Genomic DNA, 72,089 nt, shown 5'->3' with positions numbered 1-72,089 from the left:
CTGTGTGTACAAGTTTAACTAAACTGGTTCAGTTAAACTGGTGTAATTTCTGTGTGTACAAGTCATTAGATTCAGTACAATCTGAATATGTTATACAAGCCATTTATAAACACTAAGGTGGCCAGATGTAGCTAAGGCATGTCTACTCCAGTGGTTAGAGCAGACTGTAGGTGAGATACAGGTTCTCCTCCTGGTTCTACCACATACACCATCTCACCCTTGGCAACTCACTTAACTTTTCTGTGACTTTTTTCCATCTTTAATTTGGGTCTTATAGTATAATAAAAGGGTACTGCATGAATGTTAATTAATTTGTTTTCAAAATACTTGGAAAACTTTTACTGAAAAGCACAATATAGAAGCAAAGTATTAGTATTCTAGAATTATTGTAAAACAACTTCATGATAAAATAAAGGAAACAAAAAGTGCAGCTTTGTTCTTCATTGTGATCCACTTCTTGTCAGTATGAATAGTTTATTTTTCTGTATTTTTGCAAGGCAGAAACACAGACTAGATATCTGTGATCTTGACAAGAATAAGACATTTTGGGCACTTTTAAAGAAAGCTAATTAAACAATTAAAAAATCTGTCACTAAAATGAATCACCAAATTAGAAGCTATTTCAGTTCACCTTGTTCAAACCTCTTTATGATATTGCTGAAAATTCTTATGACCAGTGTTTTGTTCATAGAAGATTAGGATTGGAAGGGACCTCAGAAGGTCATTTAGTCCAACCCCCTGCTCAAAGCAGGACCAATCCCTAGACAGATTTTTATCTCAGTTCCCTAAATGGCCCCCTTAAGGATTGAACTCACAACCCTGGGTTTAGCAGGCTAATGCTCAAACCACTGAGCTAGCATTCCCCTCCAAATGCACATTTCAGGCCCACCAGTGGATTACCCGATGGGCCGAGTGCGACCCATGGGCCACAGGTTGCCCACCACTGCTCTAACAGCAAATTCCAAGTATGCATTATGATACAGTCTTGAATGACATGATCACAGACTATTTTTTCCACAAGACACCTGTCTCATTGTGCACAGAACAAACAATGCTCACTCAACAAGCAGCTATTCAGTATTCTGTTTTCTCCTCATTATTCAATGTTTGGCTGCGTGATGGCATCTATCGGACCTTCCTGCCCTGTGCTGGAGGCATCAGCACCTGGACACTCTCCACCCAAGGAAAATCCATTCACACTGAGTGACCAATAAGACAGTCCTCCAGAGGTCTAGAAGGGCCAGGAGGAAATACTGACCAATCAAGAAGCAGCTGGCCAGTTAAGAAGGCTTGCCTGCTTTTGTTCATGGGCAGAGCTGAGTGACAGTGGGGCAGATGAGGAACTCCTCATAGTTAACTCAGAACCCAGGCCCAAGTCATGGCCTTTCCCTTGCTCTTGCTCTAAGTGCTGCAACTAAGTACTTACATTTGAAGATTTTTCTCTTTGTTTAAAGGTGCAGACAGCCAAATCCTGAGCTGTATTTTGTTGCTTGGTTGTTTAGAGACTGATGCCTAGCTTACAACATAGCCTACCCCAAACAGGAGGCCAAGTCTTGCAGACTTGAGTGCCTGCAGTACCACAAATGGACCTGAAAGGGGCACTGCAGAACAGTCCCACCTCCCATAGGTTCATAGTTCAATGTGTGACTATTATCAAATTTCTGTTCCCCTTGTAGGTACTTATAGACTGTGATCAAGCCACCTCTTTAACCATCTGTAACCCTTCTTTCAGGTGATGTCGGCAGCAACGGGCCAGGTTCAATATCTAGAAATTCCTCTTAACAATACAAAACAGAACCAGCTCAAGCCCCCATCCAGTAATCTGGGAAAACTCAACACCGTCCTGGGCGCCTCTAAGAGACAATGCTTCCCCACTCACAGGCTGTGTAAACAAAAGTTATATTAAAAGGGAAAGGCAACCCAGCATTAACTTGTGAAAACATCACAACCAGGCTTCCAAAGCCTGCAAACATAAGCAAACACCCATCTCATAGTACATTGGGCAGCATCCTTTCCCTCAGTTTCCCACCATGTAGTGTGAAAATCCAACAAATGAATGTCTCTCTAACACCCAACTCCCCCTTCCCTCTGCTGCACCCCACTCATGGTTGTCCTTAGTGAAGATCCAGAGTTCAGAGGTGTGTTCACATGGATTCACCTCCCACCCTGAAAGAGATGGGGTTTTCAAGCAACTTCTCCGCTGGTGCCGCATGCCCCTGAAACTAGCTTGTTGCTGCTCCTGTTAGGATTAGGTGAATTTTAGGCACAATTTGCCTAGAGTCTAAAGTGTAAATTATCCAAATGGCTGAGATAGCTCTTAGTTTAAAATATAAGGAGATGGGCTGCTCCTTAGATTTGAATTATGCTTACAATTTACCCAAAGAAAAGAGGTTTTTTGTGTCAATGACACAATTATTTAAACTATTCTGTTACCACTCTCAATAGTTTAATATGATTTTTTTCAGGCAACTTCTGTATTAGAAGTAACACGGGGACTACAGAATTATTGAATTTATTAAATGTTTTACTTACAAGAGTATATGGCCTCTTCCCCACAGCTTTATCTCTGACTCATGTACTCTGCTAGATATTCAGCATCAGTGATGTTGGGACTACAGAAGTGGAGTTTAGCCAAATGAAGAAATGAAATATTGTATCTCCAAAAAGGATCAAGAATATTCCTTTATTTTGAACTTAGAAGGTAACAAAAGAAATTTGCACTCTTCGGTGTTCAACACACTTTGGGATGAGCCAGAAAATGTCACTTTTTTGATGTAGATTTTTCTTCTTTACACATATTTCCTCTCAGAAGTAAAGATGTGTCACCGAAACACAAGAGAAGAGAAGCTATCCATATATGGTCATAGTGGCAGTGCCTTGAAGATCACAAGAGTGATGGAATGGGGCCTCTCTTTACCACTAGGTAAAATGATAATTTGTAAACTGTAGTTATAAATATGTGGAATTGGATATAATTTAATGTATTCCCTCTGTCATAGGTACTTATGGAGGATTCATAGTGTAAGACAACTGTTGCACCCAGTTGATAGAGTATTTAGAGAAAAACAAGAGGTTAGGAAGATCAGAATGTAAGAGTGGCCACACACCAAGGTGTACATAGATTACAGTGTTGAACATGAATAGAAAATATTTTTTAAAACTTTGTTAGCTCCTAGAGCTAATAGGCCCTGTGGCCTAGAGGCTAGGGAATTAGATGGGGAGTCAGAAGAGCTGGTTTCTATTTCCAGCTCTGTTACTGGCTTGCTGGTGACATTGAGCAAGTTACTTCACCTTGGTGTGCCTCATTTCCCTCATCTCTCAAAAGGGGATAGTGATATTGACCTCTCTTTGTTGGGCACTTTGAGATCTGCTTATGAAAAGTGCTATATAAGAGCTATGTGTTATGATTAATTAATGGGTGGCATTTTCAAAAGTGCTCAGTGTTGGTCTAACTTTTGTATTAATGCCAATTAGAGTCTTATCTTTGACATCAATGGGAGAAGGGGTACACCAACTCTGAGTGTTTTTGAATATCCAATATCAAATGTTTATATTGACAAATAAATGCATTTTAATTTAAACACAATTCAGTTCTTTCACTTATTTCTTAAGAAACTCTTGAGTCAGTGTCCCCAGGGTTCTGCTGAAATCATTATTTTTTGTTATTATTTATATTACAGTAGACCCCTAAAGGCTCAACTATAACTGGGGACCCATTGTTGTAGGCACAAATTTTTATTGGAGACAGTACCCAGATCATGAACAGTCAAACCAGCTGACGCAGACTTAAACCACTGGCAACTCACTCCTAAAGAGAGAGTGAGATAGAGTGCTGGTGATGCCTTAACTTGTGCTAGTACTCTGGTGAGCCAGACTATACTATCTCCAGTTTCCCCACAAGGAACTCAGTCCAGAAGGAATCTAAGAAACAAGTCAACCCAGGCTCGGTGAAGTGGGCTAGCCGGGGCGTTCTGACAGAGTATGCCCTGAAGCTCCAACTGAGGTCCTGTCAGGGACACGTGCTGGCTCCCATCAACCAGCAATGCACCTACAAGTCCCAACTGAGTTGCAAATTCTGGGGCTTTCCCAACTACTCCCTCTGCAGCAGGCCCTCATTGACTTGGCTTGGCAGACAATTTCACTGATGCAAAGGTGACCCAAGCACTACAGATTTTCCTGCAGTCCAACCCTGTTCCTGATCTGGTAGAGATAATCGATGGGTCCTTCTTATCATCTGGACAAGTGACTACAGAAACTTCCACTTGAAGTAATGATCCAGGGGCACTGAGACACCCTATGGTTTAATGCCATCTGTTCCCTGCACTTCCCTCTGATCCTGGGTATCTCATGGCTGGTCATCCACAACCCCCTTTTCTGCTGGTGTGAACTAAAAGTTGAATTCCATTCAGAATTCTGCCAGCAGCACTGCCTTACCCCAGGAATTGGGCAGCATGCAGTAGGTCCCTAATGGTCGCATGCTGGGATAGCGGGTCAGCAGAGCCACTTATCAACTCTAGCGTTCAACTTCCATCCAAATACAGTGACTACAAAGGTTATTTGAAAAAGAGGAATGCTGACACCCTGCCCCTACACAGGGACTACAACTGCCCATTTGAGCTGCAAGCAGGGGCAAATATTCTGTTAGAGGTATATATGATATGTCAAGCCTGAAGAAACTGTGCTGCACACTTTCCTTCAGGAAAACCTAAACAAGGGCTTTATTCATAAATCCATGTTGCCTGTCAGGGCACCATTCCTCTTTGTTAAAAAGAAGGATGGGAGCTCCATGTGTTGCCTATTGGATCCTAAATCAGATCACCATTAGAAACTGGTACATGTTGCCAGCAATCCCCGAGCTAATGGACTGTGTGAGTACTGCACAGGTGTACGCAAAGTTAAACATCCAGGGGGCCTACAGTCTTGTGCGTGTTAGAGCTTGGGATGAATGGAAGACCATCTTTCAAATAGGTTGTGGCCACTTTTAGAGTATTTTGTGATGCCCTTTGGGTTGACAATGCACCCACGATGATCCAGCATTTTATTAAATTATTCTGGACCAACATGTGGTACCTGGTTATTTCCTTGGCCAATGCTGAACAGCATGCTATGCACATCTGTTCCATCCTCTGCCAACATGGCCTCTATATCAAATTAGAAAAATGTGCTTTTGATCAGTCCTCCACAGAATTCCTAGGATTCATCCTCTTTCCTGCTGGTATCAAAATGGACCCATGCAAGGTAAAGGCAGTCCTCAAGTGAGCATTGCCATAGAATGTTAGTGAAATACAACTCTTCTTGGGGTTTACGAACTTCTATGGTAGGCTCATACTGAAATTCTAGGAATGAATTGACCCTCTCACAGCCCTGCTCTGCAAAAGCACCATGTTTCTGTGGTCTCCCGAGGCCCAACAGGACTTAGAACAATTAAAATTTGACTTTATCACCTCTCCCATATTGGTCCACCCCAACACTATTTAAGCCATCAACCTCAAAGCAGATGCTTCCAACTTAGTAATCAGAATCATGCTATCCAAAAGTCACAGTCATCAACAACTGCTACATCCATTCTCCTTCTATTCCAGAAAACTGCCCCCAACGTTCTCAAGTGGGGGGAACATCCAGCCCCAAGATTGGCTGAGGGACTCTATATAAACCAAGAAGTAACAACAGGAAGTTGTCTGAGCAACTAGAGAAATCCATGTCTGGCTGCTACTATGGAGCCCTCCTGTGTCCCTGACTCCTGAGCCCTGCGTTCTTGTCCTCCTAGCCTAGACTTCTGTCTACTCCCAGATCCTGCTCTCCTACACTACTCCAGGTCCCTGCTCTTCTGTCTTACCCCTGGCTCTAACCCCCAGACTGGCACCTGACACCATCTCTGGCTCTTCAGCTTGGTAACTGATGCTGTCTTCGGTTTTGACCCTTGGCTCTGACCACTAGGCATGACTGCCCACACTCCGGTCATTGCAAAGTCAGGGGGCCAACTTGGCACAAATTAGCCCCAGAATCAGGGAAGAATAAAAGTGGCTTAAAGCCACATTTTCCCACCCTTTGCCTAAGAGCTGTGCTAGACTCACTGAGGAAGGGGAAAAGATGCTGGCCACTGATGCTAAAACATAATTTTCATTCTAAAGAGATAAGCATGTCAAACTCCTAGATGCGTAAGCAAACCAAGTGTTTGTTCATCTAAATATCACTGGCTAGATTTTCAACTGGTGACTAGCAGCAAATGGTTCAATATCTGATTACAAATTTCTGAAGCCATTTGTCTGCAGCACTAGTGTAGGATCTAAAACAGATGTTTTTAAAGCTTTGTCAAATTGCAGTTATAGTTATTGATCATTGTTCAGAGTATAAAACAATGCAATATGTGAAAAAGGTGAGAATATAATACACAAAAATATAAACTAATAAACCACTGCCATGGTATCAGTGAAGATACAAAATGGTCCCGGTCTAGTTTCCAGCAAACCGATCTCCACATCAGAAAAATGCTGCAGCACACAGACCAAAGACTGACAGGACACAAAACCCCCTCACCTTTAGAGACAGCCCCTTTAGGTTGTGTTTGAGACACTTTGGTGGGATAGCTTTCATTGCCCACATTGTTCTCAATTCTGTGGAAAAACATGGGATTTCAGTCTCCACACCAGCTCCTTTCACAAGCACTTTAAAGTCACAAAGATACAAGCTGTAAGAGAAACATAGCCTGGTTTTTCAGCAGTAATATGTTCACCTCATGGGAATTGGAAACTAAACTACAGAACAGCCTACATCAATATTAGAGAAAGGTTTAAAGATATATTAGGAGTAAACACTTTTCTATTACTTTTATCATATTATTTCTTGTGAAGGAGAGGAGAATGCAGAAAAGGAGAAGGAGATGGGGTATACAGGCCATATCATTCCATCCCCCAGCCCCACATCTACAGAGGACCAGTTCTCTAGGAGCAAAAGAGGGAGAAACCCCACAGCCCAGCACTGATGTCTCCAAAAAAGGTACTTAAAAAAAATCTTAGAAATTAAAGAGGATAATAGACTTCTGACTATCCCAATATTGTATGAATATTTGGGGCTAGACACAAGTATTACAATATATTTCTCCAAATAAATCCAGATATTTGAGTGTTTAAGAATTGCTGCTTCCTGGAATGATAAAGGGATTAGAGAAAGATTAGTTTTTAATGTGGCATATAAAAGTTTATCTTTTAATAGGAAAGAAGACTCATTGTGTATATCTCTTTAGGAATTTTTATATGGAAAACAATTTCCTTATGAAAAATATTTGCCCCTCTGTTGTAAATGGACTTTTATGTGTCACTACAGGATTGTTTTACTAAAAACTTTTGCGAAAAAAGGTAAAAAAAACAATACATAGCAGAAGTTAAAAATACTTACCAGCTGGAAGCCAGGAAGATGCAGCAAGTGGGAGCCAGTTTCAAAATGGTCACTTTAGGGCTGGAGCTCTTTCGCAATGCCACATTTAAAGAGCCACCCACAGAAAGGCATGCTGAGAAAAACATTCTGATAACAGGGCATTCCTGTATTGGGAAGGGTTAGTGTGGATTAGCTGGCCATAAGGGAAGGTGCTCCACTGTCTGTTACGTACCACTGTTGTAGAAGCATTTTATGAAACTATTACTGAGGAGTAACAAAGGAGTTGCAAAGCGTTACTAGGACATTGAAAACAAAATAGTAATTGGCCATCCTACTAACTCTGCCAGTGTCCTCTTAAAGCACCAAATTTTTTCCTGTCCCTGGATCCCCACTGACACAATACACTAGAAAAATGGTGCATGTTAAAATAAGTGAAAGTGATAAATAATAAGAAGCATTAAAAGAAGAAAAATCATGTTGTAAACATTCTGAGCATTAAGCAAAAATTATATTAATTAGTATTATGTATTATTTGTATAATAGTAGTGCTCACTGGCTCCCATCAGTCTCCGGGACTCAAATTTCAGTTGTATCCTCTGGAATATTTTCTTTTTAAAAAAAAAGGTTTTGGAGAAACCATTCATTATATCAATATGGCATTTGATATTTATCTTCACTTAAAAAGCAAATGTGCAAAGTATGTAACAAGCTAACACCACTAGATTGTTTGTGGTTTTCCAGGATAAAAATGATTCATAATCAGTTAGAAATTATTTCTGTGTTTCCTTTAATGGTTTCCATCACCTTCATTAGAGTGATCACTAGACAATTCGCTTCTTCATACCATCATCTCTAGTTAGCTTTCATTTCAATTGGCTCTGAATGGTGGAAAGAGGCACTCTTCTTGCTTGTCATAGAGACCCTGATGCAGCAAAGCACTTAAGCATATGCTTAACTTCAAGTGTGTAAACAATCCCATCCCTCTTCTGAAAGTATTTATGCAAATACTTAACTTCTAACATGGGGTTGAGGCCCACCTGCTTTAGTGCTTTGCTGAATTACCCGTATGCTTAAAGTTAAGCCTGTGCTTAAGTGTTTTTCTGAACTGAGGCAGAGGAAATGTCAGTGCATGAAGTAGAAAAAGCAAAGTATGGCAGCAGAGCAAAGACTCCACTCAACATCTCATCAGTGTCACTAAGAGTTTGCTTTTGTTTTACATGTCATAATATATACTACAAAAACAGTTGTTTTATAATTCCTACAGTGGGAAAACAGGAGAAGACAAAATTTGTTAAATAAATTGTGTATATAAATGATTCACTCATCTCTAATGATAACCTGTCCAGTGCTGGTTGGAACATGATCATTTTTTCTGCAAAAAATTCCGTGGCTGCCCCGGCACCAGAGTTTGGGTGGTACAAAAGTGGCTGAAGGCCACTTTAGTCTCCTCTTCCTCCTAGGTTGCTGCTTGTGTGCTGTATTTCAGGAGACTACATTCAGGTTTCATGTGTCATTAGGTTTCTGTGCAAAAGGCTCACAGAGATCTAGTGGTCAGGTCATTTCTGGCTAGGATGCCTCTCTTTGACTGTCATTTCTTGTTTGATGATTATCACTGAATATGTTGTTATTGCTTGTTAACTGTGTATTGCTAAGTCAATGAGAAGTATAGAGACATTAGATAGTAGATAAGAAATCGCTCTGTTTGGAAACTGAAGAGAATTAGGATGCCTTATCAGTCACAGAGTTTAGCTTTAAAGAGAAATACCCAAGAGAACTATTCTTAATTCTAATTGTCTCTGGTTTTGACATGATAATAGTGAGTTTGATGGAGAGGTTCAAGGGAGCTCATGAGGTGGAGGATAAAGACAAATCTCCTCCCACTGAAAGCCACCTAAGAAGGGAAAAGTTGCTCAGAAAACTCAGAGGAGATGAGCTCCAGGAAGCTTCCTCTTAGGAGACTGCACAAGTAGGAGGGAATGGTGCCTGGAAAGCCTGTGGAGCCTTAGGTTCTGAAAGGACACCAGACTTTTGCACACCCTGTGTGCAGTGTTTCCCTAGCCCTGCTCTTCCTAGCAGCATAGTTCTCTTGAAGCCTGTGGAGCTTGAAACCGGAACAACAGGAGTGGAGGGGGGAGGGAAAACAACTGAAAGAAAATGGTACTTCTCTCCCTTCTTATGTTTTTTTAATCACATTTCCCCAGTGGAAAAAGGGGAGCGGGAGAGCAAGAAAACAAAACAACCTAAAACTTTTTGAAACAAAATGAAAATGTTCATACCATTTTGCAAGTCCTTAGCTAATAAAACAATTCTGCTCTTCTCTGCTCCCCACAACTGGCTTTTCCTGACCTATTCTGTTCCCTTCTCCCAAAGTATCTAGGGTTGGGATGCATACATGCAAATATATTTTTGGTTGTGAGAGTGAGACATCTAAGGAGATTGTTCAGAGCTGATGTATAAACATCTAACTATATCATGTATAAGTGATGGAGACACCCATTAAAACAAATGGTGTATTGAACCAATGAATGACTGAAGTTGCCTTTACTATAGAAGCCTGGATTTATAAAGGGGAAAGGTACTGCTGTAATAGCTAATTTTAAATGTTGTCTCAGGGAAAAGTAAGGCCCTGATACTGCAAATGCTTATGTCCTAAGGGACTTCTCACTTTATTAAAGTTAAGCACACACTTAGGTGCTTGCAGGATATGGGCCTAAATGGGAACTGTTACTAAAATTCTTCACCAAGAAAGATTTACCTGCCTTATTCACATGTGCACCCACCCTTTCTTCTTTCCTCCTCATTTGTTATGGTGCAGAATCTGGTTTGTAAAGTATTTTATTAATCATTTGCATCAGCAATAAAAAAGGTTTGTTATTATAGAAATCTGCCCAAGGGCACCTTTAGCTAGCAACCAAAATGTTCTGAAATGTATTTTTAAATATAAATAAATATCTTTACTGAGAGGATCAAATACTTTGGACATATAAAAGGCACTGAGATACCATGGCACTGGATACAGTAGAAGAAGATAGATAGAAAAAAATATATAGCTACAGACATGTAATATGTTAAGACAAAACCTGCTTAAATATGCATGTGCAAAAGATCTTGAAAGAGGTCCAAAGAAGCCATGATAAATCATAGACACTACATTTTACAACCTCCTGTAAAAGAGATTTTAATAATCCCCAGGAAAGGAAATAAAAAGGGTTTCAGTTACTGTTAAGTTTGTGACACAAAGCAAGCAAAGCAATAAAAATTCAGAATGAATGCTGGTATTCTGGAGTATATACTGTTTTTCATCTGCACATAACTCCCATTGACATCAGTGGGAAATCTGTGTGTTGGCTGAGGGTGATATATGTGCAGCAGTAGGTGAACTCATATCACCTGAAGGGATTGACAGCAACCAAGTTTGTTCATCTGTACTTGCCCTAGGTTGGGAAATTTGGGTTTTGAAGGCTCCCCAACCCAGGACAAGGCTGTGGGTCTGCAGTCCAGTCCCTCTGTGTCCCTCAGTTTATGAGATGGAATAGCTGCCACAGGCCTGGCCCTCTGCATTCCCTGAGCAGGGATTTTGAGTCACTGGATCTGAGTAATCATGGATCCAATTGCCTTGACCCCAACCCATCTACAATGCTGCCCCCTGTACCAGTTTGATTCGAGACGTGCAGGGGATGAGGACACCCCTATACACACCCCATTTAGTTCATGTCTTCCCCATCCTTCAGAAGACAAATACGGGGCTGAAGTGGTGCTGAAAACTTTGAATGGGTAAATTTCATCACAGGTAAACTGAACCCTCCGTCAGTGGTTCCTGTCCTTTCTTTGCTAGCGTCCCTGCTCATGATGGATTGTCCAATAAACATCTTTTCCTCCACCCCAGGCCACATTCCCCACACAGATGCCACCTGAGAAGTGTTTCTCTCTGTCCTGGTATTATTGTTTCTTTTTATTCTTAGTGTCTTATACACATGAGCTGATCAAATGTCATTGTGTTTGGGGCCACCAGTGATGCAGGGAAGGAAAGTGGATGGGTTTCCAGGAGCTGCCTGCAGTTTCAGGAACATGTTTATGATGGGAGAAAAGACAGATTCTGAGTCATGCAGCTTTTCCTCCATCCATTGCTGTTGTCTTCTGTGTTTCTGTCCCTTCCCCCCACTTATCTGGTGCTCTCCACATCATGGCCCCATTGTGCTAAGTGCTGAGCAAACATATAGTAAATCACAATCCCTGCCCCAAATGGTTTACAATATGTAATTATATATAACTTCTTATGGGAATGTAATGTTTGTGAAAGATGCTGGACTAAAAGTGCAGGACATTGAAATCTGTTTCCTCAGAGAACACATACCATATGGGCAATAGCAAAGCACAGTTCCCTCTGTTGCTTTGCTAATGTGCCACTATTCTGCCTTGAAGGAAAGAACAGCAGAGTGAAAGGGAAGCTCTCTCTATATATTCACATTGTGTCCTTTATGTTTCTGTGGCTAAAGAAAGTGCCTGTCACATCTATCTCCTACAAGTACTGAATCCATCTGCACAGAGAAATGCTTGAGACGGCTTCTTTGATGAGTATAAGACCACCATTCTCACTCAAATATGTTCAATATCTTCATCAATGACTTAGATGTTGGCATAGAAAGTACGCTTATTAAGTTTGCAGACGATACCAAACTGGGAGGGATTGCAACTGCTCTGGAGGACAGGGTCAAAATTCAAAATGATCTGGACACATTGGAGAAATGGTCTGAGGTAAACCGGATGAAGTTCAATAAAGACAAATGCAAAGTGCTCCACTTAGGAAGGAACAATCAGTTTCACACATACAGAATGGGAAGAGACTGTCTAGGAAGGAGTATGGCAGAAAGAGATCTAGGAGTCATAGTGGACCACAAGCTAAATATGAGTCAACAGTGTGGTACTGTTGAAAAAAAAGCAAACGTGATTCTGGGATGCATTAACAGGTGTGTTGTAAACAAGACATGAGAAGTCATTCTTCCGCTCTACTCTGTGCTGGTTAGGCCTCAACTGGAGTATTGTGTCCAATTCTCAGCACCGCATTTCAAGAAAGATGTGGAGAAATTGGAGAGGGTCCAGAGAGGAGCAACAAGAATGATTAAAGGTCTTGAGAACATGACCTGTGAAGGAAGGCTGAAAGAATTGGGTTTGTTTAGTTTGGAAAAGAGAAGACTGAGAGGAAACACGATAGCAGTTTTCAGGTATCTAAACGGGTGTCATCAGGAGGAGGTCCTCCGTATTTGTCAGAATCAAATCTAGAACAGTCTCTCCCTTAGTAGCTGTTTCCACCCTCTGAAATAAAAAAATGTCTCCAATACATTCCAAGAACTTATTGGATAATCTGTGCCCTGCTGTGTTATTTTCCCAACAGATGTCTGGGTAGTTGAAGTGCCCCATCACCAAGTCCTGTGCTTTGGATGATTTTGTTAGATGTTTAAAAATAGCATCATCCACCTCATCTTCCTGGTTAGATGGTCTGTAGTAGACCCCTACCATGACATCACCCTTATTTTTTGCTCCTTTTATGCTTACCAAGAGACTTGCAACAAAACTGTCTCCTATTTCCATCTTTTGTCTTATACTTAGCTCTCTGAGGCAGGAGCTGTCTTTTTGTTGTGTGTTTGTACAGCACCCAGCACCCTGGGGTCCTGGCCCATGACCTTCTAGGTGCTATGGTAATACCAATCATAATAACAATAAGCTCTACTGTTCCTTTTATAAGCAACAAAGAATCCTGTGGCACCTTATAGACCAACAGACGTTTTGGAGCATGAGCTTTCGTGGGTGAATACCCACTTCATCAGACGCATGTAGTGGAAATTTCCAGGTCCTGCCCCTGGAAATTTCCACTACATGCATCTGACGAAGTGGGTATTCACCCACGAAAGCTCATGCTCCAAAACGTCTGTTGATCTATAAGGTGCCACAGGATTCTTTGCTGCTTTTACAGATCCAGACTAACACGGCTACCCCTATGATGCTGTTCCTTTTATAGAGCTCACTCACTGAGCTGGCAACTTAAATGCAGCTTAAAGTGATTAATAATGCAACCTCCTACTGCTTTCTTACATTTTATTATTCTTTTCACCTACCAGTCCCTACTTTAGAACTCAGTCCCAAAAGATTACAGAATTTTATCAAAGGAGTTACCAAAACAATCCTTGGATATCATCTTTGGAATCTCAATGGGCTGCAAATTCCAGCTTTATTGCTGTGCTAATTAATGTAGATTGTTATGCGGATATTTGTCCACTAGAAACTAGACTGAGAGACTGTCAACCCATTTCACACAGGCCACTGAACAGTCAGCAGATAATAATGAATTTTGGTTATTACCAACCTGGGCCAGATTTGAAGCAGTGACACAGAGGTGAAAAACTCTACATCTCTTTACCAATCCCCTGAGCAATCCAGCCCCTGACTCATATTATGAAAAGTGGAGGAAAAAACAAACCTCAGCAGTGTGAGTTAAAGGGTCAGTGTTAACTTCAAATGTTCAAGCTTTTGTCCTCTATGCATCGCTAACATAATTAAATGTAAATACCCTGTAAAGTAGACAATTATATCATTGAGAAACCAACTGGTCACAGAGACAAATACAGTTTCTCAAATAGTAGGAGGGCAGTTGTTCCTCTGCTTCCACTGGCTTTCATCTCCCACCATTTCCCATTGTTATAACTAGGCTGATGGGGGAGCTCTGATTAAATTTATTGCCTACAATTCTGCTTACTTGACAGCACACCTATCGTGCTTTCAAAAACAAGCACCATGCGTATATATGCACAAGAGGCTCAAAAACATACATGACCTCTTTGGTGTTATATTTGGTTTTACTGATTTTTGTTTTCATAGTTGGAAGTTATATAGCTGAGGAAATTGTCGGTGTAGTGAATGACTCACTCCAGTCCCCCACTCACAAGCTTTCATGTAACCATTTCCAGGATCTTAAGCCCAACTTAACCATCTTTTAGTGGAGGACTGATGGAGATGATATGACCAGATTGTAATGAATACATGCATGTTTCAGCTTTCACTAAATGGATTCTAGGAATATAAGCAGTAAAAGGATTGCAAACTGGTGTCACAGGAATCACAGCTAAAGAATAAACATCATACAATAGAATTCATTTCCACTTTACATTAGACCTTTTGCTGTAATTCTTTATATAAAAATCTCTTTTTTTTCTTGACCGTTAATACCAATAATTATGTCTGTATTTCTTAAGAATATTATGAGTTGCCATTTCTGCATAGTAGCAGATTGAATTTATTCACCTTACGGATATATTATTATCACAGATAATAACTGCAGCATGATAATTATCATTAATTATTCATTTGGATTAAGAGGCAAATAGGCTTGCATTCAAGGGTCTTCCAGAGCACTGTGCATTGTTCCAGAGCCCTGTGTGCCAGTGTGACTAATTCATACTCTTTTCAGCACCACTGTTGACATCTGACTGGTCCCATATGTATTTATTTGAAAATATTATAAAAGGAATAAGTGCATCATTTCAGGACATAACCACTAAAATAGACATATGATATCTTTTCTACCTTTGAGTGAGGATATGCAATTTTCTGTTAAGGACTGTGTTCACAGAGCATCACTTCAAAAGATCTGTATGTATGTCCTATCTTTGCATTCCTGTGTCATATTATTTAAGCTTATATAAGCCTATGTATTTACATTATAGCTTTTAGCACAAATAGTATTGTGTTAAGCTGTACCATTTGTCATTTGCTGAATATAATGTTAGCTGAATTGTTTTTAATCCACTTTGAAGCAGATCTAAGTTTAATGTGCAAGGATCTTCTCAGTGTAAGGCTAGAAAAATCCAACAGAGGGGGAAAAAATAAAAAAGAAGGGGGGATGGGAGGATGAAAACAGAACAATAAATAATATAAATGCTAATTCCTTTATGTGGCTTTCATCCTATACTTATTAATGAGCCACACTATCTCTTGATAATCTTTGCTTCATATCTAACAAAATGTCTCAAAGATAGTAACATGATCATTTGAGGACCACCATGACAGATCCAATATGCACTGTGTAATAAATTTCACTCTGGTTTTTATAGCTCTGAGAATGCACTTACATATGACCACAGTGATTTACTATTTCTGCTTCCAATTATGATACATTTTCATTGTTAATATTTTTTGCAAGGTTTCAATGTCATTTGATATGACTCCTTCTATAACAGTCTGGAGCATTTCTTCTCTAGCTCCAGTTTTGCTTGTTCGACTGTTCCTAGGCTTTTCTGGGAGGTCTCACCTATGGAGCCAGTGAAGTTATCCTGAAGCTTCCGTTTTGGGTCTAATGGTCTTTACTGGATGTAAGCAGCGGGGGGAGAAAAGAAGACCAGACAGATACAGAGACTGCAAAGGAAAATGAGCCATAAAGCTATTAAATGGAAAAATATTATGTATAAATGCCATTTAAAGGTTGCAAATTTCAACAAAAAAATATTCCCTCAAAACAGGAAGTGTAAAAGCTAAGTTTCTCATAGCAATATCCATTTGCTCATGTTGCAGATTTATAGCATTGTCAACATCAAGCTATGCTGTTAAATGTTTGCCCTTAATTCACAGGTCCTTTACCAGAAGAGATGGCAGGGAAAACATTTGCTCAATAGAAGCTATCAAACTCCCCCAGAACAGTGCAGTGATAGACAGATGTCTAGCAAGAAAGGGGATGGGATATAAGGGCAATTATATATTGACGCAATAGCTGTGAAACCTCCAATAAACAGTGATGAAACCAGCAAACCTCACTCCATACTGATACCTAGTAAAAAGTGTCTTGTTGGATTCAAGAACAAGAACATTGTTTAATGGAACCGAAGCTGAATGGGAATGATACTGTGTTGATGAATATCCTATAAATATTAGAGATAGAAAGAATAGTTAAATTAAGTAGGACAGAACAGGGCAGAGAAGAGACACTGGATGAACCAACCAGCCTACAGTATTATTATTATTATTATTATTTATAAGTTGTGTTGCTGTAGCATCTAGAGGCCAGTGGTCCATTGGGGTAGGCACTGTACAAACATATAACTAAGAGATAGTCTCCTGAAGAGTTTAGAATCTACAGTCATACAAGTGGACCACCTCATGTGTGCCCATCTTCAAGAATTAGAAAAATAGAGGTCAAATAACGCCCTAGGACATGAATGCAGTGAGCCACTGCTGACCAAATTCCTTTCATGTCTCATGTCAAACTGAGTGCAGGGTCAAGCTAGGCACTTACCATGGTGTTACAGCATGGACTCACCCCACTGCACCCCACTGCAGTCAGGCATGATGCCACAGGTGAGTCCTGCCTCAATTTCCCCTCATCCAAAGTATAAATAAGTCCAAGCAGGCCTTTCCAGTACTTAAGAGCACCCTATTGGAAGGTCTCATTTATTTAACAGAAAAGTGCAACACAAAACATAAGTGAAGCCTTCAGTCACCTACTCTGCCAGAAGCCCCTTCACTTCTGCAAAATGTTCTGCTGGCACTTTTCCCCCAACAGTTAATTGTTCTTTGCTGAGTAAATCACTAGTGGCTCCCCAGAATGTCCCACACCCAGTTCATTCTCCTGACCTGTTTCTATCACTTCCCTAGGAGTGCTTTTTCTCTGGGACTGCTCCTCTCTCTGCAAGCCTCTTCTCTCCAGAAGCACCTTCCGGGGAGTAGCTTCTAACCAGCTCTCCTGAGGAGTCTATCTCCTCAGGCGCTTCCTCTGTTCCTCATGTTCCTTAACTAATTAACTGCCTCCCTGCCACCTAGGCAATTAAGTAATTACAGTGGGTATATGTTGGCTCATTCTCATAAGTGGAGCCTGTCACAGGTAGTCTGAGTGTCTGACCTCCTAAGAGAGCCAGCTACCCTGTGACATATTTTCCCCCCCCCCCCCCACACACACACACACACAGGCCAAGATTTTTCCAGGCCAAGATTCAGTATCTGCCCGTGACTATATGGATTCAACCTGAGTGGCCCTATTCATCACCTTCTCTAGAACTGCAAGCCTATTTACCTCTCATGATCATTTCTTTCAGCCAGAGGAGCACTTCTTGCTTGGCTGACTCAATGAAGTCTGCAAGCCCTTTAACCATTCTTCTATTCTCATCAGTGAAGTACAATGATACTAGAAGTCGTATTCCTTAAACTCCTGTGTCAGTTGTGTGGTGAATGAACTTTCCCATAGTCTTTGGTACATCATAATTCAAAACAAATTGCACATCTCCTAAGTCTAGTCCTCTGACCACATCAGAGGTAATCAACAGCACTGTGCTCTCACCATTGGCAAACTTGCATAAGGCTGCTTCTTAGTCTTCTTGGCCTTCCAGCCTTCCAGGATATGTTTGCAGGCACACTCTTCGGAGTAAGGGTCATCCTTCATCCAGCTTAACTCCTCATTAGGATTTCTAATTATTACCCATCACAGCTTTTTTCCTATGGCCTTCTGTAAAGAGCTTATAAGAGCCCATTTCTGATCCTCTTGAGCCCACATCATGTTGTGAGTCATGTTATCCATTGGAAAATCACTTTTATTCTCCTCCCCTGAGAGGTTCATCTTTACTTTTAGGCTGAAATTCATTTAGCTTCCCTTTAATTAAGGTCTTGTACAGTTGTTTCCAAATCTTTGGTCAGAGAGAGGAGCCTCAGCCCTTCCTTTTGTACTTCAGCTCCTTCTTGGCATGCTTTTCTTCCTCTCTCGCTCTCACTCTCATATGCAAATATCAGAGCTTGATATCCAGGTTCCATAACCAGAGGATGGCATCTAATTTTCTCCCTGACTTGCAGGATGAATCCTCAGTTGCTAATCATTTGTTGGATGAACCAAACTAATGACTTGCCAAAGTATGTACATGCTGATGATATCTGTATTGCTGACACTGGAGATGACTTCCACAGGGTTGAAGAAAATGTTAGCCAAGACATGGATACTTTGACTACTTACTTCCTAGCAATGGAGACTAATTCTCAATGAAAATAAGATAGTATTTCCTCTAGCCCTTGTAAAGCTACCTTCAACCTTTTGTTCCTGTAGAGCATCACATTATGCCATGATTACTGCTTTGACCCTGTCAGCTGCAGCAACCTTGTCTTCAGCGGAATGGTATACCTTGCTGCCCATCGGATCCTTTATCTGAAGAAGCCTTTCCTTTTCTTTCTGACGTAATTCCAGCTTTTTCTGCAAGGCAGTCCCCTAAGCCTCTAGGTCCTCAGAGGGCAGCTACCCCATGATAGGTGAGCATTGACACTCGTGCTCTGCTTTGGTCACTGTCCATTCAGAAGGTAGAGATTCAGAAGGAAGTTTGATTCCTTATATTTATAAGTTCTTTCAGGTGGGGAACATCTTTTGTTCTGTGTTTTTACAACAGCTAGCTCAATGTGGCCTGGTCCATGACTAGAGCCCCACTGGGAGCTACAGTAATACATGTATTAAGTAAAATAAATAAATAGATAAATAAATAAATAATATGGCCTTTAAGAACCTTCCAGAGGAGCAGGAGGAGAATGGTGGCAGGTCTAGTTCTAGGTTTTTCAGTGCATCTTGTGAAATCAGATGTGTGGGTCCTCGCACTACTGGGAAGAGTTTCTTCTTGAGATCCCTTTTTCTATGCATTACACCACTACGAGCAAGGATCTTGTCATGCCATAGTACTGCACAGCATTGCATAACTTAATTGTAGGGAAAGTAATAGTAATTTCTGCTGCATAAGTATAGTGTTTGCAGGTAGTATAGGATATAGGCCTGACTCTGTTGCCCTTCACCTTTGTGTAGTCATTTCCGCTAATGTGAATTCAGAGCAATGTGCTTGTAAATCCTACCAAATCAGAAGAGTAACGTTTTATCTCCATTTTGCATTTATGAAATAAAAAGGGAAGCACAGAAACTAGAGAGAGAAGGGGCAGAAATACTGAAAGGAAGGAGAATAGACAATAAGGAATGTGTGGAAATATAAGGCCAAATTATACTCTTAGGGTACATCTATACTACCCACCAGATCGGCTAGTGTTTGCTGTATTGAGGATCGATTTATCGCATCTCGTCTGGACACAATAAATTGATCCTCTAATTGATGCCCCTACTTCACCTCAGCAGGAGTAATAAGCATAGTCAATGGGGGAGCTGTGGCAGTCAACTCCTACCCTGAAGACAGCCAGGTAAGTCGAACTAAGATACTTCGACTTCAGCTACACCATATGTTGCCTAATCCTGGTCTATTGAGTTGAATGGGGCATGGGCTCATGCTAAACTGTTTTGCTGAATAGGAATAGGTTTAAGCATATGCTTACAGTTGATCATGAGCTTACATGCTATCCTGAATTGAGGTCTGTATGAGAACAAAGTGGTATTACATATAGTACGTTAAAAGGCAAAAGTTGGTTCATTTCGTACAACCTGTGTCAGGCTGCTTCTTTGGGGAAAGTACTTTAGTGGAGTTCTTCCATATAACAAACATTGCTGTGATGATGTATGGCTGGAAACATTAGACTATTAGATGAATGCCAAACAGTGACTGGGCATGTCTGGACTCTGAATTTTCCATAAGTATAAAGCAGATAGCAAAGGAAAGTATTCCAAAGCTGTACATTTTCCACATTCACAAGCGCTTACTTTTTGAGAACCATTTTGCATATCACTAGTTTTTTATTCCTCCCCCGCACCAGTATCTTTCAATCAAACTTATTAGGAAAGGTTTTTTTAATTTATTTATGGGAAGATATATTTACAGGATAATTCAGTTAAGCTTGACAGCTTTTTTGCAATAGGACCCCGAAGACACATTACTCTGTGCACAACAATATAATATACATCTGAGATGCACACATATACTCATAACATTTGTTAGTCATCTGAAGTGCACAGTGATCAGGTATCAGTATGCTCTAATTCTCTATTTAAATATTATGAAGGTAGATTGTCGTAATTCAATAGAGCAAGAATGGCACATTACCATCACTGCTACTTCCTTAAATAGTCATTATGATTTGATTGGAACAGTTTAAACTTCTTCATAAAGTAAGTAAGATCAACTTTATGTCTACATTAATACAACCCTTTTGCCAGGTGGGTCTTCATATTGCATGTAAGCCATTTTAATTTAGGTTATTGAGTTTGAGCTCTTTTCTTTGCAGCTAAGAACAGTTGTTACTATCTTCGAGCAAAATTACCCTCCTGGACCACATGCAAATCTAAATTCCAATATTCTGGTCTCTGACTGGAGACTCAGCACAGAACTGCAAATAGAATTTTAGACTTATAATTTATATTAAATTAAGTTCTCCTTTAAAAATCTATAGACATTGTTATCTTCTTTTAAATGGCTGTGTTTAACGACTGCCTTGTGCTTTTACAGGTAAATTATTAATCTGCTGCAATGCTCAGAGTATTAGCACTGGGAAGCTCTAACACACACATTCAGGAGCAGATCCAGAATGCATTAACTCTTCACTTCTGTTAGCTGCTGCAGTAGCATGCAGCTGGGAGGGTTCATTGGAAAGTTGTACAGTACTTCCAAAGGAATGGCCCACTCCCTAGTAAATGGAGCTGCAGAGGAAGTGCATTTTTCTCCATATATCTGGTATATTAAGCATCTCTGAAGTAGTTAAAAAAAGTCATAACAAAAAAGGGAATAGGCCAAGGACTGATGATGATGGGAGTTTAAAAAAAGTTAAACAAACAGAATATCCTACAGCTGCAGTGTATATGGAGAGGGAGAGAGAGAGAAGGTCAATCTGTCCTGCCATTGCAGATTTCATTCCATTCCCAAAATTAATGAAACCTACATTCCCCTTTCATTTTAATTAGGAGAAGAGTACCTTCTCTAATCTTTTGTGGCGTGTTACCAGTATTATAATACCCATTTCCTTTCACCCTGAGAGATGACTGAAATGCAGTGACGATGAAGTGAAATGATCCCTCTAGCGATAGAGTTTGTAGATCTGGGTGCATTGTGCCAAACTTCTTTAGATGATCAGTCATGTTTTGCCGTGTCTTCCATCTTTTAGGTTCATTTTCCACCACCATTTAAGGAATAAACAGTCCCATTGGCAAGCTACATTCATGAGTAACCATGGGAAAAGAACTTTGCATTAGTACGCCTGAATACTGATGAGCTTGCATAATCATCCAATCCAGGAAGAAAATACCAAGTGACTTATGATGAATTACAATTAACTTAGGCCACAGTTCAGAAAGGTACTCAAATACATGACTAACTTTATGTATTTGAGTAGCCACTGATTTCAGTGGCACTGCTCATGTGCTTAACTGTAGTAACATGCTTAAGTACCTTGTTAAATCAGGACCCCAGAGAAGCTGGCTAAGAATATTCACGGAGCACTGTTTGTGATCAATCCAGAGCATTACAAAGTTCACTAAAAAAATTCATTGAATATTTAAAGCAATAGTGATCTCTTTGTGGCTGAGTAGAGAGGTTAAATTCATTGAATAAGTTACTTGTGAATTATTCACTCAGCTTTAATAGTTAGTAATTCTATGACGTGCTTTGCTAAAGAAAAGTCCTGTATAAATCAATCCATAGTATTGATATGTAGGATTTCATCATAGGAGATTTTTTTCTCCTTTGTGATCTGATTTTTTCTCCTTTGTGATCTGATTTTCAGTAAATTGTGCCACCTTGACACTAACCACCCTGGTGTGTTCCTTCTTCTAGTCATTGCTGCTCCAACCAGTTCATCACATTGATACAGCTATGGCATGCAGACATTAGACCTCATTCTCTCGCATGCTGATTTACACCGTTGACTACAATGGAATTGCTTGATTAGACCTTTCGCATCCGCTTTATAAATCCAAAATATCTAAGTAATGAACATGAATAACTACAATGTTACCTACAATCAAATCCCAGTTATACCCTCAGTAAATTAGGAGCATATATTATTCATGCTGATAGGATGTAAGTGTGTACTAGGTTCTTTTCAATCGTAAAATAAGGACTCCAAAGTGCTTATAATCTAAGGCCCTGATAATGCAAACACTTAGGCACAACTTATCTTTATGCATATGACTTGTCCCATAGATCCCCCTTTTCCTTTCTCCCCTTCTTCCCAGCCCTTGTTAATTCACTCAGGGACTTATCCTGCATCCATCAAAACTCTGATTGATTTATATGGGCATTAAACCAAGCCCTCATTGCTTCCTATCATAGTTCAATCACCTCAAACCCAATTATTCCCCATTCATCCTCTTCCTCCGCCCTCCACAGTGCAATACCTAGTCTCCTCCCCAGACCTCCCTTTCAGCAGTCAATACTATGTACACAAGGGAGCACTGAGGCAGTATTGCTGTCATTTGTGAGGCCTCCAGTGCTGTGAAGTTACACTCCTGTAACTTCTTCTGCCATAGCTGACAAAACCCTTCCTTGGACCTTTGTACTGGTTGCCCCAAGGAGGTGGGCTGGGCTTCCTGTCCCGTGTCGGGGTGGCGGGTCTGGTGCTTCTTTTGTCTGCTTCCATTGGAAAACTAAAAGGCCTAATTTTCCTTGCCCCTGCTGCTGCCAGTCCCATCTCATGTCCCTTTTATCTAATTAAAGAAGCTTGACATTCTATAATGAGATTCTATTTTTAACTTCCAGGGAGTTCTTGTTTTTCAGTTTTACATGCAGGTAACAAGTTATGCTGACCTACTTCTCTATTCTTCTGCTAATTTCTTTTCTTTCTAACTCGTTAATTTCAAGGTCTCTTTTTTTTCTGCATGGGACCTCACAACTCATGGATGAACCCCCACAAAATGTTTGAAGATTGGCTTTGTTTTGGATTAGATGCTTGCCCAAATTTTTTTTAACTGGAAACCTCACAAGTTCATGCTCTCTTTAAATATTTCTGCTGCTATATAGGCACATCACCAAGAACAGCTTTGCTTAGTGTATTGCGAATCTGGCCCCCGCAAAAAAACAGAAAGCTCTGATGAAAGTTAAAAGTTAACAAAAATCATCCAGATTCCTCAAACCCCAAAAGAGATTCAGACTTGTTTATGGTTTTGGGCATGATTCAGGAAAAATTAATTCTGTTTATACTAAAGCTATGTCTACACTACAGACTATGTCGGCAAAACTTATGTCACTCCAGGGTGTGAATATTCCACCCCCCTGAGAGACACAAATTACACCCACATAAGTGCTCGTGTGCATACAGCTTATGCCACTCACAGAGGAAGGGTTTTTTATGTTGACAAGAGCAGGGCCGGTGCAACCATTTAGGCAAACTAGGCGGCCGCCTAGGGTGCCTAGTGGTTGGGGGCATCTAAAAGCCCCCTCAGGCGAGGAGGTGGAGTAGAGGTGAGCTGGGACGGGGGTGCACGGGGAGGGCTGCCCTCAGTAACGGGGGGAGGTGCACAGGGGAATCGCTCCCTGCCTCAGATCACCTTCAGTCTGCCTCCTTCACTGAGCACACAGCCCCACTCTAAGTCTCCTCCAATCGGCATTGCAAACCTGGGAGGGGAGGAGAATTAGAGCAGCGCCGGTGTGCTCAGCGGAGGAGGGCTGGGGCGGGCTCCCCAGGCCGGGTTAGCTGCCGTCGAGTGCGGGGGGGGCTCCCCAGGCGGGGGGGCTGGGTTAGCTGCCACGGGTGGGGGGGTTAGCTGGGTGGGGGAGTGGTGCACGGTGGAAGTTTCGCTTAGGGCGCAAAACTTCCTTGCATTGGCCCTGGACAAGAGAGCTCTCTCTTATAGGCATAGAGCATTTTCACCAGATGTGCTGCAGCAGCGCAGCTATATCTGTACAGCTGCACTGCTGAGCACTGTATGTATAGTCATGGCCTAAGTAGTAATCTCTGTTAAGAAGCAGAAGTACCAGTTAACAAACAAATCTTATTCATAGTACAGCACTGATATCGTGAATGACAGATTTAGACTGACAGCTAAAGGAGATGTGTCTTCTTTGATATATTGTACAGGGCCAACCACATGTTGATACTCAGATAATAATAGATTATCCAGTGGTTTAAGCAATGAGGCAGTTCATGCAAAGCCTTATATGGGCATTCCTTACTCTTGTACACTGAAGGTAATAGAGTTAATCGAACAATTTGCCAAGGGTCGTGGTGAATTCTCCATCACTGACAATTTTTAAAACAATATTAGATGTTTGTTCTAAAAATATACTCTTGGAATTATTGCAAAGGAACTCTGTGGACTGTGTTATACGGGAGGTCAGACTAGATGATCACAATGGTCCCTTCTGACCTTGGAATCTGTGAATTTATGAATCTATGAAATAAGAAAGATTTGCTCACATGAGAAAGGCTTGGCAGAATCTGATCAACAATGATAATATTTATCTCTTATACAGCAAAGCTTTATAAAAGTGCTAAGTATTATTATTATTTTATTATTATTTATTTTATTACTAATGATGATGTTTGAGAAACAAAGAAGAAACCCCATTCCTGTGTTGATCCCAGAAGAACCATGGAATAAAACAACAACAGGATTTGCTAAAAGGAAAGGAAAAACACACTAGGGAAAGCAAAGTTATTTTAAAGCTTTTAAGGCAGGACTACAAATATAGCTCCCAATTCTGCCCTCATTAATCTCAAGTAGTAGCTCACTCTGTGAGTTGGCCCATCAGTTTATCAGTGGAGCTCAACACAGAGTAAGGTACTCCTCCTTGTGAGAAAGAACAGTATAGTCTGGATCAAAGGCAAGTAGAAAAAATTAAAACTATAAAAATATCCTTTAAGCAATGCTAACTCAAAATCACTTTTATTTATATGACCCAGAGCTGCTAAAATGCCTTTAACATGGTACATGATGGGTTTTCATAACTTCATTCATTTCCCTAGCCTAAACACTAATTTCTTTTTTAAACTATGAACAGGACTATGAAACCATCATTTTTTAAATATTTATATTACTCATAAACAACTGTGGAGACAAGCTTTTGTTTTGTTTTTGTTTTTTTTTTTTTTAAAGGCTAGCAAGAGACAAAAGAATATACTTTTTGGGGATCAATTATACCAGTGTTTCTCAAACTGTGATCGCCACTTATATAGGGAAAGCCCCTGGCGGGCCGGGCCAGTTTGTTTACCTGCCCTGCCACAAGTCTAGCTGATCGCAGCTCCGACTGGCTGTGGTTCGCCGCTCCAGGCCAATGGGAGCTGCTGGAAGCGGCACGGGCCGAGGGACGTGCTGGCCGCCGCTTCCAGCAGCTCCCATTGGCCTGGAGTGGCGAACTGCGGCCAGTGGGAGCTGTGACTGGCCGGACCTGCGGAGGGGCAGGTAAACAAATCGACCCGGCCTGTCGGGGCTTTCCCTACACAAGCGGCAACCCTAGTTTGAGAAACACTGAATTATATTCTATATAGACCCTCTATGTCTATATAGTATAATCAGAAAAATACTGATAACATAAAAATCCTACCAAGTTCAATGGTCAGTCATCCCCGCACCTTCAAGAGACAATGTCCATGAAAATCCTAGGTTGCACAAGACATTTCTTTAGCATTAGTGCCACCAACCTGAAACAAGAAAGAATATCAGCAGTTTCATTAGAAGCTCCAAACATGTGTGTATCCCTTGCTAATTGGAACAGTTCCACTGCTCAGGACTTTATGGCACCTCTGAGAGAGGTGAAGGACCCTTTCCCTCTTGCACAGCAGTAGTGTAGGGTCACAACTGGCTCCCAGCCTGGTCACTAGGCAACGCAACAAGCCCAGCTAGACCCAATGAGCCCCCCAAAATGATGGTGCTTCCTGATTGGGTAAGGGAGCCAGTGGTCTGCTGCTTGAGCCCTGCAGCAGCACAGCAGCTGCTTAATGTTTAACCGACAGCTATGCTTACCCTGCTCTCACTTCCACTTCCTGGTCTTGCCTTGGTCCAGCCCCAGCCTGTCCTTCCTCCAATCCCAGCCACAACCTCCCTGTCTGTTCTGGATTCTGCCTCCTGGCTCTGACCCCCTGGTTACATCTCTGACTACCTCTCTGACTTAGGTTTCTGAATCCAGTTTTGACTTCAGCTTGGCCCATCAACCCTGACTCTGGAGTCACCCTTGGACCAATGTCTGATCTCTGGATCTTCGCTTGTCTTTACCCGAACTGCCACCACAACCACTAGCGAGGTCCTACTCCAGCCACTAGATAGGACACCCTTGCCCCAGCAGCTTACAAGTAGAATCAGACTTCAAAAATTCTTTATGTTATAGCTGGTCCAATTTGGAATGAAGCTACTGCCAGTAGTGCTCTAGCCATGTTCTCATTTCTTCTGATGCAGACCATTTGTGCATCATTATCATCATCATCATCCGATGATGATGATGAAAACCTATAAGGACAAAGCCAAGGAAGAGGACATTTCAGAACCACACTGTCAAAGTAAATAGAAGCGTAGAAGAAAATATGTATAATAGAAATACAAAGAAGAAGGGTGAATTTAGAGAAAATAAAATTAATTAAAAATTGGCTGGAGGGCACAGATCCCTTTGGTATGTCTACACTGCAGTTAAACACTTGTGGTCGGCCAGTGTCAGCTGACTTGGGCTTGCAGGGCTGAAAGGGGGCAGTGCTGAGCCCTGGCTTCAGGTCCAGCCCAAGCCCAAATGTCTACACTGGAATTTTACAGCCCTACAAGCCCAAGTCAGTTGACACAGGCCAGCTGTGGGTGTTTAATTGCAATGTTGATGTCTCCTTAATGGAATCGCACAGTCCTGAAACCCCACAGTCCACTTGTGCCCCTTAGAGGATCCCTCCTTTAGGCTAAAATCTGTCAGAAGATGGTGTGGTTGGGTTAGAACACAGCATTGTCTCCCTTCCCTCTAGCCCAGAAGAATCCCCATCAGATGAATTGTGCATGTCTGGAATTCCATGGGATTTGTGGACTGTGGTAGCACCATGAAACTGCTGGGATTTTCCTACATTAAAGTAAACTTCATCAGAAGGTTTACACCAGGATGAAAAACAGCTGTCTCAATCGGACCCTGGGCAAGACCAAGGTGATACTGGTCAGAAGGGGAAACGTTGAAAAGTTAGCCTACATATTGTCCTCCCCTTCCACTGAAATAATCCAACCTCCAGTTGGTCAAAGATACGTGATGCCTCAGTGTCCCATTTGACTCATAACTAAGTCCAGATGATCAGGTAGCATCAATGGCAAAATACAAAGAAAAAATTCTTTCACTTTTAGCATGATATAGCCTTGCACCCTCTTTCCAGAAAAAAACATTATTACACCAGGAATTAATCATCTCCACACTGAATGGCTGCAATTCACAGAATCTTCAACTGAATGTAGAAGCAATGAGGACTCTTCAGCTTGTGCAGAACATGTCTCCCCAACTTCTCAACAGAATGAGCTACCGTGAGCACATTGCTCTTGTGGTCTAATCTTCCTGCTAAATCCCTTCTGTTTATCCTTACATTGCTCATTCTAAGACTTAGTTCTAAACTTCCGCACAATCAGCAGATCAGAACCTAGTTACATCAGTGACAGGGGCGGCTCTAGACATTTCGCTGCCCCAAGCACGGCAGCGTGCCGTGGGGGGCGCTCTGCCGGTCACCGGTCCCACAGCTCCGGTGGACCTCCCGCAGGCGTGCCTGCGGAGGGTCCGCTGGCACGCCTGCGGGAGGTCCAACAGAGCCACGGGGCCAGCGGACCCTCTGCAGGCATGCCGCTGAAGGCTGCCTGCCTGCCGCCCTCCCGGTGACCAGCAGAGTGCCCCCCGCGACATGCTGCCCCAAGCACGTGCTTGGCGTGCTGGGACCTGGAGCCGCCCCTGATCAGTGACCACAATTACATGCATGCCTGGCTTAGACAACTGCATACCCTTGGGACAATTTAGCTTACAAAGCTCAAGATGAAGTGTCAGAGCCAAAGATAAAAGCATTTTTGGTCAAGGGCACTCAGTGATGGAACTGGATCTAGGGGATACTAGACTGATCCAGAGTCAAAGCACCTTCAGGGCATGCAGCAAGGACCTCCTCTTTGATAGAACTATTCCATGAGAACTAGTATGGTAATGGTGGGAAAGGGAGGATTATTCTTCAAGCAAAATCTCCTTTAATCAGGAAATAGAGAAAAACAACAAAATCCATGATGTCTAAGAGCGAGCTCATACAGCAGATCTAATTTACCTTGGATGTCCCTGCCTACTATTATTATAAGTTCTATAGAAAATACTTAGAGATAGATATATGTCACCATCAGCTCATAGAATCATAGAATCATAAAATCATAGGACTGGAAGGGACCTCAAGAGGTCATCTGGTCCAGTCCCCTGCACTTGTGGCAGGACTAAGTATTATTAGTCTGCAGAAGAAAAGATTAGTCTGCAGAAGAGAAGAATGAGGGGGGATTTGATAGCTGCTTTCAACTACCTGAAAGGGGGTTCCAAAGAGAACGGATCTAGACTGTTCTCAGTGGTACCAGATGACAGAACAAAGAGTAATGGTCTCAAGTTGCAGTGGAGGATGTTGAGGTTGGATATTAGGAAAAACTTTTTCACTAGGAGGGTGGTGAAACACTGGAATGGGTTACTTAGGGAGGTGGTAGAATCTCCTTCCTTAGAGGTTTTTAAGGTCAGGCTTGACAAAACCCTGGCTGGGATGATTTAGTTGGGGATTGGTCCTGCTTTGAGCAGGGGGTTGGACTAGATGACCTCCTGAGGTCCCTTCCAACCCTGATATTCTATTTTTCTATTATTCTAGACCATCCCTGACAGACGTTTGTCTAACCTGCTCTTAAAAATCTCCAGTGAGGGAGCTTCCACAACTCCCCTGGGTAATTTATTCCAGTGCTTAACCACCCTGACAGTTAGGAAGTTTTCCCTAATGTCCAACCAAAACCTCCCTTGCTGCTATTTAAGCCCATTCCTTCTTGCCCTATCCTCAATGGTTAAGAAGAACAATTTTTCTCCCTCCTCCTTATAACAACCTTTTATGTACTTGAAAACTGTTACCATATCTCCTCTCAGTCTTCTCTTCTCCAGACTAAACAAGCCCATTTTTTCAATCTTCCCTCATTAGTCATCCTTTCTATACCTTTAATCATTTTTCTTGCTCTTCTCTGGACTTTCTCCAATTTGTCCACATCTTTCCTGAAATGTGGCACCCAGAACTGGGCCTAATCAGTGCAGAGTAGAGTGGAAGAATTACTTCTCATGTGTTGCTTACAATACTCCTGCTAATACATCCGAGAATGATGTTTTCTTTTTTTGCAACATTGTTATGCTGTTGACTCATATTTAGCTTCTGATCCAGTATGACCCTCAGATCTGCTTCTACAGTACTCCTTCCTAGGCAGTCATTTTCTATTTTGTATTTGTGCAACTGATTGTTCCTTCCTAAGTGGAGTACTTTGCATTTGTCCTTATTGAATTTCATCTTATTTACTTCAGACCATTTCCCCAGTTTGTCCAGATCATTTTAAATTTTAATCTTATCCTCCAGAGTACTTGCAAGCCCTCCCAGCTTGGTATCATCCACAGACTTTATAAGTGTACTCTGTATGTCATTACCTAAATAATTGATGAAGATATTGAACAGAACCGGACCCAGAACTGAGCCTTGTGGGACCCCACTCAATATGCCCTTCCAGTGAACCACTGATAACTACTCTCTGGGAACAGTTTTCAAACGAGTTCTGCACCCACCTTATAGTAGCTCTATCTGGGTTGTATTCCCTAGTTTGTTTATGTGTAGGTCATGTGAGACAGTATTCAAAGCCATTCTAAAGCCTTACTCATGTGCACTCCTACTCTGCACCTTCAAACTCTCACACTCATCCCAAAAGGAGGGCTGGACAGTTTCATGCAGGGTGATGCCCTCTGTCTCTCTCATGGTCCAGATCCACAGAGATACCGAGGCACCTATGTCTCCCGGTATGTCAAGGAGACTCCCTTTTACAACCCAAACTCTCCTGACACCTGATATAATAATGTTGTCTCTTGCACACAAAAAATCCATTTATGCCAAATTCAAAAATTCACCTTCATTATTCAGAATCATAAGTGTCAGCCACACGTGGGCATCAGCATAGGCCATCGAGCTGGAAGTGAGGTGCTAGGTGAGGGAAACTGGGTCTAATCACTTTTTGGCCAGGCCAAACCTGAGCAGGTATGACCCCCATGCACCAGGTCACAATGCCACTCTCTCAAATTTGGAGGGCAAACTTCTAGAGGGGCAAAAGTGCTAAGTTCACTGTACTTCAGCAAGACCATTAATAAGGTAAATACTTGTTTCTATGTTTTATGTAGCAAAGTAATATAAGGGAACTTATACTGCATCTATTCAGATAGGCTTTAGTAGCAAATTAAGTACCACCTCCAATGTCCCTGAAATTAACGTGAAAATGTTGGTCACATTGGATACCACTGATATTTCCCAAAACCAGCACTCAGTGTGAAAGAGGGGGGCAGGGATCCTGTGGAAAAATAGTATGTGATCATGTAATTAAAGATTGTATCATAATGCATTGCCGAAGCAACCTGAATATTAACATAGCCGAAATTGTGAGTGCTTGACTTTGTGACCTTAAAAATGTTATTTCAACATTGCTTACTTTCAGTATGTCTAGACTGCACACAGTTTGTGCCAGCTTATAAAGAACATACACTATATGCGCTCTCTAGCATGGGTATAAATGCCAGTGTAGATGGTGAGGCACTGCTAATGTGGGTAGAGACACATCTGTGCCCTGTGAGTGTGTACCCTACACAGCTCTCTACACATCCAAGCAGTGCCACCCCCATTACACTGCTATTTTATAGCAACTGGGAAAGGTTTCACCTCAGGGAGTGGCCAGAGCCTTTCCCCGCCACAGGGAAAGGCTCCGGCAGATAGTAGGCAGCGGGAAAAGATTGCAGCCCTTCCTTGACACGTGTAGCTACACACCACTGTGAACACAGCCTTTCACTGTGGTATGTAGCTATACATACCCTTCAGACCGCCACCAGTAGTGTGCAGTGTAGTCATAGGCTTTGTGTGTAATATAAGAACATAAGAACAGTCATACTGGGTCAGACCAAAGATCCATCTAGCCCAGTATCCTGTCTTCTGGCAGTGGCAAATGCCAGGTGCCTCAGATGGAATGAACAGAACAGGTAATCATCAAGTGATCCATCCCCTGTTGCCCATTCCTAGCTTCTGGCAAATAGAGGCTAGGGACACCATCCCAGCACACCTTGGCTAATAGCCATTGATGGACCTATCCTTCATGAATTTATCTAGTTATTTTTTGAACCCTGTTATAGTCTTTATATTTATATTATATATATCTTTATGTTACTGACAGGAGATCTTAACTCACTCTTTAAAGTTATATTTTAAAAGCATTTGTACTGTAGATGTGCACCTTAACAGAAAATAAGCAAAGAAGCAATCAGATTCTACTGTAACTCAGCAACCTATCAAACAATGTGATAGCAGACACATCATATTTTTAAAATGCATGTAACAGAGAGATTATTCAGAGAGATGTATCTTCACTGGGGGAACAAATATGACCCCAGAGAGTCTGAGTTTAGCCTCTTAAGTGTTCCTCCTCCTGAAATTTGAGAATTCTACTGTGCAAAGGAGTTCATCTTATACTTCTGCTTTTCTTGTATTATATATAGTTTTAATAACCCAAGAAATAAAAGGACTGAACCATGTCTGATATTTTATTGTACTCCTAAACTACTATGAGTTAAGTATGACAAATACCCCACTGCTTGAATACGGAAGTTTTTCTTCTAACTCAATCAGAGAGCATTTCCATTAAAAGCTGAAGACCTCAGTTCTAACCCCAGTAGTACCTTCTCTGCGTGATTAATTATTTTTATGCACGCTGTAGTCCATTAGGGAAGTGTCTGATGGCCTCAGGACACAGATATCTGGCCTTTATATGCATTATTTTGCCAACCTCTGTCTCTCTCTTCTATCTTTATCCAGTGAAATACAAATCATCATGTTACTAGTACCTTTATCTTTTGATTGTTTTGGGGTGGAGTTGTCTCTGAAAGGTTTTCCTTATAAGTTATCAACATAATCTTGAGGCAGTTTTTTCAATGTTTGTGTCACTTAACCAGTTTAACATTTTTAAAAAGATACATTGGAAATATGGGTCAACATCAGTTTTTTATGGAAAGAAATCTTACACAAAAATTCAGGAGTTTTACAGCACACCACTGATTTTGGAAAAAATGTGTAAGATAAATAGAGGCCACAGAAGGATTTGTTAGATCTATTAAGAATACTAGACCAATTTTGGTCTCAGTAATGATGTGTAAAATAGAGAAACTCAAATTACTTCAGTGGAGTTACCCCAGTTTTACAGCAGTGTAACAGAGAAATGAATTGTTCCCCTAGTCTCTGTTGATAACCTTAATATGATCAGTTGTCTGCTATTTCAGGAGTATTAGTGAGAAGAGAAATATACTTAAATATCCTTATCTTATTGTGATAAAGCGCTAACTCTGGCCTGTAAAATACATTCATGATTTTTCATCACTGTTTATGCCTTATACATAAAATAATAATAATAAAAAACACTCTGCTAGTTAAGCTGGTTCTGAAGTATAAGGAAAAATGAATTCTTTCAGATATGCTGCCAAAAATCTATTAAAGAGTTCTGATGTACATATACTCAGAGAAAAGAATGAACAGTACATCAGAAATGGAGAAAACTGGGAAAATCCTCACGGCATTGCACGCAATTGTAAAATTCCCACTGACTTCAGTGGGGCAAGAATTTCACCCAACATGGGGAAACAAAAGGCTTTTTTTTTTAAAAAAAAAATTCTATTAGATTTTCTTAAGTATAAAAAAAGTACCTTCATTATATTTCAAGCACAAAATATGTGCAACACCTATCAGCTTCAATGAGAGCTCAGTGTACTCTGAAAATTGGGCCTAAACATGGTTCTAAATTTTGGTACCCAGGTTTGAATTTTTTAGCCACTGTACCCTAAGTAATAGTGCCCTTGGTTACATTGAAATAAACGGTGATGCTCCCATTGAATTCAGTGACAATAGGGTTAGGCTATGTATCTGTTATCATAGCACTGCTAAATAGCACAGTACTAGCACAAATGATGCCAACTGACAAAGCATCTCTCCATATTAAAGGGACAACAAACTGAGGAATGCCATCCCCCCCTCCAAAAATATCAGTGGGAAACTTAGATGTGTCACTTATTTTTACACTTATGCCTTCAAAAGTAAACCAGATGAATCCATCTGATCCAGAACTATTTCTCCCCGACAGCAACATGATTACATCCCTTCTTTTTACCTGGGCTATATAGGCATTAAAAGCTTCCTTGTAGCTGGATGGCATGTGATAGCATTTAATGTTTCTTAGATACCTCTCTGTTGTTTTCTCCATCTGTGGTAAGGAACCCCACTCATGGTGGGAGTGTTATCACAACATTGCCTTTACCATGACAAACAGTGGTCTTTTCTTCCCATTTCAGTTTCCAGACACGTACCTATATGGGGGCATGCTTAGAGATAAGTAGCTCATCCACATCTGCAAACAATTCTATTTTAAATATTCCCAACTCCCCTAGATATCAAATATACATTTATTTTGGGGTTTACTCCCAGGTTTTCTATGTGTTGAATGATATATCTTTTTAAAAACAAATTTACTTAAATACAATAAACACATAGGCCCATATCCACAAAGATATTTAGTACTTGAGATGCTCAGCATCACAGTGCCTAACTTTTAGATGCCTAGAAAAATCACTGTGATAACACAGTGATCCACAAAACCTGAGTTAGGAGCCTGGGCTCCCTATACAATGAATGGGTAAAGATAGGCACCTTAGACTGGGAGCCACAAAAGCCAGCATGTTAGGTGGGGAGCCACCGAAACTAGCCAACGGAAGATGCTGAGAAGAGGGGTGTTTGCTAAAAGAAAGCATTTCTCACAACTATTATCATAGTGATCTTTTTCTTTCCTTTCCAGTTTCTAGACACATACCTGTATGGAGACGTGGTTAGAGATAAGTCTCTCTTGTGCATTTTGGCACCTAAATCTGGGCTGGATGGAGGCATCTATCTCCACTAGCCATTCACAAACTGAGGGAAAATAGGCAGTCCTCCATCAAAGTGGTGTGCAGGGTCCAGTCCTGCACAGAGGACACAGGTGTACTCAGAAGTTATTAGGGATTCTCATGATGCACCACAGTGGATCAGGAAGAGGAAAGACTATGGTGCACCATGGTAGATATAGTCCAGCCAAGGAGTCTGGCTTACAGGGCAGATTGGGCACATGAGTCACCTGAACTTCAATTTCCATGAGGTATGGTGGCAGCATTTCCAAATCAAAATGTTGAGTTTTCAGCTGAAAGCATTTGCCCCCCCCCAAAAGTAGTTTTTTGGCCTAAAAGTTTTTTTTTTATTTTTTCAGAGAAAAACTTACAACCAGTTCTACTAGGGCATCATAAAACCATGCAAGTTCAACCTGCTTGGAAGACTCATAGTGAACCAAAACAGCCCCGTACGAAGTAGCTCCATTCAGCGCCTATTTCTTTGTTTAGGTCTCTCCCTTCCTTTCTTCTCACCAATCCCTGCTATCTTGAGTCCGATATTACATAGATCTTTTAAGAATTCCAGTATGTGGCCTGGCTGATCCAGCACAGAATTCTCTGCTGGGTAAACAAACCTCTGGAGGCCAGTTAGGGTGACCAGATGTCCCGATTTTATAGGGACAGTCCTGATTTTTGGGTCTTTTTCTTATATAGACGCCTATTACCCCCCACCCCTGTCCTGATTTTTCCCACTTGCTGTCTGGTCACCCTAAGGCCAGCGATACAGGCCAAAATACTTTTGAATGAAAAGCAGTCTTTTGTGGAAGCCAAAAAAACAAGTCTCAAGAAACTTGTAGAAGTGAGTCAGGGAACTGAGTTGACAATAGAGAATTCATGCAACTGAATTCCACATCTCCATGCCCTTTAACTCTGATTTCTCAAGCTTTGCCAACCCAGCTCAGAGGATATGTTGCATCTCTGTATGCCCCACTACCAGTCTGAGGGACTTGACGCACTGGGTTCGGACCCTTCGTAACTCCCTGTAGGAAGCATTTAATTCAGGACATATTTAACTATAGCATTCAAATACACCTCTGGAGAAAATAATGATTTTTCTCCTCCTCATCTGATCAGGGAACAGATTTCAGTAAGTGTTTTACTTAATGCTTCCTATTTAAGGTACACAATCGACATTGTGAAAAAGAAGAAATTGATCACCAGGAAAACCCTATCTTACCTATTTTTCAAAATTCCATTCTAAATCAAAGGTTTTAAGTTTTAAGATAAAAAGTAATATTTGAAGTCCTTAAAGTTACCCATTGGCCACTTTTAGATCTCTTCTGTAATCCCTCGATGTGCTTTCTGAAATAACCTCAGTAATTTAATTTAAAAAAAAATTAAGGAGAAGTTTGGTAGTTTTGTTCTTGATTGTACAATAAGTACTATACAGTATTCTTTGGATAGTTCTTGTCTATTGCAGGGCAAAATTATTCTCTGTGGTCTGGAGGAAGTTGAATGGGGTCTGTACTAAGGCTGGAGGCCCCAGAAGGAATTTCTTTGAAGGTTTTTGGGGTGTGCATATCAGAGCGGTAGTTTAGCTGACCTTGTGGCTGGGTAGAAAGTGACTGTGTTCTCACATAGCCAGACATGAGTAGCTCTTAATGAGCACAGACCTTAAAAATGGATGCCATTTCCCCCAACTTGTGGAGGTTATTGCAGGGTTTGCAGGGTGAGTCCCATATGACCTCAAGCCAGCCTTGCTTACACTCACCATTTTAAACTCTCTAATTTTCAACTTGGGCAAATTTTCCCTATTGCCAAGTGATCTCTGTCCTGTCCTCCCTTTTATCCTCTCCCTTTTTTTGTTCCTCTCACCTTCAGAAGCCTGCTTAGTTACATACAAATCTGAATGGCAAACTTGGACCTTTCTTGTATACACAATTTTCAAATCCCCAGATATGGTCTGTAATAGGAATAGACTGTTTGTGCTTACTAGAATTAAAAAGTGCTTAAAATAGCCACTATTCGTATTGCAGAGTTTAACAGCTTGATTTTTAAAGGTATTGAGCTCCTGTAGCTGGTACTGACTTCAATAGGAGTTGTGTGTGCTCCTCCCCTCTGCAAATCAGACCATAAATGTTTCATTCTAAATATATACAATCTCTGGAGCTGGTCAAGTGGTTAACTCGGTACCTGACCCATTTGGAGGTATTCATGACTCCAGTACATCTGGTTCATACTATGCTCATATTCCACCTGAAGCTGTTAATTTGTACATTTTGGGGAGTATTTGCTCCGTTTAACTAGATGCATTGCAAATGATCTTCCTTTTCATCTCGAACACCTGCACTGGGTTTTCACATAGAAACCCTGAAATTATTTCCCTCCTTCTCTTCATATTGCAACCAGGTGGGCAAATGATTCATTTATTTAAATTTCAGAGGGTTTTTTGTTTAGTTTTTGTTTGCTATTTTTTTAAATCACAGTTCTATAGGGAATATGTAGTTAATGTAAAATACTTCACAAAATTGCACTGTAAGATGCCCCATAAAAGAATGACACTACAACTTACATCAAACAAGCAAACATTTGTTATGGGGACAGTAAAATTTACTTTTCACAAAAGGAGCCTACAGTAATAATGCATTCAATTCTATTTCCCAGAATGCTTCTTAAGTATGTTAATAAAGTCTTTATTGTGTCTGCTTATAAAAGTTGCCACCATTTCCCATTAGAAAGTCTCTGTTTATTCATCAAACATTTACTGACAGTGACTGCTGGGAGCAGGCTCAGATTTCCACTCCATTACACGTTTGTGGCATAAAACACATTAATTATAGATATATTACAATATTCAACTCATTGAGGAAAAATTAGATGATCAAGGCTCATTTTCCTTGACAATAAGCAAGTTAATGAAAATACTAATTACCTGATGATGAAGTGGAGCCTTCAGGATTGAATGCTTAGCATCTGTAGAAGAGCTCCATGAATCTAGCACAGAATATTAAAGCCAGAAGCACTGGAAGTCTAAAGGGTGGTTCACGAGGTCATCAAATGCCCTGTAATCACAGGACAGAGAGTTGTTAGTTTATGATATAAACTTTCATATGTAGCTTTGATGGAAGTCATGAAAAGTCACACAAGCTTAATATTCATGTAAAGCTAATTCTCACCATGAACTGATCTCCTCCATTTATTCTTTGAATTAGCAGTTAAATTACCCTACTGGCTCAGTAATCCTACCGTATGGCTCAGGATTAAAAGAACACTACATAATCTAAAGGGTACTAACATCAGAACAAGAATATGTGGCTCTTAGGAACTTAGTAGGATAAAGCATGTTCACAAGAATTACTGTATCTGTTCTGAGTTCAGTTATGTCATCAAAACTACTAACATATGAAGTTAAGCTATAATCTTCTTCAGAAGGAATTTTTTTAATTGCAACTGCCTCTGCACTTGTAGATTTCTTATTGCCAGTTCTACTTAATGCTGTAAATCAGAATGGCTAAACTGCTGAGCCCATCTTTTGGTTTCTGGCCAAGATCAATTTTTACTTCCCATCTGTTTTTGACATTCTACCAATAGCTCTATTTAGCTGTTCTTTCTTTTCTGGACATTATGTATTAAAAAGTCTTCCAACGCACTGTGCATGCTGGTGATAAAAGCAAAGCTTTGATTTATGTTTATTCATTTTAGCTCTTTTTTTCCTCCCAATCCATATGTCTGACATTAACTTTTTAGCATACATGGGTGAACATCATTTTAAATATGCTAATATTTTACCTCACAGTTTAGTACTCTTCCAAACTGTTAAATGGTAAACAATAATCTACTAATCACACAATATCTTTGTCATGTATGATTCAACAAACCTGCTACTTGGATTTTCTGTGATCATAAATGCTGCTGCATCTCATGAGAACAGTATGCGTTCTCTCTACCTGGTTCATTCATTTCTAGACATCTGAGTTCAAACTGCATTATAGTGAGAAATGAAAATGGATTTGATGTGAGTTGTTGGGTCGACACCCATTTGTTAAACTCCTGTTTCCTATTTATGGATGTATAAAGCTACTGGGTAGTTGGCAGCCTCATTCCCAGGTACACAATAGTAGGGAATATGTAGAACAGGATTGATCGCACAGAAAAATCTGCCTCTATTGTGACTGCTAGAGCATTACAACATAGTTGATTTGAAAGTGAACAGCACTCCAAATCAGACCTTTTTTCATTAAAGTTGCAGTGTTTTTAAAGCTCTTTTTTTTTGTATCTCCAAAACTTTTATTAAAATTGTACAGAAATGGCCTGGTTTTTCTATCCAGCACTTCTGAAAACAAGCTACAAATGTTTGGACCGTCTAGATGGCAGCAAGGATTTTGAGGGAGTTAACCACAGAGCATTTCGCATGTCGAATTTTGAGCTTGGATTAGTCACATGACATGGTCTCTCTTCACTTTCACTGAATGGCCAAGCCTACCTCATGTGCTCAGGAAGGTCAGAGAAGACATTTCGAATACAGAGGGAGAGGCTACGTTTACTGTGCTAACTCCCCTCTTTTCCCCCTGCCCCGCCATTCTTGTGGCTACTACTAACACACCAGCTTTATGTTCTTATAGTTCAACCAGTTTGCAGGAAGAGTGGCTCAGTTGCAGCACTTTCATATATCCCTAGTGCAGGGGTTGGCAACTTCTGACATGCAGCTCACCAGGGTAAGCACCCTAGTGGGCCTGGCCAGTTTGCTTACCTGCCGTGTTGGCATGTTCAGTGGACCGTGGCTCCCACTTGCCACAGTTCGCCGTCCCAGGCCAATGGGGGTGGCGGGAAGCCGCAGCCAGCACATCCCTCGCCTGCGCCGCTTCCTGCCACCGCCCTAGGCCTGGGACGGCGAACTGTGGCCAGTGGGAGCCGCGATCTGCCAAACCTGCTGATGCGGCAGGTAAACAAACTGGCCCAGCCCACCAGGGTGCTTACCCTGGCGAGCCGTGTGCCAGAGGTTGCCAACCCCTGTACTAGTGTCTGTTTCTGTGCATTCCTGGCCTGGCAGAGAGAGGCCTAGTCTACTGTACTCCTCTAGGCCAGAACCAGTAGTGTCAATTTCTGGAATTCTCTGAGGTATTATTACTATTGCTAGCAAATGATCAATATTTAGTTTCTGAGATTTCTGAAATTCACATTAACAGACTTTTAGTGCTAGCTCGCCAGGTAGGCCTGAATTTTGCTTGGAGTACCAAAAGAGGGACAGGCCAGTCTTCTGCCATTCTTTCCTGGTCCCGAGAGCAGCTGGAAACCAGGTACAACAGCTTCAACTATACTTTCGCCTCCTATGCCTGGCTTGCCCCTGTAACACCCACTATGTCAGAGGGCCAGAAGCTGGTGGCAAAGGTCTGACTACACTTACTGACACCTGTCATAAACAGATAGCTAAGGGTTAATGTCTCTTTCACCTGAAGCACCTGACCAGAGGACCAATCAGGAAACCGGATTTTTTCAACTTTGGGTGGAGGGATTTGAGTGTCTTTGTCTTTTGTTTTCTGGCTGCCTGCTTTCTCTGAGCTTTGGAGAAGTAGTTCTACTTTCTAGTCTTCTGTTTCCAAGTGTAAGGACAAAGAGATCAGATAGTAAGTTATATGGTTTCTTTTCTTTGGTATTTGCATGAATATAAGTGCTGGAGTGCTTTGATTTGTATTCTTTTTGAATAAGGCTGTTTATTCAATATTCTTTTAAGCAATTGACCCTGTGTTGTATCATCTTAATACAGAGAGAACATTTGTACTTATTTTTCTTTCTTTTTATATAAAGCTTTCTTTTAAGACCTGTTGGAGTTTTTCTTTACTTCAGGGAAATTGAGTCTGTACTCACCAGGGAATTGGTGGGAGGAAGAAATCAAGGGGAGATTTGTGTGTTGGATTGCTAGCCTAACTTTGCATTCCCTCTGGGGGAATAGGAAAGTACTTTTTGTTTCCAGGATTGGGAACAGAGAGGGAGATTCACTCTGTTTGGATTCACAGAACTTGTGTCTGTGTATCTCTCCAGGAGCACCTGGAGGGGGGAAGGGAAAAAGGATTATTTCCCTTTGTTGTGAGACTCAAGGGATTTGGGTCTTGGGGTCCCCAGGAAAGGTTTTTCAGGGGGACCAGAGTGCCCCAAAACACTCTAATTTTTTGGGTGGTGGCAGCAGGTACCAGGTCCAAGCTGGTAACTAAGCTTGGAGGTTTTCATGCTAACCCCCATATTTTGGACGCTAAGGTCCAAATCTGGGACTAAGGTTATTACATGAGTGGCAGCTGGTGGGAGATAGACAGAACCCAGAAGCCAGTAGAAATATTATATTTTTCTTTTCTCTGCTAAGGGCTTTTTAGCAGAGAGAAGCAGTTGGTTTTAAAAGGGAACCAGAGAGAATTTTTTTTTTTTCTGCTCTCTCTCGCAGTTTGTGGCTTGCATGTTAAGGGTCTTTTGTCATGCAATAGCCCTCCCATTAGGAGGCAAGTACCGGCACTTATATGCATGCAAATAAAGTGGTTTTTCTGGTTTCCCTTCATTGAACATTAGCTAGAGAGAGAAAAGGAAAATTAACTAAAGGCACTGTTGCTAGGCAGACTTCAGGAGGCAACAGAGAACCTGCAGTTCAGAAGATAAACACCGGAGGGCACCCCAACACAAGAAAACAGGAACCATGACTTCTAAGGCAAAAATTGACGCCGAAGAACAAATCAAAGAAGCTGAACACAGGCGTCAACTGGAAATAAAACAAAAAGAGATGGAGATGAAAGAAAGAGAAGAACAGATCAAAGAGGCAGCACACAAAAGAAAACTAGAAGAAGAAGAGATGGCCTACCGAAGGAAACAAGCAGAAGATGAGTTGGCCCACAGAAGGAAGCAAGAAGAAGAGGAGGCGGCCCACCACCGAGAAATGGAAAAACAACAAAAAGAGAATGAAGAGAAGGAAAAACAGAGAAAACATGAACTGGAGTTGGCAAAAGCTGGGCTGCCTGTGCCAGCCAACCCTAACAACCCGGCACCAAATATTGCTCCACAGCACACAAAATTTCCCACCTACAAGGCAGGTGATGACACCGAGGCCTTCTTGGAAAATTACACCGCTCAGGGATTCTCCTAAAGAAGGAATGCTTTGAGGACCACAGCATTAGCCAGGATCGCTGGAGCACATCCTGCCCTGTTGTGCCCTTTTCTTGTCTTCATGCCCCTCATGCCAGCTAGCCAGAAACATCTTTAAGTCCTTTGTGCCAATGGACTAGTGCAAAGCTGAATTATGAGGGACCAAGGATCTGGGGCCATCTGTTTATTGTGGCCTGCACTTACCTATGCTACTGCCTTTTTATATTCTTTCACACTGAATTTATTTTTCCAGTGTTTAAAATTCCAAATAAATATCACTGTATCATTATTCAATATTATTTATCTTACTGCTTTACAAAGGAACACAGTTCCCTGACAAAGATCAAATATTGGGAAAAGGGGAATGCAGCTCTAGACCCTTACTACTTTGGAAAATCTGCCTCACCTTGGGGTAAATCAGAACAAACAAATCAACTGACCCAGCAGCTAAGTCTACCCACATCCTCCAAGAGAAATTGACCTACAAGAGTAATCCTGCAAATTGCTCCCTTCCCAGCCAAACCTCAGCCCCCTTTACAAGCCATTCTTTTCCCAAAAGCCTGAGAAAAAAGATATGTCTTACTGAGTGCCATGAAGGTCAACAGACGTGGGCTATTTTGGACCAAGAATGGGAACAGGTCCCAAACATGAAAGCACTCTCTCTTTGAAATCAAAAGGCCTCCAGGTGAGGAAGATCTATTCTCCACTGAGTGAAATTATTACAATAGTGGGTCTCTGCATTTTCCTATTTTGTAAAGGGCCTGATTCTTCTGAAGGAATTTGTTCAACTTTGCTTTTATTTTGTAGAGTTATTGGGCCAGATTCTTTTCTCAGACACACTGGGGTAAATCAGGAGTAGAAGACAATGGAATTACACTGGCACAAAGCTATGTAAGGCAGTGTAGAATCAGATCCACTGTCTGTTAGTATCGGCAACATTTAGCTCAGGAATGACATTATCAGCTGTAGTCTGAATACTGTCATATACTCTGTCCATCATTTCAAGCTCAACTTTTGACACCACTTTCTATATCCCCTAAGAAGTTCATTTTGTGCATAATATGACTCACCAGAAGAGAAAATACTAATCATGTCAGATACTAGTAGCATGAATTCATGCTCAGCAAAGGATGGTGTGGTGACATGGAGTTCATTTCCTCTAGAGAGCTATCCCCACAAGGTTTGGTTCAAATCAGAATTTCAAAAGTAAAAAAGGTATATGACCCTGCCCCAACCCCCCTCCCCATCACACACAGACACAAGGAAGCAGGCCCCCAGCTCCCATATTTTTAAAAGATAAACATGTTTGTGATTCCAGTTAGAAATTCTCCCACTGTTAAAATATTAGATCTTTCTGAAAGAGAAAGACACATTTTTCTTCACTAGTTTAATCTCTAACACTTTAAAATTCTTTAGAGGCTTAGTGCCTCACTCTAGATATTTGTTAATGTGATTTTTCTGACCTGAACATTTTTCTATAATTTTATCCCTCCAGCATGGCATGTTACAGCTAAGTTAAAAAGACTGTGGGGATACAAAGAAGAAATTATTGTGCAAGAGTCTGAAGTTAAATTGCAGTGTTTACAAAGAACTGGTTGAAAAGAAACCCTTAATGTCTTAATTCATAGAGATTTTTATTTTGAAGAATTTTGACAGCTGTAAGAAAGAAAGAAAGAAAGAAAAAGAAAGAAAGAACATTTTTCTTTATCTCTAAAATGCTTTCTTCTTTGTATGTAGCAGGTGTCTCAAGCCACCTTATACTGCCTGCTTTAATTTGTCTTTAATATCAGATGTGCCTTATTGATTTCTACTGTGTATGTTTTCATTCTGAATAATTCAGAGGCACAATTTTTTTCCATTACGGTCAATAGCAGGAGAAAATTTTGAAGATAATCAATTGAGCTTTGCCTGACGATTACTAGTGTTATCCCCTGAAGTGAGAGAGTAAAAAAGGCAGAGGATAATATGACATAACAGTCAAGCACTGCAATCAGTAGATATATCAACACTAGTTTTATGATGGGAGTCAAGATCCATACCTAGGGTCCATAATGCCTGCTAATAGTTCTCACACTTGACTTTTCATCATATGGTATACCAACTGTGCTGTGTAGATCTATGTTTAAAAAGCCTTCCCCTTTTTCCTGTGTTTTTCTCAACCTGTTAGAACCATGAAAACAATTTGTGTTACATTATTGAACATGTGCATTCCCTAAACACAATATGCTAGATTTCATTTATGTTATTTGAAAATATTCCTAGACTGTTACATCACATAAAAATATACATTATGCCCCTTTGGTAATTGCCAATTGTTACGATTTTTTAAAATGATACTAGAGTACTTTGACTTGGATACAATCCTATGCATACTTTCTCTAGTCCAAGATCATACAAGTTCACATACCTTTTCTTATCATCTCCGCATAATCAGAGCACCTTCTGTTAAAAGGGAAACATGAAATGTGATTTTTTTTTAAATGCAGAAGTGTAACGAAGCCACTAATGGTAACTAAAGATAACAATACAAAACCGCAAGCTGCTACTGACTTAAGGCTTGATGCCGCTACTACTCAAGCCAATGGCAAGAATCTTATTGACTTCCTTGGGAACTGGATCCAATCCTGCAAAACATATGTGAGTAAAGTTATTCACATGTGTAAATGGGTATGGTAAGTATGTGGCTTGCCGCATCTCAGCTCCATAAAATAACAACATATGGAATTAATTACTAAATAGCTTATGACTAAATAGTTTAATGATAATCCAATGTGTGCAAAGTAAAAGAGTAAATTGGCAGCCCTAGCTGAGTTTCCCAGGGATAACTTATTTATAAATTTCCCTGTGATTTATTATTAATCTCCTTATGCAATAATCGCTCATGCATATAAACATAGCTAAGCTTAAAAATTATATTCTGATTCATGTTTCTTTACAAAAGATATGATTTGACTATGGAACTCAATTCATCACTATTTTAAAGCTTTTGAAGACATTAAAGTCAGAAATTATGGAAAAATATAATTTTTGCTAGTGTCAGGTTTGTTTATTGTTCATTTTTTCATCAATACAGTCTGGTAGAAAGAACATGGGACTATTACCCTCACTTACGCATACCAATAACTGAGGCTATTTGTTTTAATTACAATTAGTTTAATTAGAATTTAACAAACTTAAATTTAAATTAGGAAGCTGATGCACCAAAGAACCCAAAATATTTACATAATGTATGTTAAAAGTAAAAGTTTTCTCATAAATATTAATATTCTTTTTATGTTGCAAGCATATGTGATATGCTCTATATTATTTTCACAAAAATAGGCCACTGTGCATTTTACTCCTATTTTCCTTATTCCCTGGATCACAAAACATGACATGGTGCTTGTTCCACAGTCCTGGACATAACATTGTTACAAAAGGAGTTACTGTCTAGCACCAAGATGGCACACAGAGTTGTGATGAAGTTGTTACAGTATAAATGATCGTCTCTACTGCTGTATCAGAGTGGTAGCCGTGTTAGTCTGGATCTGTAAAAAGCAAAAAAGAGTCCTGTGGCACCTTATAAACTAATAGATGTATTGGAGCATAAGCTTTCGTGGGTGAAAACCCACTTCGTCGCATACATCTAACGAAGTAGGTATTCACCCACGAAAGCTTACGCTCCAATACATCTGTTAGCCTTAAAGGTGCCACAGGACTCTCTGTTGCTTTCTACTGCTGTAGTATACCAAGCAATACATATCTGCTGCAATTGATTAAAGACTGATGTGAAGCTGAGCCTCTAAATCAATTGCAAAAGCCACTTATTGCAATAGAGGTTTTTAGTGTTATTCAATGAGCTAAATATGAAACACAAGGAAATAAAAAAATGTAATTCTTTTGTGTAGGCTTAAAAGTGGCAAGCTGCCTTTGCAGTGGGCTTGTTTGTCAGGGAGGTTGACTTAAGTGTGTAGCTAAGGGTCCAGTCCTAGAAGAATCTAGAAAGCCCTTCACCAGGGCCGGCTCCAGGCACCAGCTTAGCAAGCAGGTGCTTGAGGCGGCCGCTCTGGAGAGGGGCGGCACGTCCAGGTATTCGGTGGCAATTCGGCAGAGGGTCCCTCGCTCCCGCTTGGAGCGAAGGACCTCCCGCTGAATTGCCGTAGATCGGGACCGCAATCATGGCCCTTTTTTTTGGCTGCTTGAGGCGGCAAAACCCCTGGAGCCAGCCCTGCCCTTCACTTCCCTTAATTTTAATGGGAGTGAAGGAAATGCAACCCTTCTCAGAATCTGGCCTTCACTGAGCAGGGGAAGAGTTAAGTTCCACTACACTCAGTGTAGATAAGCATGTAGTGTGAGTTTAGAGAGTGGAATGTGAGTAAAAGGGAGTAATAGGAGGGGGGATATGGAGAGTTATCGAGAGTTTCTATGTTGTTTGCCAAGACAGGGTGGATTTTTCTGGACTGTGATTGTCTGACATTCTTCTCTTATTTTCATGCTGTCAACCCTGAGATGGGTGGGAGAGGGGGAAAATGCCTGATTTGCTTCTATTTTGCCAGCGTCCCTGTAGACTTGTCCCTCCACATATTGAACTTCCTAGAAGCAAGTCAGTCCCTAAGGACAACATAATATTTGTCTCTTCTTTTCTGGTTAGGTTCTTATATCACACTAATCAATGTGGTATCTGAGCACATGCGATAGTGTGGCAGAGCAGGACTGTAACCTCAGGACTTTTTAAAGCTATCATGTTTATCCCATTTTTATACCACCTCCTTACTTCCCAAATTCTCCCAGAATCCTTCCTACCCAAACATGGATGCTGTTCTACATCTTCCACATGTTCTGAAGACCTAACCTGTGCTATTCACAGCCCCTACGCCACAACTCCAAGAGTCAGACCTTTTCCGCCTTCTATACAAGTAGTAGGAGATGCTGCTTGAAGCAATGGTAGAACTTCCTCATAGTAGCGGAAAGCATTAGCACAGTGATGCTCCCAGCTGCATGAACCCAAAAGCTAAGGTCCAAGTTTCCATCGATATTAGATCTTTAGTACCATAGCTAATTCAAGTTCTTATTTTTTTTAATAAAAAGAAAGTTGGTTCCAATGGATTTTTATGAAAAAAAAATATAGTGCTTGTAGAGTTCACTGATTTTTTTCATATTTGGTCCATGAGTATATTAAATGCATAGATAATATCATAACAGGCACCATCATAAGAATCTAGCTACCTAGACAGATTTTTGCGAATCTGAAATAAACTCATGTTTAAAACTTAATTTTATCAGCTCTAAAAGCAGGAGAAGGTACAATACTACTATACTATTTGCTGTTCAGACAGCTATGTTTCTTTATTTCAGCGGGAAGGGGAATATTATGCCTTGGCATTGTCTGTTTATCAGAAAGGGCAAACCAAAGAGATTATTAGTTGAAGGTAATCCATTTGTTTATAGGTGTAATGTTAATGTGATTTCTATCATCTACCTATGAAATGATCTGGAATAAAGAATTTTATTAGTCATAAATATTGTGAGAAAAACAAATATTTTATAAAAAACCTACTAGTGTTTTTGAAGTACATTACCAGCAGTAAAGATTGCACTAGGGACATTAGCTGAAGTTATAGTTTAGTTATTTGATTATTAGGATTGGTACAGTTAATTGAGAATGGGATACTAGTAGGCTTTGGTGGTTTCCATTTAAAATTGAATACTGATTAAATCCTTAAATAGGCTATGTAGAAATACTTAATTATAGCTAACATCATACTGTAAAAAAATCTATAGCATGCTTTCTACATTAGCCACCTTTTGTTTTTACTATGTGAGATATCTCACTTATCTTGTGGGGAAATACCAGCCTATTAATACCAAATAAGAAAGACATTTAGGCCCATTCATAAATCATTTTAAAATGACTCTTATGAATAAAGTGTTACTATAATTTCTATTAGCATAAATTTGACAATCAAGTTCTATATAAAGAGGTTTATTCCATCTGAAGGCAGATATAAAAATCTATCATCTACCTTTATAGAATTAGGACTATAATATTTTAGTTTATTTTTATATTGCTGTTTAAAACTATAACATTCATTCTCTCTCTCTCACACACACACACACATGAGAGTGATAGATTACGTATAAATCTAGTTATAAGCTGAAGCTTCATTAGAGGGCAAGATTAACAACAGTACAGGTAAACCTTGATTTCATAAAAGTCTCAGGAGATACACAAAACTTCATATATATTTTCTTCCTTCAGTGCATATAAAATGCTGCCGCTCAATTTATTTTTTTTGCCTTTCAGTTTGATTCTCCCTCTTTTGAATCCCTCCACTGTGTTCCCATCGCAGACTGCATCAAACATGAGCCATCGTAACTCTCTTCCTCCCTACTTATCCTCCTTTATCAAACTTTGCCATGGGTGCTCCCCCACAATCTCACTGCTCTGCCAATACAATCAAGTCCAGGCCTTCTTGCATGCAGCCCCCTCTGTGCACAGCCCGGTCTCATCCACAAGGCCCCTATTTCAGCCAGTCAAACAAGACCCAACTTCTGCCAGCATGCCCATATGAATCAAACTGGCATATATATAAATCACATAGAAGTTACCTATTGTTATTCTTTTCCTTCTTACCTCAGTCTTTAGTTTGTGAGCTCCTCAAAGCAAGGAATTTCCTTAAGTGTTTGGAAAGCATCTAGTACCAGTGGATGCTGGTGCAAGTAAATCAATCAATAAATTGCATCACAACAATGCAATGTTTGTAACTCCCTGTTCCACACATTCTTCTGTTTGCCTTATTTACAGTTGTAGCTCTCACTAGTTGTGATATGTCTACCATTAGAATGGAAGCTTTCTGGGGCAAAGACTGTCTGTGCATATTTTAAGTGCTCCTGCAATATGAACATTCATACTTCATTTAACAAGCCCAATTGTGATGGCCTCTACAGGCCTTTAAAACATTATTTAGAAGTATGCAGTAATTTTAAAATGGATGAAATTCACTAACCAGCCCTGTGGAGGCCAGACTAGATGATTTAAATGGTCTCTTCTGGCCCTAAAATCTATGAAAATTAGACATTGTCTCCAAATACCTCTTGGAATGGGAGCAAACATCCAACATCCTCAACACATAAACAGACCCATATTAAACAACACAAACTAAAACAAAATGTCCTGAAGGAGGCCACCAATATATTCTAGTGAATATTGAGAAGGAAGGGAAGAGCATTCCAATCTCCCAGGCTCTATCTAATATCCCAAAATCATCATCAATCTATGGACAATGTACTGTAATGACTGGCAAACGACTATGCAAAAAAGGTGACTTCTTCCCTTTCATGTATATGCTCCCCCAAACTAAGGGAAGTTTTGCCCCAAGTTAGACTACACTTCTTGCCAGCATCATCATACAAATAACAGAAAAGTCTCTGACCTTCACAGTACCCTAGGAATGATGGCCATAGATTAAAGACAATCCTGAGTATTGGCTCAGTCACTTTATCCTTTGAAATATAATTGCAAATAATACTTCACTTAAAAATAGCAATTCTTAAATCTGTGCCAAGATGAAAGAAGTAAAGAGAAATAAAGACTCAAAAAGCAGCTGTCATGCTTTCTGCACTGTAGCACATAATGCCCAAGAAACTCAATAATCCCCAAACCAACCTGAGTGGGTGAGATTATTGCTAAACTGGGCCCCCAAAAGAGATTGGCCAACTAAATTTGACTGTCAAACAAACAACCGCCAGAAAATGCCATTAATAAGTATGAACAAGCTTCTTCCTTATTAAAATAATTTGGAAGGGAGATTATTCCCCAGCTGCCCTCCACTACCCCTTTGTGGACCAAAACAATGGTGCCACCAGGTCCCTAATGTAAGGATATCCCACCTCAAGTACCATGTGAGGCAGAAGCCCAACCACCAACCCCTGGAGAAAAACTGCACAGGCCCCAGCTCCCCTGGGAGGAAGGACTCCCTTCAACAGTAACTGGGATACAACTTCACTCCCCAGAAATCAGTGGTATCAGCCTCAGTGTGCTGTTTCTTTTGTGTAGAGGTGGGGAGTGTCTTTTGGCAAGAAGGAGTAGGGATGAGACCTGGAGGTACTAGGCCAGGAAGAAGCTGGCTAGGTGGGTGAGCAGGCAGAGGCTGATTGAACTAGGAAACAAGGTAGGGTAGCAGGCAGGAAACTGAACATAGGAACATAAGGCCATATTGGGTCAGACCAAAGGTCCATCTAGCTCAGTATCCTTTCTTCCAACAGTGGCCAATGCTAACTGCTTCCGAAGAAATTAACAGAACAAGTAATCATCAAGTGATCAGTCCCCTGTTGCCAATTCACAGCTTCTGGCAAACTGAGGCTAGGAACACCGTCCCTGCACATCCTGGCTAATAGCCATTGATGGACCTATCCTCCATGAACTTAGCTAGTTGTTTTTTGAATCCTGTTATAGTCTTGGCCTTCACAACATCCTCTGGCAAAGAGTTCCACAGACTGCCTGTTTGTTGTGTGAAGAAATACTTTCTTTTGTTTGTTTTAAACCTGCTGCCTATTAATTTCATTTGGTGACCCTAGTTCTTGCATTGTGAGAAGGAGTGAATAACACTCCTTATTTACTTTCTCCACACCAGTCATGATTTTATAGACCTCTATCATATCCCCTCTAAGTCATCTCTTTTCCAAGCTGAAAAGTCCAAGTTTTATTAATCTCTCCTCATACGGAAGCTGTTCCATACACCTAATCATTTTTGTTCTCCTTTTCTGTACTTTTTCCAATTCTAATATATCTTTTTTTGTTATGAGGCTACCAGATCTTCATGTATTATTAAAGATGTGGGCGTACCATGGATTTATATAAAGGCAATAGGATATTTTTTGTCTTATTATCGATTCCTTTCTTAATGATTCCCAACATGCTGTTTGCTTTTTTGATTGTCGCTGAACATTGTGGATGTCTTCAGAGAACTATCCACAATAACTCCAAGATCTCTTTCTTGAGTGACAACAGCTAATTTAGACCCCAGCATTTTATATGTGTGGTGAGGATTATGTTTTCCAATGTGTGTTCCTTTCCATTTAAAAAAGGGTTAGGAAACGGTTAAAGTCAAATGATGGGCAAGGGATGGAAGGGAGCAGCAGGGGAATATGTGAGATCCGGGGTGTCTGAGGCTCTTTTTTAACACATTTTTGAGTGCTAAGCAAACAATAAATAAAATTGTATTAATAAAGTGCGTTTGATTTCACATTTAATATTATGCGATAGTGCTACACAATGTATTGAATTACTCCTGCATGCCAAAGTTTCACTCATAAAGAAAATATTTAGGTTGTTTGCTCAGGTTACAGCTGCATTAATCTCTTGACATAAACATTGAAGGATATTTCTGCTAAGAATCCGAATTTAAGACACTGTGCAGGTTTACAGGTGTGGAGGAGGATCCTGTCCCCTCAGAGTTTCCCCTGTCAAGAAGCAGACACTCCTATAGTCCTTGCACTCTCCTTAGTACTAGGACTCAATCTTCCCTAGTGCACCTGGTGGTGCTAGCTCTCTTACAAGAGAGGAGGCAGGGGGAGGGAAGGGCCATTGGCTCCACTGGCTCTTCATGGGCCAGAAGAGCTGTCTGTGTATGGAGGGGAGCGTATGGTGCACCTTCTATCAATTGTAATATATTAGCTGCATTCCCCAGGAGCTCCAAGAGGGATTGTACACAATCCCTCCTGGAACTTCTGCTGAGGAAGTGCATCTCTGCACTACTCCCAATGTGGTGCCATGCCTTCAAGGCACAGTTGAGTCCTTAGTGTTTTGTCCAAGCTATTTCTTCAGAGCTTGAATTTATTACATGAACTGAGATAGCACAGCTCTTATCCAAAGTTAATCATCAAATATTTATGTACATTTTATACTACAGTTATTCATAGACAGAGATAAAAATACTGCTTTATGGACAGGGCCACTTCATTTCTTGTATGGGTGCTGATATTATGAAGATTCCCAGCATCTTCAGCGCCCATGCCACAAAACTCCAAATGCCCCTTTCCCATAAGAAGAATCAAGTTCTTGCATAGACCTGCCTAATATTTGTACCCAATAATAAAATAAAAAATAAAATCAAACCTCTCTATTCAAAAAATAAACACATCATTCATAATAAATTAATTATTTTAGTGGAATTTATCTGAACATTGAGAGAATAAAAAGAGACAAGGTGGATGAGGCAATATATTTTATTGGTCCAATTTCTGTTGGTGAGAGAAACAAGGTTTCAAGTTTATACAGAGCTCTTCTTCAGATCTGAGAAATGTATTTGGAGTGTCACAGATAAATACAAGGTGTCCCAGATTGTTTAGCATAAGCGATTAATGCATCTTTCATGGGACATTAAAAGTGAAGTGGACCTGTTAACACCTCTCCAATCATGGAGGGAGCAATGATAGGGCAATGGTTTAGGCCATGTCAGGAGGAGGGAGAAAACTTGTTCACCTTAGCCTCCAATGATAGAACAAGAAGCAATGGGCTTAAACTGCAGCAAGGGAGATTTAGGTTGGACATTAGGAAAAAGTTCCTAACTGTCAGGGTAGTTAAACACTGGAATAGATTGCCTAGGGAAGTTGTGGAATCTCCATCTCTGGAGATATTTAAGAGTAGGTTAGATAAATGTCTCTCTGGAATGGTCTAGACAGTATTTGGTCCTGCCATGAGGGCAGGGGACTGGACTCGATGACCTCTCGAGGTCCCTTCCAGTCCTATGAGTATATGAGTCTATGTCTACACTCCAGAGTTAAGTCAACATAAGTTACATTAACAATCATAAGCCACTTTAATTACATCAGTTGTGCATGTGATGTGCATCCACAGTCAGTACTCTTGCATCAACAGTGAGAGTGTTGCATCATGGGTAGCTATCCGACTGTGCAACTCACCACCCTCTGCCACCCTCTGCTGCTGGGAGCTCTGGAAATGGATTGTGGTACATCATGGGGATATGCTCACTGTCCCATGATGCAGTTCTTTCTGTCTCATCATTCCAGGGGCTTCTAAATTTGTTTTGTGCCATTTTTAACAGCCTTTGTTAGCTGTGCACCTGCCATCTCTGCCTGAAAGCATAAATCCTGGAACTGCTGACGAGTCTGGTAATGAGCGTTATGAACACATCATGGCTGGTCCTGCACTATTTCATGAGCTGTGAATCAGAAAGTGAATTTGTAGTGCCTGTCCTGCTGTGTGCCATGAAAAGAAATAATTCAAGACTGATGTTGGCACTCACAGAGCAGCTGCTTACGGTGGACCATCAGTACTGGGCTCAGGAAACAAACACTGAATGGTGGGATCGCATTGTGATGCCTGCATGGGATGACAAGCAATGGCTGTAGAACTTTCAGAAGCATACATTTATCTTCCTGGAACTGGGTACAGTGTTCACCCCAACACTGCGTCGCAAGGACTCCAGAATGAAAGCTGACCTCTCTGTGGAAAAATGAGTGGCAATCGCTGTGTAGAAGCTGGCAACTCCGGACTGCTACCAGTCAGTCATGAATCAGTTTGGAGTTGGAAATATGGTGTTATGGCCTAGAATCCAGGCTCCAATCTGAGCCTGAACGTCTTCACTGCAATTAAACAGCCCTTAGCCCAAGCCCCAGGAGCTCAAATCAGCTGGCATGAGCTGGCCAGAGGTTTTACATTGCAGTGTAGACATACTGTAAGATTTTAAGAGAAGTTGGCCCCTAAGGTGTTTAAGATACATTTGAACCCTTATTTTACAACATAACATAAAAAATTATTATGATCCAGGCTGGTGATCCATTATTGTGATCCATTACAGAAACCATCATAAAAAAAGAGTTGAAGCATCTGAATTGTAAAGAAAATTAAACTTCATTTTGTCTCCTCTTTGTTTTCCCCTTGTAGAGAGTCTTTTCAAAGGGACAGTCCTGCTCTTGGTAGTCTCTTTGGGCTTGTTTGTATGCAGGAGTTTTGTCAGTATATGTTGTATTGATTTGGTTAAATTGATATGACTATTCTGGTTGAGTGTCTTTGCACTATTGCACATGCAGCACTTCAAGCACCATCACTTGTATTCACATAATGGCACTGATGTAAGTATAGTACAGTGTGGTTAAGTATTCCAGGGTCCTCTGCACTGTCGCCAGGTTTACTGCCTTCTGGGAAAGTTTTGCAGCCTATTGTGGGACATATCTGCTGGCATCCAAGGGAACTGTGGAAATAGGGGTGAAATACCCATCATCCCTTCTGCTGTAATCTAGAACTCCACTGGATACCTATTTCCAAACTTCTCACCACCAGCATGGATGAAGCACAGAGGAATGCAGAGCTCATATCCATTGTTATGACAAAACAGTAGATCCTGTTATACAGGACAGGGCCATGCTCCGATCCCAAGGTGCAAGCTAGATGAATCCACAGGCAGAGGGAGTAACCAACGGAGAATACATACTTTGATGGCACTCAGGAATTCCTGTCTTATTTATTCTTGGAGGAATTTTACTGAGTGGAGCCAAGTTTTGGGTTCCAGACAACAAGCCCTGAATGGTGGGTCCAGTTTATTTTGGAGAGCTGAGATGATCAGCAGTGGCTCCAGAACTTCAGAAGTGGAAGGCCACATTCTTTGCATTGTGTGATGAGATTACTGGCTCTGCAGCACCAGAACACTAGAATGAGAACTCCTCTTTGTGGAGAAGAGAGTGGCAATTTTAATATGGAAGCGCGCCAACCCAGATTACTACTGGTCAGCAGCGAACCAATTTGGTGTAGCAAAATCCACAGTCAGGGTGATTGTGATGGAAGTCTGTAATGTTCAGGAACTAATTAATGGATCTGAGATGTTGAGGTTCACTAATTGTGGGGGAATATTGTAGATCAGATCCATGTAACAATTTTGGGCCCTATTCATCTAGCATCTCAAAACATCAACCAGAAAAACTTCTTTCCAGTGGATCTGCAGGCCTTAGGGGATCACCAGGGCAGATTTACAGAGTTTAATGTTGGATGGTCCAGAAGAGTTATAATACCAGAATATTCATAATTTCTGGACTGCTCTAAAAGCTGTGACATGTATCTTTGCCCTCAAATCTTGCTGTTTTAAGTTGTACCCTGGGTGATCCAGCCTACCCCCTTTGCTTCATGAAGCCATGCAATGGCAGTCTGGACAGTTTGACAATAAGGACCTGTTACCAAAGTAACTGCAGGGGGACTGTGCCTTTGGCAGACCTAAGGGTAGGCAGAGGGTCCTATGACATGACTTATTTATGCCAAGAAATGTCTGGTTCACGTTAGGTTTGCTTGTGGTATATTGCACATCATTAGTGAGACAAACAGGGAGGCAATTTCAGAAGTGGGGGGACTTGAGGTAGAGAAGCTGCCAGCCAATTATGAGCAGCCTGAAAGGAGAACTGTAATTACTGCTAAAAGCAGGGCTGTTAGGGTGGATCTCAAAATATTATTTTGAAAATAGTCCATCATTTGGTTTTCTGTTTACAGATGGCTTGGGCCTATGAATGTGTATGGAAGTGAAATGCAGTCTGAGATGGGATATTTTGTTAGCTTTGCGGTTTTGATACATTGGCCTGGTTCCACAGGGTCTTAGGCATTGTGACATTGAGCATTGCCATGCCTACATTTGAGGTGGTACTTTGAAAACCACTGGAATCCATAAACCACGAGTTAGGCACCCCTAACTTTCTCTACAACAAAAGGGGAGAGATGGGCACCTGAAAATGGGACCCACAAAAGTCATCATACTAGTCAAGGAGCTGCCTAAATCAGCCAGATGAGACAATGAGGAGAGGGATGTTTCCTAATCTCTGTCCTTCTCATGGAGTGAGGAACCTAAATCTGGACTGCAAGGAGGTGCCAATCTCTGCTAGCGATCCACAGCAGGAAATCTGTCTCCTGGAGTCAGGTGGTATAGGTGTCTAAGCCCTTTCTTGCAAGAAACAGCTTAGGGACCTGCCTGCCTATCTCACAGAATAGCTGATGAAGGAGTTGGGGAGGAAAAAAAGTGTCACTGCACCCAGGAAGAAAGTTTGAAACCTGCACCCCTTTCCATGGCCAGAGACTGGAGAGTAGATTGGCCAGTAGGAGGTCCCACAGCCATCAAGATGACAATCAGATCTGGGAAGAGATACAGTAAGACTGCCCAAGCACTACCCACTCATGAGGATGATAGGACAGGTTAGAGTGCCTCGTCCCATTCCACCCCAAACTGGCCAGGAACCAGAAGGGTGTCTGTTCTCTGCCACTCCAGCCAAACCTCCCACCCCCTGTCCCTTGCCCCCACAGCAACAGGATAGAGCTGCAATTCTTTAGTGTTTCTCTCATACCAAAACAATAAAACTGTTATAAGTTAGCAGCCAGTCCCTGGCTTCAGGATAGTGAGTAATTTCCTAAGTCCCTGGCAAGTTCATCATTTAGCTGAATTTGTGCATATGGGAAAAAGTTGGGAGAGGTATAATGTATCGAAGGGCCGAATGTAATAAATCTAGTTGCTGTATTTCAGGCCATCCTGTCCCTGGCGCATATATATCCCACAGGAGACTCCTCAAGTGGTAGAGGAGGGTTGTCTTTGAGAAGACTAGAAGCCATCCAAGGAGATGTACTAAAAACTGTCTTCTGAGATGATCCTGCACCCCAAAACATGGCATTAAAGTTATCCTATCAGGGTGTGGAGGACACATCTGCAAGCGCCATAGGCAAAAATAAAGTATTACTTGATCCAAAATTTCTCTGAAATAGGGCCAGCAGACACGAGGAAAGGCCGTGTCAAAATCAACAGGCTTTTACAGCTACAAGCCATAGCCCTCAGAATGTACTTGCTACAGAGCCACTGCAATTGCTTGCTGTAAACGAAAAACGTGTGAGGCGTTTATTCAAATCGCTGAATGTTCTTGTACCAAAGTGCCCTGCCTTTCCATTAGAGAACTGATTTACATTGTTAGCTCTGCTAGATTGAGTGCTGCACGATGCTGCACCTGAAACATGCAATACTGTAGATGTTTTCATTAAAGCTGTTGCTGCATGCTGTTGTATCCAGAAGCATTTCCTTCCTCCTTTGCTTGGCATGTACACAGGGTTAGCAACTGATTTATTGCATGCTATTAAAGATATCAGAGTGTGCTGTGTTCCAAGGGGGAGCACTGCAACTCTGCTTTTCCAATGCCTAAGTCCAAATACTGGTTAAATGTGATTTTCTCATCAAATATATTTGTCTCTTTGCATACTGAAGTGACCTTTCCTAACCCCCTCCTCCCCACCCCAACCTCCACTCATCTACTATTTTGCCTCATGTTGGGGTGGTGCTGAAGCAGATGTTTTTAAAGTGTGGAGGCAGGAAAAGTGACTTGCGTGGGGGAGCATCACCTGGCAGCCCAAGTCAGGAGAGTGGTGGGCATTGACAGAAAACTACAAGGGGAGAAAGTAGGGTAAATAGTGGATGGAGTTTGCTGCAGAGTTATGTGGCTGCTCCACGACTTACCCTTCATTAGACCAATAGCACTGATCTACAATTTTTGAGAAGTCGTCTGCTTCAGAGATAAAATGTGATATTTATTATGTATTTTGATGAGCTGAATTCAAATATGACAATTAAAACAACTGATTGGCTACTGTTTCTAAGATATTTAAGTTTTTACATTTTATGTCTATGTATATTGTGTAGATAGTAGAGTTTTAATCATAAATTGTAAACCTAGGTCTTTTCATGTGTTTATGGTTGCTTTACATGATAATATTTCACCTGTCCTGTTTATGTAACACTTTAAAAATCAGAAAAAGAGTTATAGAAATAAAATTTATTATGAAACAAAAGGCAAAAAACTATTATGTACATAGTTTAGTCCTATTCAGTGTCTACTCGGCACTTCTTGGCTTGTCTCTTGTATTCATTAAATGGAGCATCTCTTGTCACTGTCCAGCAATAGTCTGCAAGCATTGATGGGCTCCATTTGCCCTGATAGCCTGCCAGGAGATTCCACTGCTGTAGTCTGGAGCCCAAAAGCTCTGCCTTACTCTTGGGCAGTTCCAAATCCCTGACAAGGTCATTCAGTTCACCTTGTGTTATGAGGTGTGGTTCAGAGGAGGAGGATGGGAGAAAATGTGGGTCCTGTGACATTGATGGTTCAGGACCAGAAGTTTCATCCTCTTCTTCTTCCTCGTCTGACTCAAGTGAGAATGATTCTCGTGCATCGGGAACCGACAGTCCTTCTCCGTGAGGTACTGGGCGTATAGCTGATGGAATGTTTGGATAATGCACAGTCCACTTTTTCTTCTTTGACACACCTTTCCCAACTGGAGGCACCATGCAGAAGTAACAATTGCTGGTATGATCTGTTGGCTCTCTCCAAATCATTGGCACTGCAAAAGGCATAGATTTCCTTTTCCTGTTCAACCACTGGCAAAGATTTGTTGCACAAGTGTTGCCGCATATGTGTGGGGCCCACCTCTTGTCCTGATCTCCAATTTTGCAGCCAAAATAAAGGTGATAGGCTTTCTTAGCCATAGTGGTTATACTGCGCTTTTGGGATGCAAAAGTCATTTCACCACAAACATAGCAGAAGTTATCTGCACTGTTCACACAAGTACGAGGCATCTCTGCTCACTTTGGCTAAACAGAAATGTGTCCCTTTGCAAAATCAAACACTGACAAATAAGAGAGCACGACACTGTATGGTTTCTAGAGCTGATATAGGGCAATTTGTTCAGCAGAGTGACGTAAGCTTCGTTATGATTGCATCATCCATGACTTCTAGGAATAACATGATGCAATTCATATCATGTATGACGCAATACCAGCTTCAGATTGCATCATTCATTGTTTTGCCTCAAAAGCAAGTACTGTCCAAACCCAGTCATAGATTTATTCATAGATCCAGTCAAAGATGTATTTTAGTCATTTCTGGTTTAAATTGAGATCCCTTCCCTTTATAACTCACTTATCCTCTGCCATTCCCAAGTTAAGGATCATATATACTGACCCAATAGCATATCTTGAAAACTAGAGCCAATCAACAATTTTAAGCATCATTTTCATTCTCAGTGACCCAGAATTAGTAAAGTTGGACTACATTTATTTCAGAAGCATTTTGGCTGTAGAGCAGTGTAGTCAGCCAAAGAGCTGCTGCCAACTTTTACTTCACCTGTGCTGCACTCATAGACTCATAGACTCATAGACTTTTAGGTCAGAAGGGACCAATGTGATCATCTAGTCTGACCTCCTGCACAAAGCAGGCCACAGAACCCTACCCATCCACTTCTGTTACAAACCCCTAACCTATGTCTGAGTTATTGAAGTCTTCATATTGTGGTTTGAAGACCTCAAGCTGCAGAGAATCCACCAGCAAGTGACCCATGCCCACTCCTTTGTCCTCTCCTGCTGTTCCATTAGACTCATCCCTGCTTTCTCCTCTGACTAGATGTGAAGAACAGGTACAGATCACTGCCTATCAGGGCAGCCACTAAGCTATTCAACCACCCTGTATTTGATTGAAATTAATCAGACAAACAGCTTGCATAAGAACTTTGTTCAGATGGAGCAATAGTTTAACTAGCCCCCAAAAGGCATACCTGTCAGCACAGAGGGTCCAGACTACCAACTCCTTTCTCACTGTGGCTGCTACCGCAGTCCCACCTTCCTTGCACCATATTATAGGACAGGGGTAGACAACCTATGATACAAGTGCTGAAGGCAGCACGTGAGCTAATTTTTAGTGGCACTCACATTGCCCGGGTCCTGGCCAGCAGTCTTGGGGGGGGGGGCTCTGCATTTTAATTTAATTTTAAATGAAGCTTCTTAAACATTTTAAAAACTTTATTTACTTTACATACAACAATAGCTTAGTTATATATTACAGACTTATAGAAAGAGACCTTCTAAAAACATTAAAATGTATTACTGGCATGCGAAACCTCAACTTAGAGCCAGGGCCAGTTCCAGGGTTTTTGCAGCCCCAAGCAGCAAAAAAAAAAAAGTTGCGATTGCAATCTGCAGCTCTACCGCCACCACTTCAGTCTTCGGCAGCAATTTGGTGGCTGGTCCTTCCCTCTGAAAGGGAGTGAGGGACCCGCCGCCGAATTGCCCCCAAAAACCCGGACATGCCGCCCCTGGCTGTTGGCCACCCCAAGCAGCTGCTTGCTGGGCTGGTGCCTGGAGCCAGCCCTGCTTAGAGTGAATAAATGAAGACTTGGCATATCACTTCTGAAAGGTTGCCAACCCCTGTTATAGGAGGTATGTCATCTTGAGGATTGTCCATGCTGGAAAAGGAGTGAGTCAGAACAATGGTCCCTTTCAGCAACCATTTGTATCCCCACTCCAGTCTTTCTGTGCAATCATATGAACTGGAGCTTTTTGAAATAATCAGAGCATAGCAAGACATGATTCCTCAGCATTTGACAAGAGAAAATTGTTCGTCAGGGAAAAAGGAAAAAGCATTTTTCTCTGTTCTTCTCAGATTTCTTCAGTCATTTTCCTTTGAATAATATGTTATTCAAAATCTTTGTAGAGTGCCACAAGAAAATATTCAATTGAATTATATGTTACAGAAAAACAATGGATTTAGACATCTCTGATATATGATACAGGGTGCAGACTGGAGGATAGGAGGGAATTAATTTTCTTTTTCCTTCAAAGTGGTAAACATAGTTACTTCTCTCAGGTGAGACATAGCTATTAAGATTTCCACTTACTGCACATTTTTGTGTTTAAATGTACTTCAAAATTTTGAGACAAAGAAAATCAACTTACTTGAATCAAGTACTTTAGGGAGATAAAGATAGAGAACAAGGGAACAAGAGGGAGGGAGGGCGAGGTTTACAAATATACAGGAAATATATATGTATTCTTAGCATAAATACTTTAGGTTTATTTATTTATGTAATCAATTTATAAGATGTCTATCAATAATCATAAAAGCACTGCGCAGTAAAGACAAAACATCAATAATCTAAAGGAAAAAAAATCCAGTCAGATCTGATACACAGCCAAGTCACATCGAAACACACATCCCGCTCACAAAATTTCCAACTAATCAGAGAAATAGTGGAAAACAAAAGACTTACAGAGGCAAAATCAAAGGAAGGGAATCCAATGAACAACCAAAAATAGGCCAGTTAAGCTATGTGGAACTTGTAATCCAAAAAAATTTGAATAGATGTTGTCATTGTGAGGTTGCTAAATGTAATATAATGATGTGCCTTGAGGAAACATTGAATTGATCTAGTCCATTTCCACTTTGACCTCTGCCATGTCATAAATGACTAGTTTCCAGTTGCCTCATTATTAGCTGTACAAGCATGAAAGTGAAAGAAATAAAACCCATAGGAAATAACACTCTAAAATATAAAGGAACATGTTCTTATTAATTTCTTATTTTAAGTGATTATTCTCAAGATGCTATCCCTACAAATCACTCTCTTCAAAAAACAGGTTTTATTGCATCTATTTAAATACCCATCAAATACAACTGTGTCCATTTGGAACGATCCTTGCATAGTTTCCTTGGATTTGTTGTCCTCCATTTATAGATAAGGAAAAATAAGGGATTTTGGAGGCCTTTTTTTCTTTGTTTTGTTTCTTATTTTTGTATATTTATCAAATGAATTGGAGGGCTGCATGGGCCTGTGAGTTAATAGATGAACTTTTCACCTCCTGGAGCCTTGGATCACAAGAAAAATTAGCTTAGTAATTTCAGTTTGCCCCATGTTGTATGTTCAATTATATCCCAAACCTGCCATGGAGCATGGCACAGTTGATAGTGTTTGCTATATAAAAGGTCAGTAAAAGTGCTGTAGGTCCGGATTGTGATGCACTGGCAGGGCTGTCTGTGTGGAGGCTGACCAGCCTCCGTCTACTCAGTATCTACCTCTGAGTATGTGTCACAGTTCCCAGTATGCAGCTGCAACTGAGAGAGCCAATCTCAGGTCAGACTGTCAGAAAACAGGGCGGACACCTCAAACTGAGTGGTATGTTCTGTACAGGTCTCTCGCAACTTATGCGCATTTAAATGCGCGATTTCAGCTTTATGCTGAAAGGCCTGGAGTCCGGGAGGGGGTGTGGCCTCAAGTAGAAGAGGTGTGGCCTCAAGATTTAAAGATCCTAGGGTTGTCACAACCTAGTCCCAGATTTGGACCTTAGCGTCCAAAATATGGGGGTTAGCATGAAAACCTCCAAGCTTAGTTACCAGCTTGGACCTGGTAAAGCTGCCATCACCCAAAAAATTAGAGTGTTTTGGGGCACTCTGGTCCCCCCAAAAGCCTTCCCTGGGGACCCCAAGACCCAAATCCCTTGAGTCTCACAACAAAGGGAAATAAACCTTTTCCCTTCCCCCCTCCAGGTATTCCTGGAGAGATACACAGAAGCAAGTTCCGTGAATCTAAACAGAGGGATTCCACCCTCCCCGTTTCCAGCCTTGGAAAACAGAAGTACCGAGAGCTAATCTCTCTTCCCCCCTCACCCAGAGGAAATGCAGAGTCAGGCTAGTAAATCTAACACACACAGATTTCCCCCTGACTTCTTCCTCCCACCAATTCCCTGGTAAGCACAGACTCAATCCCCTGGAGTTCCCCACTAAAGAAAAACTCCAACAGGTCTTAAAGAGAAAGCTTTATGTAAAAAGAAAAAAAATACATAAAAATGGTCTCTCTGTATTAAGGTGACAAATACAAGGTCAATTGCTTAAAAGAAATATGAATAAACAGCCTTATTCAAAAAGAATACAATTCAAAACACTCCAGCAACTACACACATGTAACTACAAAAAAACAAACCTATCTTTTTGTACTTACAACTGGGAAACAGAAGATTAGAAAGCAGGAAATAGAGAAATCCTTCCCATAGCCGAGAGGGAGATAGGCACAAGACCAAGAACAAAGGACTCACACACAAACTTCCCTCCACCCAGATTTGAAAAAGTCTTGTTTCCTGATTGGTCCTCTGGTCAGGTGTTTCAGATTACTTCTTTCCAGGTGAAAGAGACGTTAACCCTTAGCTATCTGTTTATGAAAAGGGTACCAGCTGTGGCTGGGAGTCCCAGAGCCTTTAAATCACCCAGGGGGCTCCCAGCTGCAGAAGTGGCTGGTAGCCCCTGGGGCGAACTAAAAGGCCCAAGACTCCAGCCACCATGGAGCTTTGGGCCCTTTAAATGCCAGCTCCAACCCGGCTGCCGAAGCTGCGGGCGGGATTTAAAGGGTTCCTCTGGGAAGCCTGGCAAAGCCCTTTAAATCCCACCTGCAGCTTTGGCAGCTGGGCTGGGGCAGCATTTAAAGGGCTCCATTGGGCTCCCCAACGTGGTGGAAAGCCTGGCAGAGCCCTTTAAATCCCACCCACAGCTCCGGCGGTGGGACCGGGGGGGGCATTTAAAGGGCTCCACTGGCCCTTTAAATGCCCTCCCCCTCCTGGCCTCACCGCCAGAGCTGCAGGCAGGATTTAAAGGGCTTGGGGGGTTGACTATATGTGGTTTTCGCTTTACGGGATAACTGCGGAACGGAACCCCGCCTAAGATGCGACAGACCTGTAATTAGATTTCAGCTAACCAGTAATAAGTGGGCACTCCTGGACTACTGCATTAGTCCAGCCACGGAGCCACAATCCCCTTAAGCTCTCCAGCCCCATTTTTACCACCCAGACAAACTGGACTTTATGATGAAAGGTTATTTAAACCAAAAACTATCACATATTCCAGTGGTCCCTAACGCAGTGCCCGTGGGCGCCATGGCGCCCGCAGGGGCATTTATGTGCGCCCGCCTAGTGCCCAGCAGGGGAGAGAAGCTGCGGGCCCTGTGCCTGCCGGGGACAGAGAACTCTGGGACTGCAGACTGCAGGCACCAGTGTTCTCTGTCCCTGGCAGGCACGGGGTTGCGGTTTCTTTCTGGCTCCTCTGGGACTGCAGGCTGCAGCCGCCAGTATTCTTTGTCCCCAGCAGGAGCTGGGCCGCGTCTTTTCTCCAGCGCAACGCCATGGCCCCACCCCTGCTGGGAACAGCAAACTCCGGGGCTGCAGGCGCCAATGTTCTTGGTCCCCGGCAGGCGCGGGGCCACGGCGGAAGCCGGAGAGAAACCATGGCCCTGCACCTGCCGGGGGACAGAGAACTCTGGGGCTGCAGGCTTCATTCTATGTTAAAGTAAGAATAATAAATATATTTGGACCAGCAGTTCAACAATGTTTTACTTTTTTAAAATAAATAAAATGAAAACTGTTTATGATATTTATTTTGTAAAAACTCCTTAATTTTTCTTACAGGTAGATAAAAAAGAGCAAATTCACATGGTAAGGTGAAAGTAATTGCCGAATAATTTAATTAATACCTTTTACATGTAAAATTACCCTTTTTATCTTAAGGATTCATATATTACGTAACAGTAAATATGATTTTTTTTGTATAATTTAATGTACAAATACAAAATAAGCCTTGAAAAATTGTTGGTGCCCGCCACACTCTTCTGAAAACATGAAAGTGCTCCTGGTCACAGAAAGGTTGGGAACCACTGACATATTTGATTGCTCCCAGCCCAAGTGCCAGTCACTTATCCTAGGTCAAGATATATTTCAGATATCACTACAGACAATGCTGATGCCAATTTCTTTAGGAAACTAAACTAAATATTTATTAACTAAGAGAAAGAAATGAGAGTTATTGAGAGGTTAAAGCAAGTAAAATCCATAACAGGTGAGTCAAAGTTTATAAGTCCAAAATTATAGCAGAGATGATGCATCAGCTTAGTTCTCTCATGATTTGCCAAAATGGCCTGAGGAGCCTCTTGGCCTCATTAACACTACAAAAAGTAATTTTCTCCTCTGTTGATATTCACCCCTTCTAGTCAACTGTTGAGAATGGGCCACATCCACCCTACCTGAATTGGCCTCATTAGCACTGACCCCCACACACATACTTGGTAAGGCAACTCCCATCTTTTCATGTGCTGTATATTTATACCTGCCTACTTTTTTTTCACTCCATGCATCTGATGAAGTGGGTTATAGCCCAAGAAAGCTTATGCTCAAACAAATTTGTTAGTCTCTAAGGTGCCACAATGACTCCTCACTGTTTTTGCTGATATAGACCAACACGGCTACCCCTCTGAAATCTGTCTCGTATCTGGATCGCCCCCTGACAGCATCCAAATAGATCAGGGATGCAGGATCATTCCCTTGAATCAGTATTTATAGATCCTGCTCACTCAAGGCAAGCTGACAAGCATCTTGACCCACGTGGGTGCTTCCTTTGATGATGAAGATTAGGAACTGCAGACTGGGACTGTGAAGCCCATTGAATAACACAGTGGCCCTTGTTATGAAGTCAGCAACCTTCTTCATTTACATTTCTAAGGCTCCGCTCTCCAGTGGGTAAACAGAATATAAACACAATGCAATAGCCAGGAACAAGTCTTCCTTAGTTTTCATGCAGTTTTACAGATCAAGTAAATTCACATCTAAACACTAACACATATGTCAATTTAAGGCTAATTAAGTGCAGGACAGCAGTCACAGGAAACAGATAGGTGAAGACAATAACATTATCATGTCACTCGCTTTCATGCGTTTAAAGCAAACGTAATTACTGGTCATTACATGCCAAGTACAGGTAATGTGATAACATTCCCCTTTGTTCTATTCTAACAAGTCAATTGGCTTGAACACACTATGACCTTTTAGCATTTATTTGATAGACACACACCAGTGAATTGCTCTAGTTTGAGCTGGTCTGCCAGCGTCAGAGAGCTAGTAACCTGTTACACAGCGTCACACCAGGTCTTTCGTTTCCACCAGCTCTAACTTCCATCCCAGCTATTCCCCAGCTCTAGTTCCTCATCATCAACAATAATTTCTGGATCTGTCATTCATGTTGATATTTTTCTCAAATATTATAGTGTACTGAGAACTCAGCTAAAGCACAGTTCAATGTATCTGGTTAGCTATAGGAGGATCCAGTTCAGGAAAGCAAATGCCTAAAGTTAAGTACATACTTAAGTGCTTTTCTGAATAGAGATGCTTTCCTGAATTAGGACCTAAGAGGATACCTTAAGGAGGTAAAGAAATGTAAATCTTACATTTTGTTGGGCTCTCTTCATTCCTGTTCACAAATTATTTGATCTATAAAGGAATGATTTACTGTGTACATTATTTAATCACATGTATATATTGTGTACATAGATACAGTATAAATGTTTCTCTGTGTATTACTAATACACAGTGAGTAACAAAACCCAATCCAAAATAGGATGATATGCTAGTACCCCTGAGAAGCTTAAATAGAAAAAAAATGGTTTTACACATTTATAAAGATGTGTTAAACAAAGTTAACATACTGACAAGTTGAATATGTCAGGATGGCAATTTCCTTGTCATTGACTCCAAGATTGAGAATACAGTATCTGAATGTGCTCGAAGGATGGTGGTAATGAAAGTGCAAAACTGCCATTGACAGTAAGACAATCTGTAAGGGAACTGAATTTGCACATGGCTTCCGTTGTGGTTTGTAATATACGATAAGAAGCAAAAATGGGCCTCCAGAGGTCCTCTCAGAAGACTGTAGACAGATGTTCTGAATCTTGAAGTCCAGTATAAATGCATTTAGGTCAGAAAAGGAGGTTATGCATTTCAGTAGCTGGGGAACAGAGATAGGAAATAAAAAAATTGCTGTGTGACCTCTGTAGAAAGCTACACTGAGTAAATATATTTTCTAGAAGAAAATAAACTTAGGTTCTGAACCACAGTTAAAATAATATGAGACCTCTATAATTAATTGTGGTGTTAAGTTAAAAACAAAATCTATCGTTCTGGAAGTTTTCATTCAATGATTACTATCTTTATTATTTGTTGAGTGCCAATACTGAACAGAAGAAAAAAGTCAAATATCCTCAAACAGCCTACACTTCTCACTAGTGTGACTTGTCATAGCTTGATTAACTTGAATGGAGTTATGATGATTAACATCAGTTGAGGGTGTCCTTACCTAGACAAACAAAACAATAGGAGATAGTGTCCTGGGTGCTTGAGGATAGAAAGCTCACAGGACGAGGCAGAACAGGACAGAGTAATTATTTATTATTATGTATTTACTTCCTTATTCATTTTTAATGACACATGGACTTTAAGGTCAGAAGGAACCATCATGATCATCTAGCCGGGCCTCCGGCACATTGCAGGCCACAGAACCTCACCCACCACTCCTGTAATAGACCCCTAACCTCTGACTGAGTTACTAAAGTCCTCAACTCATGATTTAAAGACTTCAAGTTACAGAGAATGCACCATATACACTTGTTTAAACCTGCATGGTAGAATGGAGTATGTTGTACAGTCTTCACAAGAGAAGGAAGAAAAGGCTGATGAACCAGATCAGTGGGAAGCTTCCGGTACAGCAGGCTCAATGAAAGAAAGCACAAAGATGAGAGTCAGAGAAGGAAATAAAGGGTAGCTTAGAGGCTTGGATGGTGTGCAGGGGGTGAGGGACAAGAGCAGAGATGAGCGCAGGGGCCAAACTGAACAGAGCACTGAAAGAGAGGACGGGAAGCTTGGATTTAATGATGAAAGTAAGAGGAAGTCAGTGAAGGTGTCAGGAGAAAGGATGAACTATTGGACAGACCTTCACCTGGTGTAAATTGGCACAGCTCTGTTGACTTCAATGGAGCTACACCAGCTTACAATAGCTGAAGATCCAGACCAATACTTACACATTTTCCAAAAACTGTGAAAACTAATATCCTTTGTGGAATCCTCATTTCTCCCCCACCAAAAACATGATATAATACCATCCACACATACCATAACATAGCACATTTTTAATCCCATTTGTTGCTTATTCATAGCCTATTCATGGATTCTTCTTCCCCAGCACTTATGAATTATGAACCAGTCTTTAACTCTTAACATTGGTAAACGTGCACTATCTCATTAAGCATTATTATTGCTGTTGTGTATTAGCCCTGGTTAATACTTGGCTAGGCAAATTCCAAGAAAGTCTTGGATTGCTGCAGATAGAGGTTCAGTAGGTGGCACCAATTCCCAAACACAGTGTTCAGAGGCTCTGTGTTTGGGAAGAGCCATAGAACTTAGGTTCTCAGAACTTGCGGGTATTAAAAATCTCATTGCCCTTTTTGTGAGAGTAGAGATATCAGCCCCTCCTGCCCTAGCGATATCTGCCTAACTGCTTTAACCTGAGACTCAGTCTTTGGGGGATTTCTCAGTCTCTGAGGACTGCCTCCAAAAAGTCAGGACTTTCAAGAAAACACTTCTTAAGCCCTACTATTGTCTTGTTACAGCAACATTTGGGCTATGTTATTTTTACTTACTTAAAAGGTGCTTAGACAGTGTGACAGTCACCTTCTAAATATCTAATGTACATAGAACAATTATTCAATGTCTATATATTTTTTTCAAATGTCACAGGCCAAATTCCAACTTGATTAGTTACATCCTCTGTATCAAAAATTCTCCTGTATTTTCATTTGGATACTTCATGTGCTGACCTGAACTATTGAGAAGTGTTGCTGGTCACTCTTTCACAGTTGCTGCTTTCCATCAACACTACTGGACTTAGGACCCTGCAGGTTCTCACTAAGACTCCAACTATTGTATGACCTGGCACTCATCCCTGCATGTTTGTGCTGTCACTAGAAAAAAAACAATCTGGCATAATTACAGCATTTTTTGATGACAGCATTTTTTGTAAAGTCCAACTTCTCCCTAGACCACATCAATTTCAACTAGGTTGCCAGCAAAATGAGAGCAGCTGGATTTTAAATAACCACTAAACACCATGCTAAAAAATGCCAAAGGCTTTAAAGCTGAATAGCAAAACTAAAATGAAAAAGGAGTTAATTCCATAGTTCTACTATATGGCTTAGTCCCACTAACCAGCTTGTTTGAGACATTCAACAACACAGAAATAAGTTTTGACCAACTGTAAGGAAATATATGTCCCTCTCTTTGTTAATTCTTTGGCTCCTCCTAGTTCACTGAAGATGCCCCAGAAGGCATAATTCTATTTGTCTAATCAAAACTCATCTAATGTATCTACATAACACTCATCACCATCAAGCTGTGACATCAGAGGCATCAAAAGTCTCACACCAAATGCCCCACACAGGTGGGTTAATGAGAGTCCTTGCTATAGGAGTCAGGTTTGCCATTTAATCTCCCAGTGTTGCCAAGCCTAAGAATTCAATAATGTTGTGGTAGTCAAAAGGGGGGTGGGGGAGGGAAGAGAGCTCAGGAAAAACAATGAATTGCATTTTATTATTGTTTTCTGATGACTGAACTATTGAGGGAAAGTGTCCCACATTTTTTCCAGCTGCAGGGCATGGTACTCTGCCTTCCCTCTCTGATCCTCTGAATGGCATCTATGCCTTCTCCACTTACCTGCTGTCCTGGTATTCTGCAGTCTCCTGCTTACCCACTCCTGGTCTTTCTTCTCTGTCCCCAGCACCCTATTGCTTTCTTTTCTCCAGCACTCTGCAGTCCCTGCCCCTGGACCTTTTCCCTTACAAATGCTAAGTGCCTTCAGAGTCAGTCAGGAAGGTTCACACGGAGGTATGTAGAAGCCCACTTGTGGCACAGACAGGAAGTAGCTGAAGTAGGCTACCATGCTGCTTCTCTGAAGGATGAAGATCTTGAGGATAAGGACTCTTGGATTTCTCAATGCTCTCCTTCCTCTTTAAATCAACATTAAAAGGAGGGTGGAATTTATACCGGTGGGAGTCCACTGGTATCAATCAGCTGCTTCTCAGTTGCTTTTTCTGTCTAGGGCATACTGCTTTCTGCCCTGCAGAAACACAAAGCAGGGACTGAAGGAAATGCAAAGGACACCACAGCAGCACCTCTTGACTTGCAAACATGTCAGGAGCCTTTCATGACCACCAGCAGCAAAAGATCAGATCAACCTAAAATTTGTAAGTGGTCAGCAGCTGCTCACATAATTACAAGCGGTCTGAAAGAAAAACCTCCACTGCAAGCCTCATGATAAAACTGCAAGAACTAGCAACTCAGAATTAGCCATCTGATAATTTCAAAGCTTGTGTAATGCAAGGTTCCTTGTGTTTACTGCTAAGTAAAATAAAAGACTAAGTGAGCTCTGTGGGCTACAATTGTATTTCAGACAAAATAAACAAGAAAATCAAGTATCACATACCAAATAAACTGTATGGACCTGATTCTCCTCTCACCCTCACCACTTTGAGATTAGTGTAGCCCATGGACCTCAGTGGATATTCCTGATTTATGCCACTGTAAAAGAGAGGAGAATCAAGCTATATTTGCCTAATCATGCTCTTATTACTATCAGAGTAAATCAGAAGTGAGTTCATTGAAGTCACTGGAGTTATACCAATACAAAATCTGTGTAAGACTATAATCAAGACTTTGCCACACTGAATTTTATCTGTCATTCCGCTGCCTGGCTGCCTAGCTTTGCTAGGCTCTTTTGAAGGCCTTCAAAATCTTCTCAGTCTTAACTAACCTAAATAATCTTGTGTCATCTGCAGATTTTGCCATCTCCTTGTTCAGCCTTTGTTTTGATTTGTTTATAAATATATTAAACAAGACTGGTCCTCGGACAGAGCCTTAAGTCTCCCCCTACTAGCTATCTTCCATTAATCCATCTTTGTGTTTTCTACCTCTTAACCATTTTTCAATTCATAAGAGAATTTTGCCTCTAACCTATGAAAAATTAGGATTTTTTTTTATTTTAAATAAAATTTGTATAATTTACAATATTTTATTGTATTCTACATACATTTTTACACAGTATTCATCATCATAGTATCTGAGTGCCTTCCAGCAGTGCATTAAGCAATGTGACTACACATCTGTCATGAGTTGTTTGTTTTAAGGCCACTTAAAGCCACTCTAGCAATGAAAGGGAGCTTTGAAATGGATGTAAATGTAATGAGAATCAGGCCCTTTGTCTATTCCTGCTTCTTTGTTCCCTATTTTGTAAACTCACTCAAAGACATCTCATAGACTAGAGATAGATTATTTTCCTTCAGGGAAGACACACTGAAATTTCTTAGCAGACTCATAGGTGTTTTATAATACTAGTTTTAATTACAGTTTCAGCCAATTTTCCTCATAGAGACAGTGGCAGATTAAAGTTTCCTGGGGCCCTGGGCCCAGAGCAAGTGGAGGGGGGCCTCCCCACCCCTTCCACCTGCACTATCACCCGCATTCTGCCCCTTCCACCTGCAGCCCTGCCCACAGCCCCAGCCCTTTCTGTCCCTTCCCCGGGACATCGCTCCTGTTCCACCCAAGGTCCCCTCCCATTCCACCCACCCCACAACCTGTTTGCTCCTTTCTTCCCGCCTTCCCACTGCAGCCCCAAGACTGGAGAAGCTCTGTCCCTGTGCCACAGTCCTGGGGCCATAGTGGGAAGCAAGAGCTCCTCCAGTCCCAGGGCCATAGGCACTTCTGCGGTGGACCAGGGTCAGGGAGCTGAGGCTTCTTCCACCCCACCTGGCACTTCTGCTGGAGAGCAGGGTTGGGGCCTCTGGGAAGTTTCCCCCACCTAGGGGCTTCTGCTGGGGAGGGGCTCAGGGGGTTATTGAGAGGGCTTCCCCCATCCCACAGCTGCCCCATCCTGTGGCTTCTGCCAGGGACTGGGCAGGCGCTTCCTACATCCCATGGCTTCTGCCAGGGACGGGGTCAAGGGGATGCTGCCGGGAGGGCTTCCCCCATATGATATACTTACAGTTAGATCTTACTTCTTTTTGATGTCTTTCGGTATTTTTTTTCTAAGTCCATCTTAGCCCTCCTAAATTCCACCTTACAGCATACCTGCCATACCTTTTATTTATTTCTTTTGCCATCAAATGGGCTCGTTTCCACTTTTTGAACGACATCTTTTTGTCCTTACGTAGGCAAAGCTCTCACTGAAATCAATAGGACAAGTTTCTTTGCAAGGACTGATTTGAAGTGGAGTAAGGGCTTCAGGGTTTGGCCATGTGTGTACTGATATATTTGTATTTTTGAATTATTATATACTCATTAAAAATGAATAGCAAATACATTGTTGGGCTGGTGACTTAGTAGTGGGGCTTTACACTACCATATAGGAAGCCTGGCTTTGATTTCTTGATTTGGGGACCAGTCCAGCTTCCACTGCAGTCAGTGATGAACTTTTTATTGTAAGCTCTTTGGGTCAGGAACTGTCTCTTTTATAGTGCATTAGGGCCCTGATCTAAGACTGAATCTCCTAAATGCTACCATCATACAGGTAATAAATAATAAAACTCCCATTGATTTCAGTGGTTCAGGGTAGGACCCCTGGTCTTCTATGGCCTGAAAGTTCTGTGAAGGCAGCCTGTTCAGAGTCAGGCAAGGAGGAAGTCCCTCACAAAAACAACCCTTCCAACTGATTAAAGAGCAACAAAAGAAGCATACTAAAGAATGGGTCCAAAAGGGAGTCCCATTCAGTCCTTTTTAGTGGATGCAACATAGGACCTCAAGGGTTGGCTGAAGGAAAATGGAAGACCACCAAAGCTCAACCAAGAATGCCGAAGACCCTCTTTAAAAATATGGTTCTATTCTCTTTTCACTCTCCTCTTGATGACTAAAATTCTCCAGGTGTTGGGAGGGGGCTGTTCAAAGCCCTTTGCACCACATAAGTGCT

The sequence above is a fragment of the Gopherus flavomarginatus genome, chromosome 1 (genome assembly GCF_025201925.1).
Source record: "Gopherus flavomarginatus isolate rGopFla2 chromosome 1, rGopFla2.mat.asm, whole genome shotgun sequence".
Lineage (NCBI taxonomy): Eukaryota > Metazoa > Chordata > Testudines > Testudinidae > Gopherus > Gopherus flavomarginatus.
Note: the sequence above shows the minus strand (reverse complement) of the source record.